General features: G+C 45.6%; 5 protein-coding genes across 10 annotated transcripts; 2 read left to right on the top strand and 3 right to left on the bottom strand.

Moving 5' to 3' along the window:
- Positions 1-8,510: 8,510 nt before the first annotated feature.
- Positions 8,511-13,065, top strand: LOC120646464 (vegetative cell wall protein gp1-like). The gene is made up of 3 exons (XM_039923026.1): positions 8,511-8,641; positions 9,901-10,628; positions 11,079-13,065. The coding sequence occupies exons 1-3, from the start codon at positions 8,511-8,513 to the stop codon at positions 11,111-11,113; spliced, it is 894 nt and encodes a 297-aa protein (XP_039778960.1). The 3' UTR covers positions 11,114-13,065.
- Positions 13,066-14,439: 1,374 nt separating this feature from the next.
- Positions 14,440-15,378, bottom strand: LOC120643461. The gene is made up of 2 exons (XM_039919822.1): positions 15,164-15,378; positions 14,440-15,014 (listed from the first exon to the last, which is right to left on the bottom strand). Exons 1-2 carry the CDS (start codon positions 15,249-15,251, stop codon positions 14,695-14,697), a joined length of 408 nt encoding a protein of 135 aa, XP_039775756.1. The 5' UTR covers positions 15,252-15,378; the 3' UTR covers positions 14,440-14,694.
- Positions 15,379-17,151: 1,773 nt separating this feature from the next.
- Positions 17,152-23,840, bottom strand: LOC120643462 (ethanolamine-phosphate cytidylyltransferase-like). 2 transcript variants are annotated; one of them, XM_039919824.1, is made up of 9 exons: positions 23,329-23,840; positions 21,938-22,173; positions 21,281-21,462; positions 20,768-20,839; positions 20,507-20,574; positions 20,232-20,352; positions 19,557-19,622; positions 19,362-19,484; positions 17,152-17,998 (listed from the first exon to the last, which is right to left on the bottom strand). In XM_039919824.1, exons 1-9 carry the CDS (start codon positions 23,625-23,627, stop codon positions 17,990-17,992), a joined length of 1,176 nt encoding a protein of 391 aa, XP_039775758.1. In that variant the 5' UTR covers positions 23,628-23,840; the 3' UTR covers positions 17,152-17,989. The 2 variants fall into 2 exon arrangements, with proteins under 2 accessions (XP_039775758.1, XP_039775757.1); XM_039919823.1 differs by lacking the exon at positions 17,152-17,998 and adding an exon at positions 18,522-19,018 and having other exon boundaries at positions 23,329-23,836.
- A 1,847-nt stretch (positions 23,841-25,687) lies between these two features.
- On the bottom strand, positions 25,688-29,630 carry LOC120643463 (vacuolar protein sorting-associated protein 32 homolog 2-like). Of its 5 annotated transcripts, none has more exons than XR_005663016.1 (7): positions 28,442-28,951; positions 27,519-27,618; positions 27,168-27,253; positions 26,988-27,079; positions 26,587-26,701; positions 26,210-26,468; positions 25,688-25,795 (listed from the first exon to the last, which is right to left on the bottom strand). XR_005663016.1 is itself a non-coding variant. In XM_039919826.1 (7 exons), exons 2-7 carry the CDS (start codon positions 28,529-28,531, stop codon positions 26,292-26,294), a joined length of 660 nt encoding a protein of 219 aa, XP_039775760.1. In that variant the 5' UTR covers positions 28,532-28,577; positions 29,405-29,630; the 3' UTR covers positions 26,067-26,291. The 5 variants fall into 5 exon arrangements, 4 of the variants coding, with proteins under 4 accessions (XP_039775760.1, XP_039775761.1, XP_039775762.1 ...); XM_039919826.1 differs by lacking the exon at positions 25,688-25,795 and adding an exon at positions 29,405-29,630 and having other exon boundaries at positions 26,067-26,468; positions 28,442-28,577; XM_039919827.1 differs by lacking the exon at positions 25,688-25,795 and adding an exon at positions 29,290-29,304 and having other exon boundaries at positions 26,067-26,468; positions 28,442-28,577.
- A 4,694-nt stretch (positions 29,631-34,324) lies between these two features.
- LOC120643465 (cation/H(+) antiporter 15-like) lies at positions 34,325-37,378 on the top strand. The gene is made up of 2 exons (XM_039919829.1): positions 34,325-36,923; positions 37,088-37,378. The coding sequence occupies exons 1-2, from the start codon at positions 34,524-34,526 to the stop codon at positions 37,319-37,321; spliced, it is 2,634 nt and encodes an 877-aa protein (XP_039775763.1). The 5' UTR covers positions 34,325-34,523; the 3' UTR covers positions 37,322-37,378.
- The last annotated feature ends 33,274 nt before the right edge of the window (positions 37,379-70,652 follow it).

Genomic DNA, 70,652 nt, shown 5'->3' on the forward strand with positions numbered 1-70,652 from the left:
ACTCCATGCCCGGCCTGGCTCACCCTCGCCTTCCCCGCGCACGGCCATGCCCCCCACCCTGGCACGCAGCACCCGCTCGGCCGCGTGCACGCGCGCCGCCCCGGTCTGGCCGCACCGCCCGCGCACACGGCGCTCGGCGTGCCGAGCCGCGACGGCCACGCCGCACCACAGCCGCAGGCCTGCGCGCCAGCCCCGCACCGCCCGTGCGTGTGAGCATGCCCGCTCCAGACCGCCTCCGCGCGTCCACGCACACGCGCCACGACCCGCGCGCCCGCACACGCCACGGCACCAGCACGCCGCCCACCTCGCCGTGCCACGAGCACGCGTGCTCCACACGGCCAAGCCACCTGCCCGCGTTGACGGCCGCACAGCACCACCTGCAGCGGGTCGCCGCCTGCCCGACACATCACGCCCCGCCTCGCCGCGCGCGCCGTCGCCCTGTGCACGTACGACACCGGCGACATTGGCACAGCACCACCGTTGACGCCGGCCACCGTGTCCTCTCCTCCACCGCCTCTCCTTGCCTATAAAACGTGCCCCGAGCTGCTCTCCACGCCACCACCGAACTCACCAAGCTGCGCAGCCCGCCGCTCGTCTTCCTCGCTGCTCCAATTCCTAGCTCCTCTGTTTCTTCCCCAAAAGCATAGCACTCTCGTCGATCTCCTCCGCGAGGCCATCGCAGCTATTGCTTCGACGGTGAGCATCCTCGTACCCTCCTCTAACTTCCCCAACCAGCACCCCTTCTTCTCCCTGCTGCCAGCGAGCTCCCCACGACGGGCTCTCGGAGCCGCAGCTATGGCTGCCACGGCTGCCGTAGTTGACCTCCGTTTCCTATGCCCGAAGTCGCCAAAGTGGAACCCCCTCACCCTCCTCTACCTCCCCATGCCCTCGGCTTCGGGAACGGTGGCCGGGAGCGCCGTTTCAGTGGAGCTCAGAGAGCTCGTGGCCTGCTGCCATGGCGGCGCTGAGGACAGGGACGATATCCCTCTGTTCCGTTCCGTGAGGCCGTGACCCCTCCCTCCTTTAATTTCTTTTTATCAGCCCAAGTAGTAGTCACAAGGCCCAACCAACACAAAGTCCTGCGATGCTGCCACAAACCGTGCGGCTCTCTCCCAATTATGTTAATCCATTTTCAAAATTATTTAAGCACCCAATCTTATACCTATATTATCTCACTCAATTCAACTCTGTTTCACCCAATTTTTTTTCTAAATTCCTAAAAACTTATACAATATCTGTTGTACCTATTTTCTAGGGCAGCCTTGATATTTTCAGAAATTCTAATTAAGCCCTATCACTCCCAAAAATAATTACAGATAGGTTCCTAGATTCTAATTTAGCCCGTAAACACTCCTTTAACTCATCATTTCATGCGCCAAAAATCCTTCGATCATTCTGAAACCTTACCACCCCATTTCCTATATTATTCAGACCATGCTATACAAAAATCTCCCAAAAATATTCCTTCTACCATCGTTTCCTAATTTATTTCCGATTCGAGCTCAACGATAAAACTTTTATTTCTTTTTCTTGATTGTGTGTTTGTTTGTGCGTGTCGTAGACCACGGTGTGAACGAAGGAGAGCCCGTTGACGAGCAGTACTGTGAGCAGGTGAACGAGGACCCGTTCCGCGACCCCGAGCCCGAAGGACAGGACATCCCAGAAGGCTTTGAAGACGGCAAGTTCAATCCCATTCTTTGATGCATGTTTCTGTCCTAGTTTTATAAACACAACACAATGACCTGTTTTATAAAATTGCATATGTTTTGCTTGCATGAAAACACGGTTGGATAGCCACCCCTTGATTTGTGATGACCATTCCTTGACCACCTAGATTAATGTCTGATTTTGCTTGGACGTTAATCGATATTAGAACGCTCAGGACTTTACTCATAATATGCTTTATTTTTATAAAGAAAATGTGTGTGTGGGAAGGGATAAAAGTGGATTTTTGAAAGATGAGTCTAGACGGGATGGATGGCATTTCAGTGTGATTTGCCGTTGGTGTGCTCGTGCCGGTGTGGCAGAGCAAGGAAGGGAGATATCCATCTTGTCACCCCTAAGGACCGAGTTGGTGTTACATCTCACCTAACTCCACTATCGTGCAAACCACTCGACCGTTGAATGGGCAACGGCTTAGCATAAATCTCACTAGTTAATTTGATAGCCATCAGGAGAGCTGAGAGCAACGGGTGACTAAGGAAAAGGGATAAGCCCAGAGTGACTTATGCCCGGTTATACCTAAGTGAACGGTCGATGACCCTTGGTGCATCCGTGATGGCTAGTCAGGTTTAGCTAAGGTGGGTAATGGCTATGTTGGGATCTACACCGACACGACGGTGTTCGAGTTGTGGTATCCTACTTGTGGGTAAAGTTGCACACCTCTGCAGAGTTGAAACCTATTCGAATAGTCCGTGCCCACGGTACTGGGCGAGTTACGGTGTGGTCTCACCACTAGTGTTTACTTTGGGATGGGCTGGTGTGAGTTGTTTTGGAATTGTGTTCGGCAGTTGTGTCGTGTGCTACGACGGACGGGGAGTCCGGTAGCAGTTTTAAAACCTGAACTCCGTGTTACTGCAAAAACTGATTTCTAAAAGGTTTCCTGTAAAATAAACCCCTGCATAAAATATCGTTATTCTGTAAATTAAACCGTAACCTTATCCTTGATTTACCTATGCATATTATTCTGATATAACCCCCTCCGTGGGTGTGGTTGGACTTGCTGAGTACGTTTGTACTCACCCCACTCTTACTTTTTACAGAAGAAGACCCAGACTTCGTACCAGACGACGCCGAGTAGGGTTATCGTTCTACACCCAACCTTGCTTGTGGAACCGGCCCTGTTGAGATATCTCCGCTGTCGCAGTACTCTGAGCCCGTTCTAGACCCCATGTGGTTTGCAGTCTGGTGTTATGTCGTAGCTTGGTTAATTATTATTATCATCTGTATCGAGTGTCCTCCAAGGTTTGTGCGGTTTTGAACCATCTGATGTAATAAATGTGGCATCAGCCTCCTGGGACTGGTGTTTTATATCACATTTAAGTCTTCTCTTATGAGGGGACCCTTCAGGTGGTATCAGAGCCGTAGGTTGGCCGTAGGACGTGACCCTAGGAGCGAAACCCGTTTTCAGGACCTTTCACCTTAGGACTTTTCTATCCTTAAACCTTTCCTCACACAAACACTTACCTTTGGTTCTTGCCCTGTTCCAGATGGCTGACAATGGATGGATCGGCGGAATCTGTTTCGCAGAGCCCGGCCTTCCTAAGTTGTTGATACTCAGCCTGGAACGCATCGGAGTTGTGGATTCGCCAGAGTTTCTTTACCGGGAATACGACTCCAAGGGCACTCTTCGGTGTGACCTGATGATCTTCATAGCAAGAAGCACCCGCTATCCTGATGTGGACCCTTGGTTTATCTCCACCACTGGATTCCGTTTCCCGGACACTTATCGAAAAGCCGCCCGCAAAGCCCTACGACGTCTACGTGTGATCTACAGGCATCACCTCCAGCGGACTCCTATGGGATTTTTCCCGCCGACTGAAGGAAGAGGACGCACATGGATTGCCCGGATGAGAGGACTCGGAAGGGAAGAAGAAGACCTGGAAGACACAGTATCCCACCTATCCATCTATCTCACCGGCCTGGATGAGCTCTACCGCGAGCAAGCAGCACAACTGAAGCAGCAAATCCACAGAGCAGAAAAGGCAACCCAGGAGCTGGATGAACAACGGACGAGGACCGTACATGCCGAGTATTCCTTAGCCGCCCTCCAAGTCCAAATGGAAGAAAAGGAGGCAGAACTGGAAGAACAATAGGCAAGAGTCACACGCGCCGAGAATTCTCTAGCCGCTCTCCAAGCCCGAATGCGGAGGTACGAGGCTCGCTGGGGAATAGGTGGATGGATAGAGGAAGACGAAGAAGAGGAACCCGAAGAGGCTCAATGGGATGTAGGCATTCAGACCGAAGAGGAAGAGCCCATGGAAACCCATTGGGATGTTGGAACTCAAACTGAAGAGGAAGAACCTGAAGAAACACACTGGGATAAAGGAACTCAGACCGAGGATGATATGATAGATCAGTATCTCCCACTGAAGAAGCGCCCCCTTAGGATCGAGGAAAAATCCCCATGATCAGAGTAGCACCCAAGCTAGGACTTTTAATCGTGTACCCATGAAGTTGTACCCCCACCATGTTGTAATAAATGTCATCTACCCCTTTTGTGTACCTCAAATATTTGTGCAAGTTTTTCACCCTATCTTTGTTTTCAGATGGCTGAGGAAGGATGGACCCAGGGCGATTGCCAAGCTGCACCTGGTTTCCCCAGCCTCTTGATCAACGCCCTGGAAAGCCTTGGAGTCACGGAACGCCCAAGGTACTACAGCAGAGAGTACGAGCATCATGGCACTCTCCGCTGCAGGGTGATCCTAGTCATCGCCAGGAGTGACCGCTACCCCGACGTCCAGTCATGGCGAGTGACTGCTACAGGGTTTAGGCACCAGGACACCTATCCCCTAGCCGTCAGGAAAGCACTTCGTTACCGGTGCCGGATTTTCGAAAGACACCTCACCCCCACACCAATGAGGTTCTTCCCACCAGCCATCAAAACTCCAGTCTGGGAAGCTCGAATGAGAAGCCTGGAATGGCGTCGCCATGAAGAAGTTCTCCTGTACCAAGTAGCTACCTACCTAGCCTCCTTGGATCAGCTCTTTGATGAGCAAGCCAACTTGCTAAGGGAACAGACCCATCGAGCCGAGCAAGCAGAGCTCGCAGTCAGACTGCAACAGATCCGAGCAGTCCAAGCTGAGGCAAGAGCCGCAGCCGCGGTCAGCAGTGAAGCAGTTGCTCAGGAGAGCCTCAGGCAAGCCTGGGACCAGCGCATGCAGGAATGGGCTAGCAGTGGAACCCCAGTCCCGGCAATAGGAGAAGACCATGTTCTGCTCGGAACACCCGTCATAGGATGGGGACCACTCGTTGGAAACCCACTAGCCCCACCCGAGAACCCTGGAAGGTCTACGGCCGCCGCCGCAAGAGAAGCCACGATACAACCCCGGGAAAACGGAGGTCTAGTGGACGGCGAGCCAGGACCACTCATTTCCCCGGAGGACGTGAGTTCCCTTCCGAGGGAGGAACCCACTCAAGCCGATGAGTCTGCCTAAAGTGCTAGCGACCGTCAAGGGATGAAGCCGCGTGGTCCGAAGAAGATCTGTGCCCCTTTACTTTTGAAGCGGTGTACCCGGACGTGTAGTACGCGTTTGGCCTTACCCATGTTGTACCCTGCCTTGCAGTAATAAAGTTGTTGTGCTTGTTGTCTGGTTTTGTGTGCCTATTAGTTATGTGCTTTTCGGCAGAAGTTAGATACTGCCTTTCAAAAATACGATTTAAACAACTTAAACATCACATAATCTAAATCCCACTCTCACCAAAACCCTACCCAATCTACAGATGGCTTCCCGAAGCGTTACGAGGGCCTCCCGCAACCGGAACCCTCCAGCCGCTGATGTGGAAGTACAGCCTGTCGGGCAGAACCCTCCCTCCTCAGGAAGAACAAGGAGTGAGCCAGGACAGCGGAGAAAGATGCACTATTTTCCTAGGGAAACTGTTGAAGAAGGACATATACTCAAATATAATATTTCATTTGCATGTGTTAATCCAATATTTATTTTTCTTGTTATATCGCAATGCTCATTGATAAAAGGATTCATTGGATTGATATTAAACAACTTCATTTGTATAAACATTACATTAAAAGTTTATTTATCTGGATTGAAATTACAAGCAACATTCATTTGGTACTATTCATTTGTATAAACATTACATTAAAAGTTTATTTATCTGGATTGAAATTACAAGCAACATTCATTTGGTACTATCATCAAAAGGCAAAAAGAAAAGAGAGAAAAAAAAAAGAGCAGCTTCTTCCTGCCTGAGCTTCACCCTCGCTAGCCATGGAAATAGAGACTGCCACTCCGCTTCCTGTAGCCGCAGGCACTCTGCTTGCTGGATCTGCAGTTGCCGCTCCGCTCCACCTAGCGCCACTCGGTTCGCCGGATGCTCTGCCATTGGGTATACTGCAACCTCTCAACTTGCACGCACCATGCTGCAGCTCGCCAATACTGCAGTTCTTCTCCATTTTCTCCTCTTAGGACTTGCACAACAAAAATAGCGCCAACTCAGTAACCTTCGAGCTAGAAAATTATCAATAGACTAATTATTCAGACAATTACATTAGGCTGCCGCGCCGCTCGCCCATCGGAGCTGCAGCTGTCGCTCCGCTCCGCCTTGAATCGGGCATGCGGTAGCCTCTTGAGCTCGCCGTCGCCGCCAGGATGCACGGCCGCCGCGTGCAGCACAGCAGCTCACTCCCCGGGATTCACCGCTGCTCGCCGGAGCTACTGCTTGCTCCACGGGGATCCAGCGCATCACTCCATCCAGAGTACCGCCGTTGCGCAAGCTCGGTGGAGCAGATAGAGATAAGAGAGAGAGGGGCAAGAGAGTGAATGGCTGAGAATGAGAGATGTTGTTCGGATAAATACAGGCTGGTGAAAATTTTTGAATCACGCGACATGATATTTGGCGGCCAGTGAAATTTCTTTGCTTCACTCCCTAGGGTGTGGTAAAATTTGGTAGGGAAAGAGGACACCAGGGCGTTGCGTGCCACGGTGGTCAGGTCATCTCTGCTTTCTCCCTACAAACGTGTCAGATTCCTAGGGAAATCAGTAGTTCCCTACGATTTTGAAACACAGCCCTAGGTAAAGTTTATTTCCCTACGAAGTTTTGCGTTTTCCTAGGGAAAGAAAATATCCCTAGGGAAACAAGTAGATTCCAGTAGTGACTAGCATGGTATTTAAAATGTGTATTCTATGGCTAACCTATTGAATTGGAGTGGTCTGTCACTAACTAATGCTGATGCTTAATTAATTTATCCATGGATCCATTGCCTTGATGCACAATTATCGGTACACGTGCTTTTTCTTAATCCAGTTATCGACAACGGTGAGAACTGGAGCATCAGACAATGGCAATTACTATGCCTTGGTCGGGTTAGACCAGTCTCAATGGGAGTTTCATAGAGGACTTTATGATATTAAATATTACCACTTTTGCTGACATGGCAAGGAGAAGGATGAAGTTTTATGGAATGTGAGAAGAGTTACCTAATTCTCAGTCTAGGTAACTGTGCCCATAAAACTCCCACTGAGACTGGCCTTGTGCTGAAGCACAGCAAAATATTGTTCACGGACGAAGCCACTGCTTCGGTGGACTCCCAAACTGATGCTGCAATTCAGAAGATCATCCGAGAAGAGTTTGCAGCTTGTACGGTCATCTGCATTGCACACAGAATACCAACAGTCATGGACTGCGACAGAGTCCTGGTTATTGATGGGTCTGGCTAGTTAGCGAGCGCGTGCCAAGATCTAAACTAGCGAGCGATTTTGGACAGCTTTTTTTTTTCATCGGTATGCATTTCCTTTCTGGCTTCTTCCCCGCGTCGATTTCAACGTGATAATATATTGAAAGATCCCACTGGTCCCACCACACCGCCTGGAGGCATAACGCGCCACCCATGAAGTTCCCATTCCCTTTATCTGCTTGGTAACTTCTACGAAGTAGTATATAGGTTACACTGCTTCGTGGTAAAAGTTATACTAAAAAAAGTTCATGTATTATAATATTGCCGTCTAACTTGGTGAGCACGAGCACCGTTAACTGCTTGGAAAAAAGAATTTATAACACCATTTCAGCATTTTTATATCAATTGACATGTAAATGTTGTTCTATGAAGTTACATCTCTAAATTAGATATTTTTTTAGAGTTCCAGAGGCCAAAGCCCCCGTCTTACTTACGAAGACAGAAACATCCATTACAACATTTTCAGAGGGCGAGTCCATCAACCCACTTAACACACTGGACGCAGCCAGCAAACCCAGATAGTTGCCACAAGGTTTTACAAAGGAGCACAACATTCAGAAAGGATAACAGCTAGGTGAAACAAAAGGGAGCTTCACTCATGACGCACCCACGCGGAGTCCGGGACAGGAGTAGTCAGAAAACCTTCCCTGTTGATGAACTTTCTCAGCCCCGAGGTCCTCTCCACCGTGTCCCAACTTCAGTTATGTTGGCGCCAGAACTCCACCCAAGCTTGCGGCATACCTTGCTTCATCCAGTAAGTCGCCCAAGCATCATTGCAAATATTTTCAGCTTCTCTATGTAGCCAGATAGCACGGGCTTGCTTGTCTCCGGGCACAGGATTGACCAATTCTATGCCAGGACAGCCACTCTTGTCACTAGAATTCTGACATCCCTCCAGTTCAAACTCTGGAAACAAAGCTCATTTCTTAGTTTCCATAAACCCCAAAGGGCAGCCGAGGTCAGGATATTGTGAACAGTAAACTTTTTTCTTACTAAGCCACATACTACCAATAGACTCAAAATTCATACCTACATTAAAGCCAAAACACTCAGAGATATACGACCATAACTATTTAGCCACTACACAATCAAAAAAGAGATGGCAAACAGTTTCTTTTTCAGAACAGAAAAGGCAAGTAGCATCTTCTACTTCCCTCCTAATACTCAGGTTATCCCTGGTCAGGACTTTGTTTTTAGACAGAAGCCAAAGGAAGAAGTGGATCCTAGGAGGTATATTCAGGGACCAAACAGCTGACACATGAATTGGGATGACCCCTCTGAAATTAATAATCTTATACAAAGATTGAGAGTTGTAGATCCCATTAGTAGAGAATTGCCAGATTAAGACATCTTCATCAAAAGAGTAGACTATAGTCGAGGCCAACTGTAAGACCTCTAGCCACTTATTCATCAGGCTTTGGTTGACGGTGTGTCTAAAGGTACATTTCAGATTAGTGCCATCCCACAAATCACACACGGTTCCAGTTTTTTCATTAACGAACTCATAGAGCCGCCAAAACTGAATTGCTAAACTAGAGGTGCCCAACCAATTGTCCTCCCAGAATCTAACCCTCTGGATATTACCTATTTTCCAACGAAAACCTACCTTGGCATCATTAGCTGCCCACAGCACACCTTTGAAAAAATTAGAGACCCCCTGGGTATTAGAATGGAAGATGTTAGGTTCTTTGGTGCGGTACTTGTAATCTATTAGATTTTTCCAGAGCTTGTCATCGTCTACTTGATACCTTTTTAGCCAAGAACTAAGTAAACAAATATTAAGATCTCGTAGATTGGGGATCCCCAAACCTCCAAACTCTTTGCACATAGAAACTGTCTCCCAATTCACCAGGGGGTACTTATGTTTATCATTGGTGTCATCCCATAGACAGTTTGCCATGTGGGTATTCAACAAATGTAAGGCCCACTTTGGGAACTTAATAAAAGACAGCAGGTAGACAGAAATGCTAGCTAGACAGGTTTTTATTAAAGTTAATCTAGCAGCAGAGGACAGCAGTCTCCCCCTCCAACTGGCTAATTTCTTAAGGATTTTGTCTACCATAGGTTGGACATCCTCTCTTGTTAGTTTGTCGAAATGTAGAGGGACCCCTAGGTACCTCATGGGTAAAGATCCCAAAGGGCAGCCAAATAGATGGGAAATAGTATGGGCCTCCACATCTTCTAGATTCAACACTACCAGCTCACTCTTATGAAAGTTAATCCTCATCCCAGAGATTTGCTCAAATAAACCTAGACAACACTTCAGGTACCTAAGGTGTTCCATATCATTGCTGGAAAAGATCAGGGTATAATCAGTATGCTGGAGCGACATTATACCATTCGGGGTAAAGTCAGTCAGGACCCCTTTGACTAGACTTTGATTAACAGCTTTTGTTAACATTCTGGTTAGGACATCTACTACTAAATTAAAGAGGACATCATATCTTTCTCTAAATTAGATATGATCAATCTCTACTCCTATAATGCAGCAGTAGTTCGTGCGTCGCCTCCTCCCCGCACCCCCGCTGCGTGGGCCGAACGCAGCCCACTCCCGGCCCACACAGCCGGTCGCTCGCCTCCTCGGCTGTCGCCCCCCGCTTCTCGCTCTCCCTCGCGCCGACGCCTCGCCCGCCACGCCGCCCCTCGCCCGCCACGCCGCCCCTCGCCGTCCCTCGCTGTGCCGCGCCGCCGCCTCGCCCCTCGCCCGCCGCGCCGCCCCTCGCCGTCCTGCTCGTGCCGCCGTCCTGCTTGCGCCGACGCCGCCGCTCTCGCGCCGCCCTCAGCCCTCGCGTCCGTCTCGCCCGCCGCCGCCGCACCCTCGCTGCCCTCGCCCCGTCGCGCTGCCAGCCTCCGCCAGCTCCGCCCTCGATCCTCGCGTCTGTCTCGCCCGACGCCGCCGCCGCCACGCCCTCGCTGCCCTCGCCTCCCTATTGCAGTGCCGGCCTCCGCCAGCTCGGCGCCGCCAACTCGCGCGCCTCCTCCGTCGCGAGCTCCACGCCACCGACCCACGGGCCTCATCCGGTAGGCCCTCCGTCGAGCCGGCGCGCCCCTACTCGGTTGTACCCCCTCCTTGGACATCTCGGGGCCGCGGAGCCGCGCGACTCCAGCGCGGCCAGCTCGACGCCACGGCTGAACGAGAACGGCGCCATCACGCCGCTCCGCTCTGGCGTCACTGCGCCAAACTGTGGCGTCCCCGACGTGCCTCCTCGCCGAGTAGGTGAGTTCCTCTTGCTGTTCGTGTTGGAGAGTTTGAACAATCGATTGACATCTCAGCGCTGATTGTATGCAAATCTTGTTAGTTTTTTTTTTCATGCGGTGAAATCGAGCTCACCCCCTTTTTCAGTTTCTAATGCTGCCTGATCTAGGCCGATTCCTTCATGTCATGCTCCAGAACACATGGCATTTGCAAACCTTTGGGTGTGAGGACAAGAAGATGAACTTAAAGTCAGCGGGCAGCAGCATGTTTGGTTGTCAGGAGATGCATGATGTTTGGTTGTTAGCTCATCTATAATGATTGTTATTGACTAATTATTTCTTCTCACCATGATTTCAGAATGCTGTTGTGATCCTTATCCATTAGTTGTGATGATAATCTGCATATTTTGAATTTGTTGGATGAATCTTCAAACTACATTGCATAAATTTTAACTGAGATTTTGCAATGCAGATCTGTGGTGTCATTGCTGTGGCCAGCTTGCTTAATACAACTCTTGTGAACCTAACACTTCGTCTGAATAGTGCTTAGCATGATTCTAGGTAACTATTTGTCTGATTATCAGATTATTTGATATGATGATTTGCCCAGTATATGTGTTGCCAAAAGAAGGGATTTCTACCGTCCATTCTCTGGTATTGATCACTCTCTCACATCTTCTTTCGTTTCCACTGACCAGGCTGAGGACTTTGAGGATACGAGATTACTGACCAAGCTTATAGTTCATTGCTTGTGAGTTGTCTGCTAAAAGGTATGTGATGCCCTTTCTTCTCTGCTTCTTCCACTCCACCATTAGAAATCAATTCTCTGAAAATGTGTCTCTGTGATGTTATATTGAACTATAATGTTTGATTGGAGCTAACTTGCCTGTCGGTATCTTTGTACTATCATTGTTCGAATATGTATTTGGAAAAAGTGAACGCTAATCGAAAAGGGCGACAGTTTCAGACCCGGCAAGTTAACTAAATATGGTAATATATTGAATTAACCGCACGGGCATTCAAAAGAGCTATAAGTTCTCCTCACTTAAGTATTGAATTAACATATTCTGTTCTAAGCTAGCATGACACTTTCTATTGTATTTATAATTTTATTAGTAAGTGCAGATGTTCTGAAATAGTAACTAAATAAGTCCCCTTTCCTGTAACTTCAGGTTTGTCAAATTGGTTGAGTTATTGTTAGGATGATCTAAACTTTGTGACAGTGGGTCCATGACAAGGTAGATGAAACAATTAATACTTTCATACTGCCTCTAATAGTCTGCTAGCATGGTCTTGATATGTGTCAAGATTCTGAACTCTGAATGTTTCTGAATTTCCACTAGGTCCGCATACTGCCTCTGAAAAAAGCTGTCAAAGAGCCTAAAGTGAGTCGATGATATATACAACATTGATCATGGAAGGATTTGATTCCAACAACATTGGCTGCATCAAGGTTCATACCTTCCCCCTCAATTCTACTTCTACATCAACATGTCCCTTATAAAATCACCAGTTATGGGTACACTAACAACGTTTTGCATCAATTGGCCTAAAACAACCAATTTGCAAATTTAGAGTCAGTACTGGTGCAACAAAAAAACTGGTCATGCACAGATCCAACGTTAGTCATCGCTCCTCCCAATCGTGATGCCACGATAGTAACTACCATGTAATCAGTCCATTCCATGATATTCAGATATTCATGTCAGTGAAAAAGACTCACTTTGTTTGCCAGGTTTGGCAACGTATAGGTCCATCACGGGCGCTTTAGTTTCAAATGTGACAGCTGCAATTTACTTTTCATTGACAAACTTAATGAAAAAACTTTCTTTGTAGCATGTGCTATTGTTATATACCCATATTATACTTGCTGGCTGTGTTTACTGTTTAGACTGGAACAATGATTCTGAATTGTTCTATTTATTTTCAGATTGCATGAAGATAACATGAGAAATGGATTGATAAGAGAGCAATGCCGGTCCAGGTAGGAGAAGCAAAGTTATCTCAGAAATTCATGTGCAAGTCAATTGTTTTATTTTTACCTTTTCCAAATCATTGTAAGGCAACCTACTTTTTCAGCAGGTTTCTAGGATTGGGAAGGGAGAAGGGCATGCAAGGGGACTTTATGGATTTTAAGAGCTTAGAGAATGAAATTATGGGGATCCCTTTAGGATGATTCCCCCGTATAATTTTTTTAGCTTAGTTGTGATGCCTAAGTTACTATTGGAAATGTTCTGAGATGAAAGGATACCGGTTTATTATCATGCAGAATTGGTTGGAACTACGATGTAATACATGATAGGAAAGCTCGTACTATGTGTTACAAGGGTCTGAATATTGTTCTCTCCTCTTTTTTTGTTGCAGTAGGCACACGGGTATAAAAAGTTTTCGTTGAAAATTGATAATCAGTGGATTAAATTGTTTGGAACAATGTTATTTATTATGCCTTTTAGTTGACATTGAATTACTCTAAATTCTTATGAATTTTTTTTGTCACCCGTAGCAACGCACGGGCATTCAACTAGTAATCTATGTGCATAACTTATGCGATAGATATGTAAAAAGTTAATCTTGCAATTTAACTTATTGACTGACCAAAATTATCTACATAACTTATTCATGACAAATATAAATGCCAAAAAACTTTTGGCCAAACTTATTGACATGATACAAATTTATCCACATAACTTATGCACAAAAACTATATGCAATAATCTCTGCCTAACTTATTGACATGCATAAAAAGATTTGCACATAAACTTATAATTGGTACACAACAGATATAAATTTTGTGTCTAATATATAAGCTCGCCGTCATGAACAAACCCAGCGGGCCCCACATGAATAGGAAAAAGGAAATGAAATGCAAGTGCGGCTGCGCGGGATTAAAAAAAAGAAAGGGATCAAGCAGCGCCGAGACTTCTCGGGTGGAATTGAAACAGCGAGCGAGTGTTGAATTGGATTCGCGGTTATTGATGCAGGTAGCCATCTAACCTTTAACCCTATGTTCACAATAATACTACATTCAGATACTATATAAAGTTCATGGCTTCATGGTAGTATTTGCTAGCACCTATCTTTATAATTATAGCTCAAGCTGCCCAGTTCCAGCATGCTGTCAATGTATAACGATATGTTTCAATTTCTGTGGTACCAGGACAAGCAAAGGAATTTTACCGGCCTAAGAATCTGCTCGAGGGATCATCCCTCTTCGGAGCACTGGCGCAGGAGTACACGAACCGATCGTCTACTGATGTGTAAGGAATAAAAATTTCAATGTGTGCCTGAAATTCGACGAAACAAGCTGCTTCATGGGGCTATACAGAGGAATGAAATACTACATTGTTTATTTTGTTTTTCCTCTGGAGAAACATGTCCACAGTGTACAGTCTGGTCTGATTTTATATATATTTGGCCTGACAGAGATGCTTTTCCTAGGGTGAGCTGCATGCCTGACAGACAAACAGAGCATCTTGTACTAACTAGTTTGGTGGCTTTGATTTGTGTGTGTTTAACTTTAATCCTTCATGCTGAATAAGTAACCTCACGTGTGTTACAGATACTATCATACTAACAATAGTACACTTTGTTTGTTTTAATAAATTTAATAACTGGAGCAGGTTTAATTTGGTTCTTTAGCTACCGCACTTCATCTAGTTGTTGTATATAGTATACGACAACAAGTTAGGCCGCCGACTCTGACTCTGACAGTACAATACTTGTCTTGCAAAGAGTCAAAAGTCAAACAGCAGCCGCCGAGTCTGACACTAACGGCCGGAACGACGCACAAACCAAATCCACAGTAGAAAGCCGTCTACAGAAATCTCAATATCTGGTGAAAGAATAGAATGCAGAAACTTTTGCTGCAGTAGCTAGTTACACCAACCATGCATACCATATTCATCTTCCTTCAAACAGAATCCGGCCCTGAATTAATCCTCTATATTGTTTTTCAGATCAGTCATCTATCAGAAGTTGAGAACACAAAAGGTTGAGGAAACCCCAGAGCCCAGTCTCAGACCCAAATTGAGATTTGAGAGTCAGTCAAAGAAGAACACGAAATGAGTAATCAGGAATTAATAGATGGATCAGGAGGGCTGGGTGCAGTTGGTGGTGCCGCCGCAGCCGCAGGTTTGGGGCGTGAAGGCGCAGGTGCCGAAGGGCTTCCCCGGGAGGTTGCAGTCGATGGCGTAGCAGCAGCTCGTGTCCACGCAGCTGCTCGTGTTGGAGGTCGAGCAGCACCTGCACCCCTCGCACACCTCGAACGGCTCGTACCCCACCGCCTCCGTCGCCGCCGCCGCCACCGACCGCGACCGGTACACCACGCTCCGCACGGGGACGTAGTGCTCCTCCGACGCCTGTCGTCGTTTCTCCTTGCCGCTGCGGCGGCCCAAGTTGCTGCTGGCTCCTGCCCACCAGGGAGGGGATCACAAACTGAATCGATCAAGAGCATGATCCGATGATAGATAGATAGAGAACATGCATGGAATCCATGGATCGATGGACGGCCAGCTAGCGATATAGATGGATGATTGATCTACCAAACTATGTGCGTACCTTGAGCTTGCTGGGAGGTGAAGAGGAGGGCGAGGGACAGCAGGATGGTGAAGCCGGTGAGGGAGATGGCACGGAGACGATGAACCATGGTGTGGTTTTCGGTTTGGTGATGGTGAGAATGAGAATATGGAAGAAAGAGGAAGACACACCAGTGCCTCCTTGTCTCGCGCGCTTAAATTAAGGACCGAAAATGACTGGGCTTGTGCAGAATACGGAGAGCAATATATACACATGAAGGCCATAGAGACTTATCCCTGTTTCTGTTTGAATCAACTCAAATTGTGAAAAAGCTGACACGCAGTTTTTTTGTTATTAGAAACTCATTGGTAAATGTTGGACCAAAAATCAGGTGTCCAAAGTGCAATATTTTACCTAGAAAATAACCATCGACAAGCGAGTACTAAAAATCAAATAGAAGACCTATAATTGAATTTTTTTTTCTCACTTTCTACTTAATACAATGATATGCAGCTCTCCTACGTATTCGAAACCAAAAAAAAACAAATGAAAACTTAAGGCCGTCTCATTATATTCAGAGTGTTTTAAGGGCCCCAAAATTAAAAACTAGGCTGCTCCATGAAACTTGTGGAACTCCAAGTAATCCAAAAATGTCATAAACTTTTATCAACAAGGGGTCCAATCGAAACAGCTAATCTCGATCACTCTTATTGGAAAGAAAAAAGAAAAGAGAAGTTGTGTGCACGGTCATCCATCGAGCAATAGACCGAACACATAGATGTTGTGCTTGTGCAGTTGTGCGTGCCAGTTAATGAAAGCGATTGACATTTCTCTGTCAGTAGTAAAGGGGTATATATATATATATATATATATATATATATATATATATATATATATATATATATATATATATATATATATATATATATATATATATATATACTATAGTGCTCTTTGTGTGGCGCAGCATCTCACCAGGCAACACATGGACATCATCAAACTATAAAGATTTCATTATGTTACCAGAACATTATTCACGTTACATGCATGTCAGCAATAACATATATAATGACAATTGCATTGGCACCCGGCTGCTGTCTGATAATCAAACGCCCAAAACCACCAAAGCTTTATACGTCTGCAACTGCGTCATCATTCCATTTCATTTGGATGCACGCCTACTATACCATTTGACGACAATTTCTTTTCTTTTATTTTTTGGAAATTATTTGATCAGAATTCACAAGAGGAGATGAGACGGCAACATATAGTGGTATAAAAGATTAATCCTTGATTGTGGAAAATTATTATTTGTGACTAAAACATTTGAAAACAATATGCATTCCCGTATTGTAGTGGTGGTTTCACCCGAAAGTTGAAGATACTCGACACGCAGGAGGTTCTTAAGCTCTCCGCAGTGATGATAGCCCAAAAAAGACTCTGAGCTTGCCAAAATGCAAACATTCTTAAGCTCTTGACATTTTCCTTGCAAATGACTGCCCACCAATTAAAAGCATCATCTGGATAAAGTTGAGCGCTGATCGACTAGCTAGCTGCCATCCTATGAGTCAGAATAGATACATGAATGACTCAAATGGTGACACTTGTTTGGTCGTTGCTGCGGTTCCATCTGCTTTTGTGCTTTCCATGAACAAACTTTTGGATCAGATGATATAAGGATTAACATCTGGCCTGCTTCTCGACCCCACATTCGACATCATGTAATGCGAGTGATGATGGCGACGATGACCATGGCTCGAGGGCGCTAAGAATTATTATGTGATTATGATAGTATATATGTATATAGTGACTGAAAACGACATTTTTGACTGAGCAATTTTGATCTGGATTCTCAAACCAGCTATTATTACGCATGTCACTATTGAGATGTTAGGCGGAACGTCATGCTGATTTTTTTTTTTGGTTGCCACTCATACTCAGGGGGTAGGCAATTATTAGCGTCCAGGGTCATGTGATGAGGTTTCTTAGTCACTCAAGTAACAAAAAGAAAAGATAAGGATCCATTATGACGTTTTAACCAAGCCAATCGATGACGACGTTTTAACCAAGCTGGTACAATTTCAGTACATTCAGAGTTTCGGACTAGAGCACATTATCACAAATCACGCACAAGAATGCAGAATGTGATTATGGTACTTAATAGTGAGCGAAAATGACACCCTGAACATTTTTCTCTGTATTTTGAAGCCAGCTTCAAGCCTCCAGTTACGCGTGATCATATATTGTTATCAGACCATTCCGTGAAAGTTGAACCATGACATGTTAGGACGAGTCGGTGGCGATTATGGTCATCCCGAAGGTTATTGTATCAGCAAAATTGGCCGGTGCGGATGTGATGGGCAGACTACCATGCATAGTGCCTTATTTAGAGTCAGAATTCAGAAACTTGTAGACGACGACAGACACGAAGACACTGGGGAGTTGGGTTGGGTCATCCAGATAGATCATCGCCTGAGCAGATCAGGAAGCCAAGCTGCAGGGGACCATAAAGCAACGAGGCCAGACAATCTTGCGCGACAAAGCTAGCACGACTGAAGGCAAGAGCATCGTTCATCAAGGATATCGATCTGGAGATGGAAGAGAAAATTCATGGTGCATAATGTCGCCGTGATGCCAAGAAATCTCTAACCATAAGGTCTCCCAAGAAAGCGTCGTCCTTCCCCGTGGCCAAGCCATGATGCCTCTGAGCCGTATTCATGTTGGTCGCCGCCGCGCGCGGTTTGAGGCTCACCTTGGCACCTCCGGCCGCGTCAAACAACGTCTCGTCATCCTGTCGCCGGCCAAGGTCGGAGGCGCATGCCCTGCCGGGTGGTGATGGTGACCCCGCCCAGTACAGTGCAGGATGCATCAGGTGCACTGCACACCCACAAAGCAGCTGCTGTCAATAATCCAATCACAAATGGAGAAAAACCATCGCAGCAAATGTTCAGAAACTAAAAATGAATTATTGACAGCAGCACACGCTCCTGCTCTGTCCGTTACTGCCATTACTAACAAGCTTACGGCTTTGTTAAATTTTACAAGAAATAAATCGATTTATGCCCTTTTGGATAGACAGCATACTCAAGATCCCACCAGCTCAACCCCTGTGAGAATGGTTGCTTTCTGATACGTGTATGGACGATGCAAAGCTGCTGACGACTAGACAACAGTTTATTTGCTCCTCTCTTCCCCTCTGCAACAGTCCCCTAATCTAAGATCAAAGTCAAACCAATGTTGGCAACCAAATCAATCAGTGGGCAGATGACAGCACAAGTTGCGACCAAGCAGACAGGAGCCCATAGGCCCAGCAAAGCAACCATTTGTTCAGTCACAGTTGCTGTCGCAAACAGACGGTCCACGTCCATTCACTTCAACAACACAACAAAGCAGCATGGAATTTGCGAGAAACGGAATCCATTCTGATGCGCATCCAGAAAAGGACTGCATTCAGATCCGCATACAGGAGCATCAGCAGCACACTGTTTATCAGGGCAACATTCATACTGCTCCACACAATTCTGAAACCTATAGATCTAAAATACAACTCAGCCAGAAACGACAACTCAAAGGTGCATATACAGGGGAAAAATTTTAGCTGGAGACACTGGGGGAAATGATAGAAATGCTTCTAGTCTAGCCCAAGTAATCGATCGCCTCTGGTAATCCCTCATCAATGTTGCACATGATGCTTCCTAAGCTAAGTTAGCAAAACATCAAACATGCTAGGTAAAACTCTGGATCTGTTGCCTTCGTGAAGGAGGCTTGGAATCTCAACTCATCTAGTCAACAATCTTCATCCACCTTACTATGTCTAGTTGTAACTTACTCCCCATTGACAAAGCTTTTACCCTCGTAGTACTTCTTCTCACTGGCTTCCTTCTTCTCGTTCCGCTTCTGCAAAAAGCGAACAATGAATATAAACCACACCAGATCCATGGACCAGAATAACTGAACCACAACCACCAAAAATTAAAGAACACATTGCCAAACATAAGGGGGGAGGATTGGTCATTGATCCCAGGGAAACAGTCAGTATTTAATGTATACATGCAAGAAGCTAAACTTGAGCTATACCGCATCAGCACTTTTAAAATCAGTAAACAATAAATCTCATATGCACATCATTGATATGAATAGGATAAAATCAAATAACATGTATGTAACCGAGAATATGTACTGTACTACTGTCTACATGCTGCATACAGAAGGCCCATAGCCACCTGATCACGTCAGTTACCTGGTAAGCTTCATGGTTAGCAACAATCCTCCTTATAATAGTACTTGTAGTGATATCCAAAGGGCTCTCCAGCCTATGGTAAATACCCATAGCCATTGGAACAGCATATGGATTTGCATCATCCTGATACACACATGATTGACAATTATTTTTGCACTAAATGTGCATATTCAAATAAAAGCACAACTTAATAACCTTTGCATAGTCCATATTCTCAGCAATTGTTCCATGAACGACCAACGAAATATTGAATGTGGTAATCTGCACCCAGAATGAGAAAGTAAGTTAACTCTGGACAAACAATTAACTTGATAGTCCTAAGTAAATTGCAGCAGATTGTCATTTTCATGGCCTTGTTCGGCTCAACTGTCAACCTTCAAAATTATGTAAATGGTAATGTGCCTTCCACTTGGTTATTTGATGCAAGTAATTTGGACTGGTAAACAAACTGAGGGCACTGATGGGTGATGGCATCTGTTCTGCACTTCTGGTGTACAAACTCTTAATGCTTGTATGGGCCAGTTGAGCTAAGCTCAAACCTAGTTTGCATAGGGCTTAGATGTTAGAATTTGGATAGTTCTGGAAATAAACACACCCTAGTTTGCATCCAAGGTAGAATTTGGATGCAAAGATATGCATACCTTCTTTTTTTAATTTAACCATGCTCATGAGGCTAATCCATGGATAAGAACATGTCAGTATGCGATGTGGATTGAGATTTTCAATGGGTTAAAGTAAGCACAATTTTACAGATCCTACAGCAAATGCACTGTCTGTTGACATAAGAGTACCACATAAAAGGAACAACTATAAATGGTTGCATCATGCATTCTATACAAAAGTTAGGTAATGTCATCACTGAAAACTCACCATGTCTTTTGAAACGTCCCATGGAGCACCAATGATCACCTCATCAACATAACGACAAGCCAAAACACTCAAACTTCTTTCATGAAGATTCATGATTGGGCGATGTCGTCCTCGCGTTGAACTGGCAAGTATAGTAAACACCAAGTGATGTCATGTCTAAGGAATCGTTTAGATGTCATGCATCCACTTTAAACAGGGACTGCTGCAGAACTGAATTAACTTGATCGCCGTAACATCTAAAGATGATGAGAATAAAGATGCAACCGTGATTTTACCTTATGGTCTGATCTGTGTGAATGCCCACAAGCAAAAAGTCTCCAAGTTCTCGAGCAAGCCGCAATATCTACATGGAAGGAACTATAAATACAAAGACTGTCTGAATCGCTATGTTTTGGAAGACTAAATCAGTTTACTGCCATGCAAAAACATAAAAGGCAAAACAAAAGTACTATCAACATAAGCACAAACAGCCACAAGCCACTTATGCTGCTATAAATGGGCGTGGCATGTGGTGTGGAAGGAAATATCACATTTACCTCGACATGTCCAGCGTGGAACAGATCAAATGCACCATCTATGTAAATTATCCGAGAATCTGGACCTGGACCCTGCATCATGAAAGTTTTTGGTCAACAGAAAGAACAGGTGGCCATATTCCAAATTCATGTCAAGAATAGTAGTTGTACCAAGTAAATTAAATCAATCATTTCCAGCTCCCAAGAAATGAAAGTATACTATAGCCGACTGAATTTGACATTCATTCAATGAACAGTTTTCAAATGCATTTATTCAACAGTTGGTCTCCCAACCAACTGGATTTTTCTGACAATTCAAGGACTTGTCAGCTTCTATTCCACTGTTATACTTCCAGAATACATTGACACTATTGACAATATAAGGTCTCCAACAAGCAATTTTGATCATCAGTTCTTGTGATAACAGTAATTTGTTAGTAAATGGTACAGAAAATCATATTAATTTATCAGTAAACTATTCAAAAACCAAAAGTGAATGATATATTAATGCATGTGAAACTGTAGAAGTCATACCCTGCTGTTTGAGAACTGAACTATTCGCCTAGATGTAGGAAGGAAATGAGATACTCTAGTTCCACTTCCAGATCCACTATCATCAACTTTCTGACCATGTCCACTACTGAATTGCCTTTGTAGCGAAGAGTGATTGTGGGCATCAGAAGATGATCTCTCTCTAACACAAAGAAGCATCCGTCCTATCATGAAGCAATAGTTGATCAAAATGAGAATAAAGCCTTGTCATCACCGCAAAAGGTGTACTCACTAAAAATGACATTGGCCCCAAAAGGTTGAATAAATTGGATTTCTGAACCAGGAATAGGGTATAACAGAAGATTTATGATCTATGCAGTCATGGGAACAAGAAGAATAGTGGACTGCTCATCCCTTAACATTTCTTCATATGACACTGGTTCACATGATTTCCTAAAGGACAAATCAGCTGAGGAAATCTTTTCAATAGTACAGTTGTTGACAAAAGAAGTTTTTGACAGATTTTGACAGATCTAGAGTCAATTGCAACATAAAGGACAGATGTGAGGCTTGGTCCACACTAACTAGCAACTGAGATTTCGGACCTAGATATTCCTTATTTCAGACTTCAATATCATATTAGCAAAACAAAGTTTAACATAAAAACTGAAAAGAAAATAACTAAAGCAGAACTAGTACCAACAATGTCTGTTGTTGACACTCCCTCTGTTCTTTTAATCTGCTTATATCGGCCAGCCTTTTTGGCAAGGGCATATGCATCAGTGCCATCTGGTAGCAAACAAGGATCATCACCATGGATAATGTAATCTATGTTGTACTCAGTGAATAGCTTGTTCATGAACTCTTCGGTTATGGCATAAGGTGCATCTGGAATGATATCATCCACCCATTTCACAGCACGGACCATTATCATTCTGTATATTACAAAAAAAAAAAACAGAGAAAAGTCAGAAACTTGTACAAAATATATAGGAACCAGGGAGCAACATACTTGATACCAGAAACATAACACCACAGAAACACATAAATCTCCATACAGCCAGGTCATATATAAAGGAATAACACAATATAGAAATTGAGAAAAATATCAAATGATCATTTGATGGGTATTTATATATGTGAAAAGCGTCAAACTACCACAAGATCACATAAAACCCTCAGGATTGTTCCCATTTTGTGGTGATCGATCCAAGACAGCTTTATTTTAATCTACAATAAAGCAAAGTATAGGCATAGAATTTCAGCTGGCTGATTGAAATGGCGGCAAGCTTCTGGCATCCTTTGTGATAAGAGGGTGCCACAAAAGCTAAAAGGCAAATTCTATAGGACAGCAATTCGTCCGGCGATGTTATACGGTGCTGAATGCTGGCCTACAAAAAGGCGACATGTCCAGCAACTGAGTGTAGCAGAGATGTGGATGTTGCGGTGGTTTTGCGGGCACACAAGGAGAGATAGAGTCCGGAACGAAGTTATTCGGGATAGGGTCGGGGTGCACCAATTGAGGAGAAACTTACCCAGCATCGGCTGAGATGGTTTGGACATGTCCAACGAAGGCCTCCTGAGGCGCCGGTGTGTAATGGGGTTCTTGAGCGGGTCGAAAATGTAAAGAGGGGTAAAGATAGACCTAAACTGACGTGGGATGAGTCGGTTAAGAGATACCTTAAGGATTGGAATATTTCTAAAGAGATAGTTTTGGATAGGAGCGCTTGGAGACTAGCTATCAATGTGTCTGAACCTTGAACTTATTTCTTTCGGGTTTCATCTCTAGTCTACCCCAACTTGCTTGGGGAAAAAAGGCTATGTTGTTGTTGTTGTACAATAAAGCAAAGTTGTTGTTTTTCTTTTTGGAATAGACTGCACAGTAACTCTTATACTGCCGAAAAATCCCAAACAGAAGTGAACTGCTGAAATTGAGGTTGTGAACAGGTAACTAAAGAAGAAGAAAAAAATCTTACTTTAGAAACCTGTGTCACGCAACCGTATGCTAGAATTACACGAGGCATGGCATGGCATCATCAGAGTCTAAAAGAAATGATAGGGTGATGCGAAATTGAAGGCTGGGATGGCACCTCTCGTGGAGCGGCGTAACTGGCGGCCCTTTGTTGGCCTTGATCTCTTCGTCGCTGATGACGCCGACGATGAGCTCGTCCCCGAGGGCGCGCGCCTGGCGCAGCGCGTTGCAGTGTCCGTAGTGCATCATGTCGAAGCAGCCGTCCATGTAGACGCGCACGGGGCGGCGGAGGCGGCGCCTGACGGCGTCGAGCGGCGGCAGGGACGGAACGAGCACGGAGGCGCCCAGCACAATGCCGCCGATGACGCACGCCGCCAGCGTCCGGGCGCTGCAGCCGGTGCCGGTGCCCGCCTCCATGGAGACGGACGGAGGAGATGGAGGGGACAAGGGAGGAGTGGCGTAGTGCGGTCTGTGTTTGTGATTGTGGTGTGAGAGTGGGGGTGGGATCTAGGGTTAGGGCTGACGAGGGTGAGCGGGTGGAGGGGCTACCGCCATGGGAGGTGAGGTGAAGGGAAGGGCGGAGGAAGAGCGCGGCGTCCGGGGAAAGAGGACTGCCATGTGGGGCCCAGATGTCAGTTGGTATCATTGATTGTGACAGCTTTGAATGGCTGTTTACTAGAGTATCATATCAAGGCCCGCCATGGATGCTGCTGCTTATCCTCGACTATCGTGGCGAAACCAAAACGATGCCGTGTGATCTAGGCGCTATCACAACTACGACACACGATTTCCGATAAATAATCTCATATGTATGAAGTACTAAACGAAATTTATTTACAAAACTTTTTCACGGATGGGTGTAACTTTTCACGACGAATCTAATGACAGTAATTAATTGATGATTGGTTACAGTGATGCTACAGTAACCATACTCTAATCGTATGGTCAAAAGCTTCATTAGGTTCGTCTCGCGAAGTAGTGCAGGGTTGTGGAGTTAGGTTTGCAAATTGTTTTTATTTAGTACTCCTAATTATTGATCAAAATTTTTGTGCTGCTTGTGCTAGCACCAACCAAACAGGGCCCTGACTAGAAAGGAGATTCGAGAGATTGTGACGTTTTGGATATGTTTCCTCATCTCATTACACTACACCTGACCTGGGCATCAAATTTGCAGAAAAATATGGTGCCTAAGTTTTACCCTATGTTCGGTTTCACATAATGCGTGGCTGGAATGTACACGTGCCATCATTTTCGATCAAGGTAGAAAACTACTCCATCTTAACTCCCAACAAATAAAATCCAGCACAGTGGTCAAACTAAAGCTTCTTGCCGGCTCGGCAAGATTGTTGACTGCTCTCTGCTATGCGTCTGCTAGTACTTGTCACCACAAATGCCAGGCTTTTCAGGTCACCACCCGCAATTCAGTAGCTGCTCAAAGCAACAAAAAATCAGTAAGATGTTAGAATCCGTGAAATCCAGGCAACAGGCCCACGGTCCTTACCTCAACTCGGTTTCGTTTTTACTATAATTAACATCGCTTCCTTTTCATATATTTACAACGCTAAAGTAACATCTTTGCCTCAAGTTTGGCTAGTTCACTCAAGTCACTGCCTTATTTAGAAGACAATAAAATTTGGATTTGTTCATTCCTTCATCCAAGATTCATGGGAATATCATATAAATCCCTATAGCACAATCAAAGAGATTGAAAGAACTAGTAAGCACAAAACACTAGATATGTGTGATTTGTGATGAAACCATTAGAGGGGTTCCGTCTTATTGGATCATAAAATGCGCATCCATAGTCTCATATTAAACTATATATAAACATTTCTTCACAAAAAACTATGTATAAACAATTGTATACGCCCTACGGTCATAATGTACAGTAATGGAATCGAACATACACTTTGCAACGGCAAGACAAGATGGTAAGGTTTCGATTTTTTTTTTCATTACTTCATCATAAATCATTGGGAATATCGCAAACTCCTGCTGCCCAATGCATCGTTTCCTGCCCTAACTCTTCTCGTCGCTGTCATCGGCGTCGGTGACCGGCACATCGACCTCCGCGTAGCCCTTGGCTCGGTACTGCCTGATGATGTCCGCGTCGAATTCCGCCAGCGCCTCAAGGACAGCCCTGGTTTTGGCATGGCACTCTCGGTATGGCTTCGACATGTCCAGGACCTCCTCCTCGTCGTCTTCTCCCAAGGGCTCAAAGGGCTCCTTGAGAATTAGGTCGATGACCTCCTGCTTCAACTTCTTCCTGACAATCTTCTTCTTGCTCCTCTCCTTGCCGGCACTAGACGGCTGTCTCAAGGTCACCACCATCGCCTCGTCGATCCTCTTCAGGTCGTGACCACCCCCCTGAATCGCACCCGCAGTCGTCTTGAGCCTCTTCTTTAGGTCACGCTCGCCGCGCCTCCATCGCTCTGGATAACAGATATCTGCGGCTATGACAAAACAAGGGAACGGACTTGGGAGCACAAAATAGATAAATATATTGCCTCGCGCCCGCAACCGGCACTGTCTCGGATCCAAATGACCTGTCGACCCGCCGCAGAGTCGGAACGGACACGGATCTCCTACACAACTAGGGATGAAAACGGTCGGAAATGGTAATTATTCGGTAATCAGTTTTTTGTTCGTTTTTTTTATTGCGAATAAATAGGATATAGAATCTTGTATACAAATTTGTATTCTTGTTTTGAGCATTGAGCTTGTAAAGATTCGTAAAAGATAAACCTTAAATTCATCCTATATTTTCTCAAATGATAGATATAAAATTCGGTATGGATTCGGAAACAAATTCGGTATATTTTTCACTTTTTTTTGTTGTAGGGAGCAACTATTACATAAAATAATTTATGCAAAATTTTATTCTTATTTGTAATAATATGCTTGATAATATAAGAAATGATCACCATCAAATTTTATACATATCTATTTTAAAATATTAAATTTATTCTAACAGTTCAGATTACCACTTTCATCCCTACCTACAACAACCTGAATTTACAAAATTCAAATACAAGTAAGCACCAGGATCCCTCCCAATGTCAGCCAAGCTTGAAGCTACAACTAAAGTGCCATCTCTGCCTGAAGTTTGGTCAGTTCACTCAAATCACTGCTCTGCTTAGAAGATGATGTTTGTTTTGCTAATGGTTCCACGTGTGCAGATATCCTCACTGGTGGTGCGGGCAACTCTTCATCGAGCTCTTCCTCCTCCAGATCTTCCAGCTCTGCTTCTAGCTCATCCTGTTTTAAGAAATTAAACAGAATGTTTTTCACGTGTTTTGAAAAAATGATTGCTCATGTTATGGCTTGATCCTGTTTTGAGCATGTGCACCTTTTTACCAAGCAAGAGAATCAGTACCTCGTCAAAATCAGCAGAAGCACCAACTGGTGTTGCAAGTGCCTCTTGTATCTGCCTCATATTTTCTGTCTGTTCGTTTGCCTCATCAATGGCGTTCTCAATATCATCGATGTCCCTGCACGAGAATTACCATAACCAGTTCACCCATGTACCAGTTATTACAACATTTTAATATATGCATAGCCTACATGAGATTCGGTAATACAAGAATTTAGTTAACTTCAGAATGCGTACAAACTTCCTAACAAAAGGCACTGAGCTACCTTGGACAGAACTGTTAGATCGAGAATATATTTTCATTGCATTACAAGAGCTGTAGAAAATGATAGCCTTTTCAGATATGGTGTACTATAGCTTAATTAGACATTTTAGTCAAAATTAGAGGGAAAATGGAATCTTACAGTGATTGCTGAATAGCTTTGACAGCAGATGATCCAGAACGCAAAGCATCAACAGTATCGGTAGTTGCCTTTGCACTTTCAAGCATTATAATCTACAAAATTAATTTCCTATCAGTCTATTTCAACCTTTTAGAAGCTCTAAGATGTACTACAAAGATTCTAAGTTTAAATTTCTATTACCTGGTCATGAACTCGCAATTGAAAATTTGATAGCTGTTCAATTTGTGTCTCGTACAACTTTTTTTTCTTTAGACACTGAATTGCAGCTGCAACAGACAATAAGTAATTTCATATATATGTAAAAAGTTACAAAAAAAGTAGAGACTAGAGAGTATCACAAGTTCAAGATTTTTTTTTCACTGGAGTGATTAACTCGTAGTCTGGGAACAGTGTCTAGACATGCAAGCTCTTGAAAACTTAGCAAGCAAACAAATTTGCAACTTTAACAATTATGTATGAAAAATTCTCGCAATATTGTAAACAAAATGTAAGACTAACATATGTCTTTTATCCAAATTAATGATTCCTTACCATTCTTATTCTTCGATTTTGTATAATCCTTAGCCTTTTCTATTTCAGCAGAACACTTTTTCTGAAGGAAACACTCTTTCTTCTCCAGCATTTCTAGAGTCTGCCCACATGAACAATAAAAAAAAATACACCATCGTGAAAGGTCAGTCTAAGGTAGCAAGTTAATACCATGGCATCCCAAACATAACTAGCTGATCTGTTAACAATCACTTTTATGATGCAGATTGAAGGTCATGATCGCAAAACAGATACATCCATAGTGTCAACGTCAGATAATATACAAAGTCCTCAAAATTGACTAGTGCTGAACAAATTTTGAATTGGATCGAAAATAAAGCTGACCATCTAGAACTTAACTGATTCTTCTATACACATCCTACCTGAAGGTCAACATTAAGACAGGCTGGCAGATTTTGCCAAGAAGGACTTCTTCCTCAATTTTGTTTTTCAAATGTGAGGATTTCTAATCTTCTATTATTTTCTTTCAATACATCTTCTGAAATCCATTGAATTCAGAAATCCCACATGTTTAAATTACATCATGCGACTGAAGATGGAATAGATGGATAGGCTTGTTTCATGACACGCGAACTCCATGAACTGCACACTCTAATTCAGTCCTTACCAACAAAAGAAGTTACAGTACTAGCATGCTCTTAAGAAAGGGAGCAACGATGGAGGCACCATTCTAAGAAAAAAAATATTTACATATTTTGCAGGTGATCAGTTTCCAGTTCTAGAACTTTTCTGGATTAGAACATATTAAACCTCCATGAACTTCAACGCCCCTAATCCAGTCCAGACTCCAGACCTATCTTGCCATCCAAAGAAATTTATAGGACTCCTACATACTATTGAAGGAACACTAGCACAGCAAGAACAGGGAAGACAAGCAAAGAATTCGGTTTAAGGGGATGACAAACCTCATGGAGCCGATCCAACGTGGGTATCGCAGAGGAGGCTGCGTCCTTCTTCTTCTTGCTCTTAGTCTTTGGCAACAATTTCTTCAGCATCTTCTTACCAGTCCTTGCTGATTGTCAAATCTCGTATGATAATGGCCTGAGTATGAAGGAATAGCACGGTGATGAATTGGAGATGGCCTCTCAAGGGTGAAGGGGAAAGTGTGTGAAGAGGTTCTCAGAATAGATTCCTTGAGAATAGTAGGAAGAATATGTAGGGGAAAACCATTTTGTAATGAAGGACGAAGAATGACCTCTCTGCTCGTGTAAAAGAAGAAAGGAAATTTCAATCATGTCGCTATCTTAAGAATGGAAGTGATAATTCTATCAGACGCCGAACATATCTACTTACGACAGAAACAACAGAATCAACATATAAAACAAAATATGTAGCAGGTATGTTGGATTAGGTGGGTCTTGCAACCTATCCATAATTTGGCATGTTGCTGCTGTCAGCATCCATATGGTTAGCAAACAACTGTGAATCCTACATCATACCGCTTGATGCTTCTTACATGAGACAGTACCGATTGCCGAGGTAAATCATCCCCCTTTTCCTTTGAGGACAAGTAGTTGAGCTGCCATGCATTTGCTATCATCTTTGTTTTGCCTTTGGAGTGAGTAAATAGATTAAATGCACATTGCAAAATTCGGATATACCTAAAAAAGTGCAGAATAAATTCGGATATATTCTTAACCCACGCCATCATTCAGAAAGCATCCAACTTTTGCGAAAGGGCTTGCGATGGGAAGCTAATTTCAGTTCCCCATTTTTGCCCTTCAACTGCAAAAGATGGGATTTCCCTACTGACCTGACCAACAGAAGCTGCAAATCCAGAATCGCCAGCCGAGTCAAATCCCCGCAAGATGCAAGTGCCAGGCTGCGCCAACATATGCAGGGAGGGGGCAAAGAGAAACACCACTCACCGCCTAGCCGAGGCTCCGAGCAGCTGCATGGTCGCGCCAGCCTCTCTACCAGGTCCAGCGGCCGGCGGGGCCCCCGCGTTGGGTTGGGTAGGCGACCAGCACTTGCCTTGCCTGCCTGAGAGCGGAGTCGCGGAGAAGCTGGCCGCAGCCCTCAGTGGAGGTGAAACCGTCGAGCCGGTGGCCGGTGGCGCTCCTGGCTGTCAGGCTCAAGCCTTCCTGCCGCCTGCGGAGAACTGCTGCTGCCTTTTTTCTTTTTCTTTTTTTTGAGTGAGAGGAAAGCCCGGCACGAAAGACTATCGGGAATTCGGTCCGGCCCAAGCACAAAGCGGCCCAACCTTGTCTCGCAACTAACAGGCCGATTGCGACAAGATGGTCACTGTTCAACATTTCGATTTCAACGTTTCAATATTTTCTTGCTTCCATTTTCAATATTTCTTTTGCACAATTTCAACATTTTGATCATCAAATGTTGAATCTGTTTAATAAAAATGTTGAATTATTCATATCACAATGTTAAAGATAGATAATTATTCGACTTGGCCCACTCTACCCATGCAAGGACAAGAAAAGGGGTTAGTAGTAGTAGGCTGCTAAATGTGAAGGATAGTAGGTCAAGATTTCTCTTGCTGTCTTACTGACCTCCTCTGGCAAATCATGTAGTACTACGAATGGTAAAGGGCCGTCAAATTTAAAGTAGATAATCTAAGAGTCGGATCCTAAAAAAATTGAGTTTTAATTCTATACAATTTTGATCTAAAAAAAATTAAGGATGAAGTTGAGCTGTGAAATGATAGAACCTTAGCCCATTACCATACCCCTATGTAGTGTATACACAACAACTATACAATCAATTCTATCTCTCACTTTTTTTATTGAAATAAAATGAGCTCGTTCCGTGCAGAGCTCACAACCACAAAACCAAACACAAGTAGTGCCTGCCATGCACGAAAATAGGCAGCTACTCGTCGCTCGGTCCCTGTGATAACTCCACGCCTCACACGCGCTTGCATCGCTTCATTTCTCTCCTCCTTCCCTTGACGTGATCACCTTCCGCTGGCTAGCTAGCTAGCTAGCTAGTCATCACCGGCGACGATGCACGTACGTGCATTTCCACTATAGTTAAAGCTCACAATACATTTTCTCATGCCTAACTATGAGATATTGATTCCCTAGATCAAAACTCATGTGACATCTATTATTCCAACGACCGCAATAAGTATGCCAAACTTTTGGACAGATCTTTATTAGATTGTCATGGTATATAAATGCCAGGCCATGAGATGGGAGCAAACCACAACTTAAAGAATAGAGATAACATGGACATCCACAAGGTTTTCATTTCGTTGGTTCTAACCTTGTTCATCGCCGGGCAGCTCGCCGCGGGAGTCGTCGCTATAGAGGAGCTTGTGGGTACTCCGATCTTGGCGAGGGGATCGGAGCAGCTCCAAGGGATTTTTTTGTTCCTCGACGGCGGTGAAGGTCTGCGCCAGCGTGGATGCGTCTGCTGCCGTCTGGGGGAGGGTCGCGGTGCTTTCGCCAACCTTTGTGGCGGAGCTTTTGTTCATGGCGGCGGCGCTGTTACTGCTTCGCCGGCCATCAATAATCCTCAAGCTCTTCTTCGGTCACAGCGGCGTTCTCGGCGGCGTGCTCGGCGAAGTGCTTTGGAGGTCAGTTTCTTCCCCTGCTTTTGTGAAGTGGCGGGGGATTTCTTCCCCGTTGATGGGATCGAGTTCCGGCTCGTTGGTCTCCATGCCGGCGAGAGCGGATTTTTTTGCTGGGTTGCGTGCTCTGGCTGTTGGAGCAGGTAATCGTGGCTCCTTTTCTTCTCCGGTTCCGGCAGAAGATGCCCGATAGGCGTTCATCGTTCTACATGCACCATGGTGGGTCTGTGGTGCTGAGTCTTGCGGCACATCCAAAGCCACAAGGGCTTCGTTGTATTTTCTTATTTTTCTGAGGACCTATCTGTAAATGGGGTTTGCACTGTGCTTTAATCAATATCCTTCCCCTTCGCAAAAAAAAGATGAACACTCTTCTTATCCACGGTGCGTAGATTTTATAAAAAAAAAGTGTTGGCAGTGCTTCGAGTTCCAAAGCAACTGTGTATTATTGTCTAGTTTTAAAGCATCTCCAAAAAACTAATTAAATCAGACTAGCCAAATTCTAATTTAACTAACTATTTAACTAACTATTTGGATTTTTAAAGGGTGGGGACCACCAGCCTAGCCATGTAACACACGTAACAGCGCCTCCTCTGCTTCTCTTCCCCGCCGAGCCCCCTCTGCTCCTCCTCTCTCTATCGATTCTTTCTTTTTTTTCCCTCCCCGCCGCCCATGGGGAGTGAGCCTCGAGCACGACGGGGTGCAAATCCCGGGGCCTGCGAGCTCGTTGACGGTGGTGACGGAGCGGACGATGGCCCAGACAGCGGACGGTGGCGCGGCACCGCGGGCGGAGCTCGATGCCCAGCGCGACGCCGCGGGCGGAGGGGCCGGGGTGGTGCGAGGGTGCGACGGTGGCGCAGGCCCCGGAGCTGCGACGCGAGAGTGCCGGCAGGGCGCCGATGCGGGAAAGGGAGGCCGGGAGAGGGCGGGAGGCAGAGATACCGAGTGGAGTACTGGGGTGGGCTTTGTTCTTTTCCGGAGGTGAGCAGCGATTGGAGCAGGATACAAAACCATGTGTTATGTGTTTGGTTGCTACAGTGTCTTGTTTGGTTGAGTTGGGGAAAAATTCACTGCGAAAAAACCATGTGTATGGTTGCTACCGTGCTGAAATTGGATCCAAGAAATGAGGTCATATGTAACAAAACATATGGAAAAGTTGTGTGCATGTAGCAATTATTAACTTTGCAACCAAACATATGAAAAAGTTTGCAACCAAACATGTGAAAAAGTTTGTATGAAATTTTTTTCACCTCCAAACCAAACAAGGCAGAGAGTCCGTTGGACGATGATTTTTTCTCTTTTTCTATTTTTTTTATCTAGCCAACTAAGTTTATCTAGTCTGTTGGAGATGCTCTTAGACTGTTAGGACATTGCTTGTTTTTTTCTTAGGAAACTGTGAAGGGAGTGCTGCGGGTGCCAAAGAAGAGAAGGGTCTCATCCCTCCACGCGGCTTTTTTCATCCACCAACCATGCCACCTTGCCTCCATAACCGTAAGGCATGCTGAGGAAGAAGAATAGGAGGTGTTGATCTGAAAATTCGAGGTAGTAGACCGAACAATATCCGGGAAATCTTTGTAAGAAAGATTGGGAGCCTCTCTCTAGCAAATCATGTTCTCTCTTTTTTTAATTGAAATAAATAAAATGAGCTGGTTCCGTTCAGATGTAAGGATCACCGGGGTGTCCGACCCTAGAGGGGGAGGGGGTGAATAGGGTCGCTAATCGCTTTTCTATCCTAGGGCTCAATCTAATTGCATAAGATAAACCTAACACGTCCTACACATGCTAGTTATGACTAAGGTTTATCTATGCTACCCTCTACTTACCCCAAAAGACTTGCAACCTATAGCCAATCCTAATCAAACTAACTAGGAAAGTAAAGGTAAGCAAGAAAGAGTAAATGCGGAAACGTAATGCGGTAAGTAAAGCGGTAAGGGAGAGGATATGCAAACTCCCGTGAAGACACCAAGACACACGATTTAACGTGGTTCGGTTAGGACACCAAAGTCCCTCCCTACGTCCACGGCCACTTGCTCACAAAGAACAAGTGTGATGCCGAGTCTCTTCGCTTGATCACCGTCTTGCCACGCCTCCAAGGCTCCCGACAAGCAAAGGCTAAGTGACGCCAAGTCACAAAGACGAGGTCACCGCCACCGTCTATCTCGAAGCGTCACCACGGCACCGTCTTCACTATCTTGGAGCTTTAACACCAAGTAGGGGCCTCCTTCCCCGCACAAAGTGTCGTTGCCACTCCACACCAAGTCGGAGGGTCACACGACGAGTACACAAGTTGCTTGCCGCAGCAAGACTTTCTCTCAAGCTAGTTCTCTCAAGAACTAAGCCTAAACAAGCACTAAGCACTCTCACAAGTGTGCTTAAGCCTATATGATGTACAATGAAGCTCTATGGTGGTTGGAGATGATCTTTAGCTCTTGTATACTTCCTTGAACTCCAGCACACTCAAATGGTGCGGCCTTGGGGGTATATATAGGCAGCACAAGCAAATATAGCCGTTGGAGAAAAGCTGCTAGAAATGTGCTTAACACCGGTTAATCCGATGCTCCCCAAATCGCCATCGTCGGTTTAACTGGTGATACTAAACTGCCCACTGAAAACTAGCCGTTACGTGTACGGGCAATCAACCGACGCAATCGACCGGTGTATGTAATGTTAGCGTCGGTTTAACCGGTGAGTGCAACTGTCCTCTGATCCTTGAAAAACAAACTCTCTGGACAACTGCACCGACGCCATTAACTGGTGCATCATCGGTTCATCCGATGTATGCATTTTCCTTGGTCTGCTTCTGCCATTGCACCGACGTATTCAAACTTCCTATCGTCGGTTCATCCGGTGCCAAACCCTAGCCCGCAGGCCATCTCTGTCATTGCACCGATGAGTACATTTTGCCTTACGTCGGTTTAACCGGTGATACTAAAACTCCCAGACGTGCTCAAGTCAATGCACCGACGTGTGTAATTTGCTTGGCGTCGGTTCAACCGGTGACTTGATTTCTTTTAGGTTTCAGGGCGCTGCCCTGAGACCCGCGAGGGGCGGCTCCCCCTCGACCCCCGTCCGCTAACCCCCGTAGGGGCGGCCCTTCGGGCCTAGCTTCGCCTCTCTTCTCTTTGTCATCACTTGAACCTAAAAGCCTGAGTATATCATCTAAGCAAACACATTAGTTCAAGTGTTGCGTGTGTCATCAATCGCCAAAACATTATATTGAAATATGGCATGAGAGGCCATTTTCGCTACATCAGAGCTCGCAGCCACAAATCCAAATGCAAGCGCATGCAGTCTGCACGAAAATAGCTACTCTGATCCTCCCTGTGATCACTCCAAACCTCACACGCGCTTCATTCTCTCCTTCCCTTTGCCGCCAGCCAGCCTCCAGTGATCATCTCTAGGTAGTCATCGCCGTCGACGAATTGATCGAGCACGATCGGAAGATTACTGCTGATATATCGATGGCGTCGACGGACCCGCTGGAGGAGATATGGAAGCACGCCATGTCGCCGGACAAGACGGACCTGCTGTGCTTCTACCCCGGCAAGATCACCATGAGCGGCATCTGGACGGGGGACAGCCCGCTCGACTTCTCCCTCCCGCTGCTCCTCTTCCAGATCATCCTCATCACCACCACCACCCGCGCCGTCGCGCTCCTCCTCACCCCGCTCCGCATCCCGCGCTACATCGCCGAGATCCTCGCCGGCTTCCTCCTCGGCCCCTCCGTGCTCGGCCGCATCCCCCACTTCTCCGACATCGCCTTCCCCGTCCGCAGCCTCTTCATCCTCGAGTCCATGTCCCTCCTTGGCCTCATCTACTACACCTTCACCATCGGCGTCGAGATCGAGCTGCACACCCTGCTCCGCGCCGGCCGCCGCAGCTTCTGGTTCGCCGCCGCCTCCGCGCTCCCGCCCTTCCTCGTCGGCGCCGCCACCGGCTACGTCGCCGTCAGCACCGACGGCACCCGGAGGACCGCGGACCAGTTCCTCAACACCCTCTCCTTCCCCGTCTTCCTCGGCGCCACCTTCTGCGCCACCGCCTTCTCCGTGCTGGCGCGCAACATCGCCCAGCTCAAGCTCGCCGGCACCGACGTCGGCCAGCTCTCCATCTCCGCGTCCCTCATCAACGACACCTGGGCGTGGGCCGGCCTCACCGTCGCCACGGCGCTCGCGCACGTGCGCTACGGCATGGTCCCGTGCGTCTGGACCATCGCCTCGGGCTTCCTCATCGTCGGCGCCAGCTACCTCGTCGTCCGGCCGATGCTCCTGCGGCTGGCGGGTCGCGTGGCCGAGGGGGAGGTGGTCACCGAGCTGCAGGAGTGCTCGGTGCTCATCGGCGTCATGGTCGCCGCGCTCGTGGCCGACGCCGGGGGCACGCACGCCATCTTCGGCGCCTTCGTGTTCGGGCTCGCCGTGCCCAACGGGCCGGTCGGCGTAGCCATCGTGGAGAAGGTGGAGGACTTCGTGGTTGGGACGCTGCTGCCGCTCTTCTTCGCCATGAGCGGCCTCCGCACGGACACCGCCAAGATCACCAGCGTGAGCGCGGCGGTGCTGCTGATGGTGGCGGCGCTGGCTGCGGCCATCCTCAAGGTTGTGGCCGCCGTCACCGTGGCCGGCACGTTCGGCATGCCGCTGCACGACGGCATATCCATTGGGCTGCTGCTCAACACCAAGGGAGTCATCGAGCTGGTAATCCTCAACATTGGGAAGAACAAAAAGGTACTACTAGTAATCTTTTTTATTATTTTTCACTGCATGCATGTTCACTTCGATTGGCAACAAGGCAACACATGCGTGCAGATCATGAGCGACCAGTCGTTCACTGTTCTTGTGTTCATGTCGGCGCTGATCACGGCGCTGGTGACGCCGCTGCTGGCCATGGTGGTGAAGCCGGCGCGGCGGCTGGTGTTCTACAAGCGGCGCACCATCGCGTGGGCGCAGCCGGACTCGGAGTTCCGCGTGCTGGCGTGCGTGCACATGGCGCGCGACGTGCCGGCGCTGCTGACCCTCGTGGACGTGGCGTCGCCCTCGGAGCGGTCGCCGGTGGCGGTCCAGGCCCTGCACCTGATCGAGTTCGCCGGCCGCTCCTCGGCGCTGCTCCTGATCAACGCGTCGGCGCCGTCGTCCTCGTTCGAGCACTCGACGCGCGGGCGCAGCCAGGTGGAACTGCAGTTCAAGCACATCTCCCACGCACTGCTGGCCTACGAGGAGAACGTGGCCGGCGTGACGGCGCGCGCGGTGGCGGCCGTGTCGCCGTACGCGACCATGCACGAGGACGTGACCGCCGCCGCCGAGGACCGGCACGCGGCACTGATCGTCCTGCCCTTCCACAAGCACCGGTCGGTGGACGGCGGCCTGGAGATGTTCAACCCGGCGATCCAGCCGCTCAACCAGAGCGTCCAGCGCGTGTCGCCGTGCACGGTGGGCATCCTGGTGGACCGCGGGCTCGGCGGCGTGCCGGGCGCCGGGTGCCGCGTGGCGACGCTCTTCTTCGGCGGGCGCGACGACCGCGAGGCGGTGGCCCTGGCGACACGCATGGTGTGCAACCCGGCCATCGACCTGACGGTGCTCCGGTTCGTCCAGAAGGGCGGCGGCGGGGGATTCATGGGCGGCGCCGCGGACCAGTTCGACGCGCTCAAGGAGCGCAAAGCCGACGACACGTGCCTGCGGGAGTTCCTGGACCGGGCCAACAGCATGAGCGCCAACGGCGGCGGCGGCGCGGGGGTGGAGTACCGGGAGCGGGGGGTGTTCAACGCGAGCGAGATGGTGACGCAGATCCAGGAGGTGGAGGCGCTGGGGAAGGACCTCTTCGTGGTGGGCAAGCTGCCGGGGCTGCCCGCGCTCACGGCGGGCATGGCGGACAGGGGCGGAGACAAGGGGGGGCGGGCAGGGGCCTGGCCCCCCCTATCATCCCCAAATTTACATTGTAAATTTAAATTTTGATTAAATTTTTATAAAAATTTATATGGTTGGCCCCCCCTAACAATGAAAAAAATGTCATCCTGGCTCCGCCCCTGATGGCGGAGTGGAGCGAGTGCCCGGAGCTGGGGCCCATCGGGGACCTGCTCGCGTCCAGGGACTTCCAGACGACGGCGTCGGTGCTGGTGGTGCAGTCGTACGCGAGGCCGTCTGCTGCCGGGGCAGCGATGATTTCAGGGGATCACGGGGGCTATGGCGGCGGCGACGGCGTGGGAAGGCCGCCACGACCAGATCATCATATCCGAAGGAATAGCATTGGGACGATGGGGAGCTGGAGCTAGAGCTAGAGGATTGGGATTCTCTATTTTTTGCTAATGCATCACGATCTCCAATGTGGAGTCATCTTGAAGCTAGCAGCCTGCTGCGTCCATCTTAAACATGTCCACACGGTGTCCACAGCCCACGCCGCGGCGCGCGCGACACGCACGGTGCTTTACGGATCAGACAACGGCGATCGTTCCAGCTCGCGCCGGCGGCCGGCGAGGAGGCCGAGAGCACCCATCCTCTGTTTCCTTCGTCGCTTGCTTGCTTCGCCGGAGATCGGCCCCGCGTTCCAGCCGTAGCGCCGCGGAACACGGGCACCAGGTTCCTGCCATGGCGGCATCACGAAGCTGGCCGTCCTGCAGAAAGCTAGGCTGCGTAGGAGCGCCCGGCCCGGACGCGCGTGGTCGACGGCGTCGTTCTCTTCCTCATCGGCCGGCGCGGGCGCCGTCGTCGGGCCGTGCCGGCCGCGCGGCTGGCATGGGGGTGGACGGGGGTTTTTTTTTTGAGCAGGGGGTGGACGGGGTTTGGTTCGCCGACCAAGGGAGGTGGACGGTATTTCGATTACCGTCCGGCCTCAAATGATTTCTAACCGTAGGATGGCATATGTGCGGCTGAGATGGGACCTGGCTGGCTGGAGCGGGGAGCGTTGGTTTGGGCCGCACCAAATGAAGGCCCAGTTCCCTCAGCCCATTAGCCTGCCGGGTGGCTGCTCCGGCGCTCGCCGCCGGTGCCCGTCGCCATGGACGAGTAGTCACGATCGCTGGCAGTGCTTTGAACTCCTTCCTTTTTTTGACCGGAACTACGGCAGATCCATTGAGGACCAGCCTGAACTTCCATTAAAGCAAGAAACGTTACAGAGTTCGGCAGGATACAACAGCCCGAAGGCACAAGGAGGAGAGGAGAAACAAAAACCAGAACAAACTAGAAGGAGAAAATTACATATTCAAAATGAAAGAACTCCAAAGGCCTAAACAAGATTTGATCGCGACAGAGGTAGTCCTGTTCGCCCAAAGGAGAAGGTCTGCGGCACATCGTCTTTTGATATCAGAATCCGACTCGTCCACCTGGTTGAACACTTTCGAGTTCCTACGTCCATCTTAAACATGTCCACATGGTGTCCGCAGCGAACGTCGCGCGCGGTGCGGGACGGATCGGACGACGGCGATCCATCCAACACGCGCCAGGCAAGGAGGCGGCCGGCGAGGAGGCCAGGAACACCCTCCCTCTGTTTCCTCCGTCGCTTGCTTGCCTCGCCGGAGATCTGACGCGCGTTCCGGCCGTCGCAGAACGCGCGCACCAGGTTCCTGCCATGGCGGCATCACGAAGCTGGCCATTCTGCAGAGAGCTAGGCTGCGTAGGAGCGCCCGTACGGGACGCGCGTGGTCAACGGCGGCGCTCTCTTCCTCATCGGCCGCGCGGCTTCTCGCCTCGCCTCGCCACGGCGACACGCGTTGGCAGCCCACGCCGGCGCAGCACCCATCGTCCCAGCATGGCTGCTTGCCGAGACAGAGTGCCTGCGCCGATGCAAATAAGAGGAGGGCAAGGGTATCGGCGATCCGTGCGCCGGAGGAGGACGCCACGCCGGCGCACCGCCGTCGGGCCGTGCCGGCCGCGTGCACCAGCGTCTGCTGACATGAGGGTGGACGGGGTTTGGTTCACCGACCAGGGGTGGACGGTATTTCAGTTACCGTCCGGCCTCAAGTGATTTTCGACCGTAGGATGGCATCTGTGCGGCTGAGATGGGACCTGAGCGGGCAGCGTTGATTTGGGCCGCGCCAGATGAAGGCCCATCTCCCTGAGCCCAGTTGCTGCCTGAGGCCCGTTGGCTGGGGTGCAGCGTTGCCTCAGCTGGGTGCTCGGGCGCTCGCCGCCGGCCGCCGTCGCCATGGACAACGAGTAGTTTGACAGATCTGCCGAATTAAAATGCTTAATTAAACATAATCGCTATTAGTTGGCGTATCAACTTAATTAAGTGTAACTTGACACGCTGTTTCCAACCCACAGGCCGACCGAAACACACCAGAAGTCTCGCACGAAAACGAGCGCAGAAGGTACCAGCATGATACAATCTTACAAAAATAGCAAATTATATTAAGACTTTTACAAAACAGTTTAAAATTTAAAATTTACAAATGAAAAGATAGCAGCGGAAATGAATCTAACATACAGAGCATTTTTGTTAGAGAATAAATAAAACAAATTAAATAAATCGAGAACTACCAAAACGTGAAGAAAAGGCGCCACATCGAGCCCACTGATATGACACCTAGTTAGCTCCTAAACCTGAAATAGGGTAAACAACAAACCCTAAGCAACTAATACTCAACAAGACTTACCCGACCAGTGAGTTTAACTTATCCCACATATCTAGACATGCAAGGCTTTTGGCTGGTGGTTATCTTGCAGAAAACAGCGACTAAAGTAATTCCTCACTTTCCTTATTTTAGCCCAAGTTCTATATAAATTAACATAGTCTAATATTTGCATAACCAAATCTAGAGCAAACATAGTGGAGTAATAAATACTAAATCATATGCTCAACAACATAGGTATAACCATTATTCCATCACAACACTACACTGCGACGCAGTGACCAAGGTGCTCATATCCGAGAGCGACTGACGGCGAATCGATTCGATTTAACCTTGCAAGGTGGACCTAACCAACACGGCACGCATTAGCCCCGTCGGACCACGCGCACCAACTTTTCCCCTCCCTGTCTCGAACTACAGAACCGCCCCACCTGCATATAGTCAGCCGAGCCCTACGAGAGACTACCAAAAGTAAACTAATGCATCCCGATTCTCCGCGGCCACTCGACTCGCCCTAAGGGGTGGGTAGAAGTTCTGTACTTCCGAAGTAAGGCAGTACTCGGCTTACCGGTTTCGACTACCTCCTACTCCCGGCATGCGGTTAGTACAGTTCAAACATGATCAGCAGGGCCAACAACGGCTCGGTCCTTAACCGACACAGGCGAAACTACACTTCTCCCGCCCGTTCTCAGATTCTATTCTTTCTTTCATTCCAAGACTTTCATCCATAATAATTAGTAACTCATATCTAGAAACATAAAACTATCATATATCTCGCGAGTAACTAAGAATTACTCGACTTCTACCGAACCCTATCTAGCATAGCATTTCTATCGTCCTATACATACTAGTATAACTCAAGGACATCTAGGGTTCATGCAACTAGGGTTTCAAACAACTCCTAAACATACTGCACAAGTAATAAATACATATCTAGGTGTCATAATTTAAATTAATAGGATGTGCACCGAGACTTGCCTGAGGGTAACACTAAGTCAGTGCTAATATTATTTCCGGCCTTGGGCCCTTCCGACCTTGGGCCGGGTCTTTGGTTGCTTCAGCGGGTCCTTCCATCTTCTGGCGATATCCGTCGAACACCGTCTTGTGGGTCGACTCCAACACCGCGTGCTTCACGTCCACACATGTACCTCTAGCGCACCTAAATGAGGTGCAATAATGCATATGCATGATTATATACGAAATGCCGATTAATGCACATGCATATGACACAAATTAGTGCAGCTAAAATCCCCTACTTACAAAATAACCATACGCAAAAATGAACTAGTTGGCGGACTGTCCGCTATGCAGCAGCGGACTGTCCTCAACTCAAACTTGCCGACCTACCAGACCTACCCACGTCTCTGGATAAACTTACGACTATACGGCGGACGGTCCGCGATCCAGTAACGTACTGTCCGCAGTACACCTCTGCCAACTCGCCAGAACCTACAACGTCTCTGGGTGAATTTCTAGACTGGCTGGCGGACTGTCCGCGCCTCAGTAGCGGACTGTCCGCAACACACCTACGCCAATCCACCAGAGACAACGACGTCTCTGGTCGAATTTCTAATCCTAACGGCGGATCGTTCGGCCCCCCTCGGCGGACCATCCGCGGTTCACTCTGCCCAACCACCAGAGACGACAACGTCTCTGGACAAAATCCTAGACTCTACAAGCAAGTGCGGCGGCGACGGCGGTGGCCGTTCACCGGCGCCGGCGACACACCACGGAAGGGGAAAAAGACCGGGGAGAACAAGGAACTCACCACGAATCCATTCCCGCGATCGGTTCGGGCGGAGGATGACTGGAGAAGCGGATCGACGGTGGAGCAAAGCTTCAAGCACCTCCAATGGTGACGGGCGGTGGCGGGGGTGATTCCGGCCGTAAGAAACCGGTCTGGGGGTTGGGGAAGGTGGAGGAGGTGCCGGGGAAGGTTCTTGCGCGAGGAATCGAAGTATGGTGGCCGGAGGAGGGAGATCGACGGAAGGGGGCGATGACGGCGCGAGTGCTCGAGCTCCGCTCGGCTCTGGACGAAGTGAGGAGGAAGAGGAGGAATGACAGGCGGGTCCCACATCCATCCAGATAAATATCTGGGCGTGGCCGGGGCGGACCGTCCGCCGATCCCTAGCGGACCGTCCGCGGTTTTTTTACTGGGTGTTACAAGTAGTCACGGCGGCTCCGTCGATCGAGCTCGCGGCAAGAGGAAGGCGGCGGCCGGTGAGGGAGAAGTCACTTGAAGCCGCCTTGCTAACACGAAGTCATACTCAGCTCTATCAAATTGATGGCTCTTATTAATTTTTTCCAATCATTGTAAAAATTCTCTTATCATGGATGTCTACTATCTCCCAGTATGTTGATAGTACCAGCTAGGTAAAAGAATGGATGATCGTGAAATGTATATGAGCAAGCAATGCCATGTCGATCAGCATATGCCCTCGACCGATCGATGTGACATTTTTCTTACAAGGAGAGGACAAACATTATTAACCTCGATCTAGCCAGTACTTCTTCACATGAATGAATGACGAGCGTGGTCACAATATGATTGGACGCGAGATGAGATTGCTAGACATCTATATGGATGGATGGATGGGTTACATAAAATGCGTTTACATGGTCCCGGAAATGCATGGGTATGGCATAGTACCAGCAAAAGCTGCCGCACTTCAGACATCTGATGAACGTAACATTTTTTTTGAAGGACTGATGAACGTAACAATGGTCACATTAATAACACGTACACTTCATACATATCTATTAAAAGAACGCTAGTTTTTTTATATATATCAACAGCTAATCTAACAGCATATTAAAATACACAGCAGCAATTAAGGGCTCGCGTAGCTGACGATCTATAATATTGACACTTTAATCTGTTCGGCTGGTCTGATTTCAGCTGATTCAATAGTGCCCTGTGAGAGTGAAGAAGCTGAAATAAGCCGAAAGTAGACAATCAGAGACCATAATAAGGACACTAAATTGATTATATATTCGAAGGATAATGTAGGAAATAAAACCTAAAAGCAAGTAGAAACCTAGTCGTTGGCTACCAACAATACAGAAAAGCTTGTCAGAAGGTATATTTAAGACTGTCCAATCTATCTAAACCAAGCAAGGCATGTCGTGTGGTGTAGCTCTAAACAAGAGGGGACAAACACGCCAATACTACACTACACATGTGTACAAATATATAGCAGCAGCAGGTTGCTTGGGACGGGAGACACGGTGCACGGTGTGTCACATGGGGCAGGTACGCAGCAGGATAGTGAGATACTGTAGTTGAGCAGGCCGGGAGGAAGTATACAAGGGGAAAGTTGCAGAGGAGACCTGCTGCGTGCATCGCGGGTACGGTGTGGGGAATTATTTGGAGCAACGGACCGGACAAGGGGAACACGATGGATGCAACACTGATCGATGCATGCATATACTGAACACCCGTGATAGATAACGGACCTGCTTGCAGTGCATGCCTCGGAAGTCGACGTTTGTTGACTGTTTATATATGTGTCGAGCGACCAAACTTGACTATTTTTTTTTGCATTAATTAGTATACGGAGATTAGTATTGTGATTAAGAGGCCTAGCAAGCCAAGCATGTAAAAGGCTCTCAAAAGAGAAGCAGAAAAGGGCACTATAGACTAAAGTCTGATCAGGGGATGGAGTTGCATGCATACATTTCTGAGGCCGAAAAAAGGGATCGGAGGTCAATAATATGGTCATGATGTTTGCAATCATCCACTGGCATTTTTGCAGATCTTGTGTAGGCCGGATCGCTCACAATTCACAAGTTGTAAGGCCTTCCTGAACCTGAAGTGACACTACGCTCAGATCAGAGTGATAGACTGATATGCTCGGGTCTACATATGTCACGGTTTGCACAGTGATAGATGAGCCCCAGTACTGCTCATGCATAATTTGTGAGCTAAGAGTACTAGCTAGCTTCTGACAGCATGCGTACGTGCGTACTACTTGTACACACCAACCACTCGATCAATTGATCGATCGATCATTGAGGCCATTGCAAGGTACACATATGCATGTACAGTGAATTTCGATCATGCATGCATGGACGATTAATTATCCTCTAATCTGTTCAGAGTTGGCCTTACTATTGGAGTAGCTAATAATACAATGTACAGAGACTCTTCAGTCGTTTCTTCCGGTATGCTGTAGGTGATTCCAAGAACACAGCAAGGATGCATGCATGTGTATGGATCGGATAATAAACAGCATGTGGCCATGCATGCATAGGCCGGCCGGGCCGGACTATGGCTGCATGAAATACCAGCAACCTGGTACTGTACGGGCTCGACAGCTAGTCATGATTATGTAGCCCCAAGCGTCAGCTTTTACTTGTCTCGCCGGGATAAGCGGCATTCTGTCCGAGATCATCAGGGTGTAATATAATCGAGAGAGCGACGCTTTTTTAGTCTTGGAAAGAATCGAGAGTGACATTACATTCACTACCGGAAACCGCTGGGATGCCCTGTGCAGGTTTTTTTTTTTTTTTTGCCGTGTGCCCGTTTTTCAGCACACGACAACCTTTTGCCGTGGGCCCGTCATGACGACTCACGGCAAATATGCAAACACACGGCAAACGTTTTCAAAAAAAGTTAATTCCACTCACCTAATTTTTTCTAGTGTAAACATATTGCACATAGTACTTTATGTTAATATCTAAATTTTTTTAGTACGTATGCTTTTTCTAATCATTTATTTACATTAAACACATTTGTTAGAATTAAACCAAATTTGAACTGCAACTAATTTAAATAACATACTAAAATTAATCAAAAAATTATATTCATGTTTTTTAGTCCAATCTGACGCCGTATGCATGAGATGGGAGAGAATTTCAAAATTTTTCGTCCTGAACCATTACCGGAAACATCTAGCGGAATCATTTATAAATTCTATAAATAACATTTCAACTCTTAATATCACAAAATTTTGAATAATATCTTAATTTCATGTGTTGAAGCTATAGTAAAAAATTGAGGAGGTTTCGCATAAATTTAACGTCCGCTCCTTACTAATCTGAACTTATCCCAAAAAGATGCATAGATTCGAGAGGGAATCGTTCTGAGTTCAAGTCAAAAGTGACTGTCGAATTGGGATTTCACTTCCAAACTTTTTGTATATGCAATACCCAACATCTTTTCCTTAATGCCAAAGTTTGGCAATTTTTCAGATCAGTTCGTAAATTTTAAATTTTTTTAGTTAAACAATATAATGTGATACACATTTAAATTGAAGTATCAATTTATCAAATTATCTCGGATGTAAATAAGTTCTATACCAAAATTTTAGAGCTCGACGAGATTTAAGACTTTGTAGTTGTATATTTTTGTATTTGACAATGTTTTATACTTCAAAATATCATTATAAGTTCTCTGAATTCAAATTTTAATTTTTTGAAATTTCCAAATGACTTCGGATGTAAATAAGTTGTATATCAACCTTGTAGAGCTGAATGAGATCTAAAACTTTGTAGTTTACCACTTTTTTATCTGAGCTCATTTAGCCATTCAAATTTTAGTTACAAGTGCATAAAGAAAACAAACTCGCCACGTCAGCGATCCGTGTGCCCAAAATACTTGATTCTGATTAGCTCAAGTGGTCTTGACCGGATCCATCTTCTTTTCTCCCTCCCCATTGGTGGATAAGGCACCTGACCTCTCTCTCCCTTCGTGTCTCTCTCCTGACTCGCACGGGCAAGCTTGTGCTGTGGCGAGCGTGTGCGGGGGCTGCGGCGACAGCCGCGAGCGCGGGCTGCGGCAACAGCGGCGAGCGCCCAGGCTACGGCTGTGACTGCGATCGCACGGGGGCTACGGCGGCGAGCGCGGGCTACGGCGATGACGGTGAGCGCGTCAGCTACGGCTGCGATGGCGGGCGCACGGGGGTTGCGGCGGCGAGCGCGGGCTACGGCAACGGCGGCGAGCGCGGGCTACGGCAACGGCGGCGAGCGCGAGCTGCGGCGGCGCGGCGTACGGTTGTTGCTGTAGCGAGCCCGGGCAGCGGCGGCGGTGAGCATGGGCGGCTTCGGCGCGGCGTCGAGCTGCGGCGGCGAGCCCGGCGGCAGCTTTCGCTGTTTTTTTTTGAAAAATCTTTGCCGAGTGTCGCTTTTGGTACTTGGCAAAGTGTTTGCCGAGTGCCCGACAAACGACACACGGCAAACAGGCTCTTTGCCGGCAGTTATGCTGTATGTCGTTTGCCGTGTGTTACAGCAAACACTTTGTCGTGTGCTACAGCTCCTTTGCCGTGTGCCTTTGTCACACGGCAAACAGGCCGTCTCCCGTAGATATTTGTGTCACATGCATTCTTCTCGTCCCCGTATATTCTGGACTGCTCTAGCTACTGCTAGCTTGTACACGCGCACATGCGTAGTTCCTATGTGGGTTGGTCCGTGCCGATGATAGAAGTGTCTCATCAGTATCAGGAGATTTACTAGTTTTTTGCTCAGAGAACCTGGAGTCAGTACTTGTTATCTGAATAATGTGCGCATTCTGTATTAACTATTTTCTCTCTCCTTATTAACATTGCTTGATCGGGCTATTGTCCAATAATGCTTGACACCTCCCCCCAGGGCCCACACACACACATTCGTTTATATAGAAGATAAAATTAAAACAGGTACGGTGAAGAACAGTAAAAAAATTCTGTAGCAAGAGAAAAGGATGAAGAATAAGGCACGTGGGCCATGCTGCTATGCGCGGCGGACCACCGGAGCATTGATCTTTGTAGCGAGGGTCACGTGAATGGATACACTAGACGACACCTAATATTCGCCCGTTGCCACGCGAGCAGCCTTACTCGCAGGCAGCAGTCATATATGCAGACGACCCCAGCACCGCCAGCCGGAGCATGTCGATCTGCAGCCCTCATCAGTCGGGGTGCGTGTGTGCGTGTGTGTACAGGTGTGTGGTGTGTGCGCGCATGTAAACCCCGGGCAGGCGCGTTCTCAGACTTTCCGATATGCTATCTGTGTTGAGCGCGCGATCAGTGTGGATGCCCAATTAAATTTTTAAATGATTCCTCAGTGCTCTGCTTCAAAAAAAATCACTGCCATTGCCATGCCCTATGCATGCAGCTACTACATCTACAGAGCTCTGCCTGATCACCCTCCAGCTAGCTAGAGCTGACGAGAGCCCCACTGAACGCGCGCAAGCTTGCAAATTAAGCCTGCGCAAATGCTACAAGAATGCACAAGAACGAGATATACACCTGCGCAGTGCAGAATGCCAAAACGATCTGATCGGGGCCGGCCGCCCCACTGCTATCATGCATCATTCCGGCAGTATATGCATGTGTTGAGCATTCAGAATTTTCACTTGTGATCTCACTACAGTGCAGTATGTCGTCGTCGGACATGCCAATGCAATGACAGACAAAATACCCGTGACCGGTCGATCGGGGTCCTCAGTCCTCACTGCAAGAAGCTGCTGGCTTGTTTCCTAGCTTATAGCTAGCACCAAGCTCTTTGCTGCATCTGATCATGCTGATTGTTGCATCGCATTTGCCCTTTTTTACTTTGCTTCTTTTGTATTCTACCTTGTGTATATATTCTGTCCGCCGTTCATTCCTTGTCCACCGCCACATCAGGCACCGTGTACTTGTGACGGAACCGCCAAATTAAAACTCTAATTAAGTATAATGGCTGTCATTTGAATACATCGGGCGCATTAGCTTAACGGCTTAATTTGGCGATCCTTTCTCAACCCACGGCCCGATCGAAACAACACCGGTAGTCCCACGCGAAGGCGGCGCGTAGATGGTACAAGCACAACGAGTACTTGAAAATACACAACATGACTTAGAAGGATAAAACAACCTTTACAACCCGAGTTTAAACGCTTTAGTTTTACAAACCAGGATCCATTACAAACTTGATATACAGGCCCTACAACTATTACAACTAGGATTTACACTAAAACAAATCTACACCACACTGCTGTTCAAAGCCTGTCTAACACCACCGGTCAGACCGGTTAGCTTAACCGGTCAGACCGGCCTGTATGCACCTACCCAAGGACTACCGGTCAGACCGGTCCATTGGACCGGTCAGACCGGTCACAACAAACAGAGAGGCTGATCACTCGTCTCTCGAGTGTACAACCCGATAACCCCCTATCCTAAGGGTCTCGCTCCTCGACCTGCCACCCCTCTGCATCACGGCGGATGAACTTGACGCAACAGAGGCAGAAGTCAACGTCCGGGTGTCCTGTAACAAAAATTGGTGGCAACAAACCCTGAGTATTCTAATACTCAGCAAGGCTTACTCGACCAGTGGGTATAACTTAGCCCACGTATCGAGACATGTAAGGCTTTTGGCTGGTGGTTATTTTGCAGAAAGTGCACTAATAGTGAGTCCTTATTTTCAAAGTTTTAGATCCCACTTCTATCATTAGAATTACTAAACATCTACGATTTGCCAAACTACAACAATCAAGGTGATCCAAACATTAATTTGATATCAACAACCCACATTTCATCTTTTCTCATTCTACTCATTTTCCTTTCTACGATGTGACCAAGAGATCAAGGCCCTCGTGACCGCGAGACACGGCGAATCGATTCGATTTAACCTTGCAAGGTGGACCTAACCAACACGGCACGCAAAAGCCCCGTCGGACCCCACGCACCAACCTTTCCCCTCCCCACCTCGAACTACAGAACCGCCCCACCTGCATATAGTCAGCCGAGCCCTACGAGAGACCACCAAAAGTAAACTTATGCATCCCAATTCTCCGCGGCCACTCGACTCGCCCTAAGGGGTGGGTAGAAGTTATGTACTTTCGAAGCAAAGCAGTACTCGGCTTACCGGTTTCGACTACCTCCTACTCCCGGTATGTGGTTAGTACAATTCAATCCCCGATCAGCACAGCCGACAACAGAACGGTCCTTAATCGACACAGATGGGGCTACACATTTCCCCATCCGGTCTTCCCACCCATATCTTTCGTCTTGCATGTAATAATTCTTATGCTGGGATATAAGGACATCCTATATCTCGCGAGTGACAGAAATCACTCGACTTCTACCGAGTTCTATTAAGCATAGCATTTCTATCGTCTTCTGTATACTAGGATGACTCGAGGAAACCTAGGGATCATGCATCTAGGGTTCCAAACAATTTCCTAAACCTAATGCATAAGTAATAGAAACATAGTCATAGGTGTCATAATTTGAAATAAAGGATGTGCACCGGGGCTTGCCTTGCGTCTGCTGCACCACACTGGGGTTAGCCGGGCCTTGGGCCGACTCCCCGCGAACCTCCTCATGCAGGGCTTGCCCCTGCGGCTCCGGTGGCTCCGCAACCACCTCGTACACGACCTCCTCCGCCGCGGCTGCTACACGTGTGCATATGCATATGACATGAGAATGCATGCATGATTCACAAAAATTACAAGTAATCGATACCCAATTAAATTTCCAACTAATTGTATCAACAACCACCTATTTACCCCAGCTCAGCCCAGCTATACCGGTCAGACCGGTCTCTAACACCGGTCAGACCGGTCCTACTTCTCGCAGTGAGCTACCGGTCAGACCGGTCCCTCCGACCGGTCAGACCGGTCCTACCCAGCCAGGAACCAGAAACCTTGGCGCGGCAAAAATCGCCCACCAACTCTAAAACCTGACTAGGAACTAGTTCATAGGTTACACTAGGATGTATTTGACCGGAGGAAATCGACTACAATCATTTAGAATGAGAGATCGAGTCAAACCCTTCTTTACCTTGAGATGAGCCCTCCCCTGCATCAAGAACTTGAATCCAAGTGTCTCGAGGAAGGAGCACAGGGAGTTGATGATCCTCCACGCCGATTTGATGCTTCCCCGGCCTTGGAATCCGATGGAGAGGGAGGATTTGGATTCTAGGGTTTGGGTGAGAGTGAGAGGGGGAGCTCGGGCTCAAGCCGAGCTGGGCACAGGGAGGGTGAGGGAAAGGGTGGGGAGAAGAGAGAGAGAGAGAGTGATTTAAATATTGTGGGGCCCAACCCGACCAACTCGGGCTAGACCGGTCAGACCGGTCGCCCATACCGGTCAGACCGGTCCGGGCTGAACTGGCCCAGGGCTGACAGATCAAGTTTGGGGTGCTTCGTCGCGTGGGTTAAAACTAATGACCGGAGATTAATTTAACTAACTAGTGGATTAACATCCGAGTGTTACAGTACTGCTCTCTAGCTGTCACCCTCCTTGGCTGATTTTGCATTGCCCAACACGCACGATTTTCATATATATATATACATATATATATACATATATATACATATATATACATATACATATATATACATATATACATATATATATACTGTGTTGAAATAATTTTATTAATGTATTGGACCGATGGCCAAGAAGGAGGGGTTGTTTCAACGATCGAGTATGCTAGGCGCCATTGGACAGGCCAGGAGAAGGCATTGAAAAAGGTCCAAAATATTGTTAAATTCAGGGCTAAGGTTCATCCGATTAAAATTTTTACTATACTAGTCTATCAACCCGTGCAACCGCACGAGCTAGTTAGAGATACCTAATAATTATCTATCTCACGCTCTCTTTAGCCAATTAAATATTCTAATCTAGTACTATCAAGATACATATTTATCATTATATAATTGTAATAAATGTGATAGGTTTAGTTACTAACAAATTTTCCCACTTTGCATCATACCTCCATATATATTTGATATGTATTTAATTGAACACTTTGTTTGAGCTATGTGAACAACATGAAAATTGGTATTCTTGTCTCTTCTCTTATACATGAATATATGGTGACACACACATTATGGTTATTATTTTTATATAAATAATAACATAAATAATATATTATTAATGATAGAAATAGTAATTTAAAATTTTATATTGATGTGCTTTAAGATTTTATTATAATAATATAATTTTAATTCCAATTTTGAGTTTATTTTATCTTTTTATTATGATATCATTGGATAATATATTTGAAAATTTTAGGGGGTTATTTGATATTATTTTATAATGGCATAAGTGGGTAATTTAGATGAAGATTAGGGGGTTTAGATAATTTTTATAATGGCAGAGGTGGGTAACTTAGATGCATGTGTAGAGGATTACTTTAGCCTATTTTCATAATGGCGAAGGTAGGTAATTTATTAGAGAAAGATAACAGATCCAATGACTATTATGATTAGAGTTGCCGAATTGATGGCCAGATATTTCTGATTTTTGTGAGAATTTGTAAGATTTCTTTATTTTTTTAGACTGTCCACCTAGGATCCTAGGTGGCATCACCTGGAGGCTTCAAAAGGAGCCTCCAATTAGTAATAGTAAGATTGCTACCAATGCAAACTATAGGTCCATTTAATTTTGTTCTAACTTTTTTTTTACCTTTGACTATCAAATATCAAACTCCAATGGGTTGATTACTTCACCAAAACCATATTTTGAACAGATTTCTTATAGGATCACTTAATATTTGAAAATATGTTTATAAAACTCCTGCTATTATATTTATATATACATATATATAGTTTTATTGCTACCTCTACTCATTTTGAGTAGGAGGCCATTTGGAAGGGCTTTGTGTGAGGGCGGAGTCGAAGCCAGAGCAGGGGAAGATGGATTTTTTCGGCTCTGCCTGTTGCCTATAAAAAATGGCTTTCGGTGGAGCGGACGTTTTGTGCGGCTCCTGCAGGAGCTACCGACGGAGCCGTTGCGAGAGCCCTCCCGAACGGCTCAAGGTGTAGTAGGACTTGAGAAGGTTTCTTGAGTTGAACTTTAATCATTATATATTGCTAGAAAATCTATAGTGTCCCCTCCTGCTGTGCTGCTGGCAACTATGGGAGCGCCGCAACAATGCCATGTTCAGACAACAGCTAGATCCTTTGGGAGCTGTCTTGCGGGCGGCTCGCGATGATGCACGCTCATGGGGGAGTCGACTTCCGCAAAAAGACCTTCACATTGGTCTGTCCTGGTGCTCTGTCATTGAATCCGCAATGTAAACTCTAGAGAAGCACTGCGTGTAAAACTCTTTAAACATTTGATGGGCCATTCAGGGCCATTAAAATGAAATTCAGGTCCCCCTCCCCGTTGACCTTCAAAAAAAAAGATATGAATTTATTTACTTAGCTTTTATACTATACAGTAAGCCTGCCTGTGATTTTGCTAATTGTTACTAAGTGTTTATAAAGTTTGATGTTAATACCGTGCTCGTAGCCGCGTCCGCTAGACTGCTACTGGCTGGAAAAGTGCAAGCGTTGAGTACTCCTGGAAATCCGAGTCGCTTTTTGATGGCACGTTCGTCGCGTAGAACTGGATGCGGCTGCCATAGGATTCTTGGCCTCGAGCGTCGTGCCTCTCTCTACTGTCATGCAAGAAGTCAAATGCTCACCGAAAAGGCTAGCTAGTTGGCAAATGCATTGTTGTGTTGACCTAAAAACGTTCGTTCCTTCCTTCCTTTCCAGCTGCGTATCACATGCGCAACATGGTCGATCGATCGAATTAGTCTGCAGGGCCCTGAGTGTTTTATGACCTGTCTTGATCAAGAGGGGTTGTCCTAACACCAACCCTAGCTAGTTCAGAAATCACAATCACTCTGATCTGTTGTTCCGCTCCAGCACCAGCCAACAGTATTTTTCTCTCACACCATTCCAGCAGCAGCCTCCAGCCACCAGCCAGCCAGCAGTGTTTTTCTCTCATACCACTCCAGCAGCAGCCTCCAGCACCAGCACAGCGAACAGCGTGAATGTGAACAAGACACAGCTTTATGTTTGTTCATGTTGACATATGCATAAAGTACGTAAAACCTGAGGCTACCAGCAAAGCTTGGATTTTATGTTTATTTTGACGCTTCAGAACCTTCACGTTATCAAAACGTACGTGTTCCGGAATAAGAGAAATTGTAGAAAGTCCGGCGCCCCAACAAGAAAAGCATCTGAACAATATAATGTTTTTTAAATAGAGTCATCATTAACGGTTTGTTGTCATCAAAACACGCGTTATAGAATAGTAAGAGAAATTATAGAAACCCCGGCGAACAAAGAAAACACCTGAAGATTGTCTTCAGATGAATCATCGTTAGCGGCGATTTAATCTCACTCTGTTCGGCTGGCTGTGGCTGGTGGCTAGTGGCCGGTGCTGATTTGTTGTGGGGAAAAAGTACTACTGGCTGGCTGTGGCTGGTGCTGGTGCTGGTCTGGTGTGAGCGAAAATTTATGCTGATTTTTAAGTTGCTCAATGTCCGGAACCAAAAAAACATCTTGTTATTAGTTATGTCATTATTGAAAATAGGCATGAAAGATGGTCGTGTATGTACTCGTACCTAGCAGCAGAGCCTGAGGCGCGTAGTCATTTCCGTGTAGCTAACGGTTGGTGAAGTGTTTAATGCTAGCCACTTGAACACAGACCGAAGAGTTAAAACTTGTCCCGAGTACTACGGTACATCGTTGAGACACGAGTGTTGAGTGAGCCGCAGTCTGAAAAATGAAGAGGAGCAGATTGATTTCAGATACTAGATGACAGTGCGGTACAGTAGACGAAGACAGTCGTGATAAAAAATTGTGGAAGAACACTGTATCGCTGTGATGGGGGAAAAGGTGATTATTTAGGGCTAAAAATAGTGATTTTCAATCACACAGCCACGATCATACTATTTGGTACTGCAAACCCAGTACTGCTCTCTTGTTGTGCAGAGAAGACCGTGTTGCATGCAGAATTCACAATTGGTTGGACGGACAGCTGCATGCTGGTCCGTTTAATATAATTTGGGTCCTACGTAGAACCAAAATTGGAAATTATGGACAAGTATGGATGTAAATGGTACGGATATTTTCCGACCGTATTCGAGATCGATCCGGTCTGGAAGGGTTTTTATCCGTCCGTATCCGATTCCGAGTATTCAATATCCGTAACCGATCCGTATCCGAATGCTCAAAAGTTATATTTTTATGATGTCGATATCCATTAAAATCTTATCCGACAAAAACTAACACTATACGTATCCGACTCTGTATTCAAACACAAATATAAAAACAAATACGATATCAGTGATATCTGTTCGTATTCGATCCGTTTTCATCCCTATGGACAAGGTTACAAAGGAACTGAGGTGATCTAGGAATAAGACAGACATGGGCCGTGGCCGGAGTGCTCCCCGGGTGCCTGCCTGTAGTCCTACTCCACTGCTGCAGAAAGTCACATCAGTGCCGGTCACTGGACGGCTTAGTGCCGGTCACAGGACAGCTTAGTGCCGGTCCTTGTGGCCGGCACTAACGTGGCAGACGTTAGTGCCGGCTACCCTGACCGGCACTAACGTGCGCATGTTAGTGCCGGCCCAAAATACCAGCTGTCACTAACGTGCCCGACCCCGCCCGGTGCCTGGCAGCAAGGTTAGTGCCGGCTGGTATAACTGGCCGGCACTAAATATTTTTTCTTCTTTATGTTTCTTTTCTTTTTCGTTTTTATACATATATGGCTATGTGTATTTCTACCGTATGTGACTACGTAGTCGTGCTCTTTGCATTGCACAGTAATATTAGGACCGCATATCACACTAATATTTTATATATATATATATATATATATATATATATATATATATATATATATATATATATATATATATATATATATATATATATATTCGTCATGTATGGAACACTTAGGAGTTCAAAAGTACTTGAGATATTACAAATTATTAAGCATCAATTATAGTAACGTATCAGCATCCTCGTCGTCGGATCTTCTTTGTCGACGCTTGTATGGAGATCGCCATGAAATTCGCCTTTAGGATTTATGACTTCATCGAGCAGGAATCCGCACATAACTTCTTGAATTGCCCTAATCCGCACATAACTTCTTGAATTGCCCTGACCCGAGCCATTTCAATGAGTTCTTATTTCATCCACCAACGCTGTCACATTTTTCGATAAAAACATGAGAATAAAAAATAAAAAATTAAAATAATGAGCATATGTGATTGTGCTCACGTACATTGAATGCCTACTCTGTCATTTGGCCTTTTTCACTTGCAAAAGAGTTGATCCACTCCAATACGTAGTATCCACATAAGTTGTTTCCTTGGTCCTGTCTCCAACACTATGGACAAATGTGGGTTACGATATAGAATTTTTCTGATGTTTATTACGAATGACATTAGTAGCGAGAGTATATTCATACCGGAAAATCAGTGAACCAACGAAGAGGCTCGATTTCACCTATGGTCAAGCCTATGTGTTTCCGGAGGTAGCGACTCCATGCAATATTTACCACCTCGATGAGATCTTGGTACTTTGATTTTTCTTGTCTTAACGAGTCGTACGCCAAGACATTGTGCTCCTCAATTCGAATGTAAAGCAATATCCAATGGAAGCTGTGCATATACATACGCACAACCAATTAATGTTGATTATAATAGTTATTAAATATTATTATTAATACGAAGGGATTGAAAAAAAGAGGCTAACGAAGAATGACTCACTGATGGTTGTATGGCAAGAGAATGAAAGGACACATGCTATTCTTACGCAACCCCCTGTATATAACATTGACTACGTCTTCAGGCTTTTGCGCTACTGATTGCTCGTGTATAACATCGGGGTCGAAGAAACCGACGTTATGGAAGTTCTTCTTTCGGCAAATTTGAATTTTTGACCTACGGGACACAAGAAAAGCGAGGATCAGTCAACACACAAGGCTAAAATAATGAAACGAGAGACAATACTTACATGCACCATACACTGATGAGGGACTTGTGAAGGGCATCTTGATGGTATAAATCGTAAAGTGCTGCAAACTCGACATATACATCATCTGCCCCCTGCCAGAAATGCTCATCTTTAATCCGAGCTGGGGACATCTCTAATTCAGTAGCTTTAGATTGCACGGCATACCATTTGTGTAACTCGGCCATTCTCGTTGGTAGGAATGGTAGCAACTCTAGCCATATCAAAGGTTCACCAAGTACAAACTTTTTCTTGCCGCGGGCATTCTGTAGGGCCTCCCCAAGCAATTGAGCCCTTGTTAGATCAGTATGCAATATCATCCCAGCCATGGTCAACGGATCTCTTGATTCATCGGGACATTCTTCACGCGGCACTATCAACGGAGGGATCGATTGTTTGGACTGCTCTCCGAGCTGGGGAACGGTCTTTGCATTAATCCGCCGATTCTTGGGGTTGCTGTAGCACTTTCTGATCTGCCGATCATAATCCGACTCCCTTTCTTTCTCCTTGGTGGGATCTTTAATGAAGTGTTTAATGAAGTGTGCCTTTGCAACCAGATCTATTTCTGACTTCTTGTTCGCAGCCTCCCTCAGTAGCTTGCGCTTCAGCAAGAAGGTTTGAAACGATTCTTCTGCCTCTTCCTCTTCTGGAGCCTTCGCTTTCTTCTTTCTTTGCTGCTTATGAGATGGCTGGACCGAAGATACCGTGTATGCCCTCTGTCGCTGACTCTGATTTTGTTGTGCGGCTGGTGATGATGCCGGACTGGGCTCGCTTTGTGCGGCTGGTGATGGCGGATCCATGCTGGGGTCCCGTGCAGTCGGTGGAGAAGGTGGACCAACACTAGGATTCCTGTCAGCTGGCATTGGTGATCTTTGCCTTGAGCACCGAGTGGAATCTGTGGCTGCTTGCACCAATCTTATGTCGCGCTTTGGCCAAGCGATCCATGTGTGTACGGCCTGTTGTAGTTCTGTTTCTTCAGGACCTATAGGGATCGGGAGGTCCATGTCTTCCCAGCGTTCTTCAGTAATTCTGTCAACAAAGACTCTGGCGTATCCTTAAGGAATCGGCTGGCAATGTATTGTCCCGCCTTCTTCTTGGACTTCCACATAACCCTCAGCACAAACTTTGAGCTTTTCCCCATAAAGAACCAGAAGCTCACATTGGGTCCTAACAGTGATGTCGTCAATGGGGTCCCTCGGCCTGTCGGCACCCAAATTAGGGTGCTCTGTGGAAGCAACACTGCTACGACGCTGAGAGGGGGGGCTGATCTCCACATTGGCAGCTGGTTGGTCCGAGTATTGCCCAACTATTGCCTCAAGTGACATTATCCGGTTTTCTAGGCTACGGATCTTCTCTGCCACTACTGCCTTGCTTCTGCATCGGCTTCGGTAGGTTTCGAGATCTCCGGAAAATCCTTATTTCTATGGAACTACGCCCACACCTCGTGTCCGTCCAGAGTGTTCCGCATTCCCAAGAGCGTAAGTCAGCTCGTCATTCTATCTGTTGGGCTGGAAGGTTTCTTCTTCCGTATGCCTCATTACATCGTCGAGTCTTTGGGCAGCCTCTCTTAGTACGCCGCTAGTCACAAACATTCCAGTGTCGGGGTCTAGTGTGCCTCCAAGAGCATAGAAGTAATACCTTACTTGTTTGGGCCAACTCAAGATCTGCGGTACGATTCCTTTTGCAATTAAATTATTTTTCATCTTTTCCTGTTTCGGAACAGCAACCTTATAACCTCCAGGCCCAAATCTATGGAAGTTTGTCTTTTTACTAGCATTCGTTTTGCCTTGAATCGAGGCTGCTACGCTGTCAGCACTGTGCTTGTAGTTCACGAATTCATTCCACCACTCTCGTTGCTTTTTCCAGACTTTATCAAAGTCTGGTGTGAGGCCCTTGTTGACATAGTTTGCCACCAATTTTTTCTTGAACGAGACGAACTGAATTACCATCTTTTTAAATGCCCATCCCTTTACTTTGTCAGCTTTGCCTGGGGGAAAGTTGAAGTGCAACAACACCTCTTTTCATAACAAATCTATCTCTGAATCTGGCACGATATCTTCAGGTCGATCAGAGACTTTATTTCGCTTCCAAAGCTTGTACTTTATGGGGACGCTTTCCCTAACAAGATATCCCAATTGATTTACAAATGTCGTCTTAATTTGACCAGGGGCTAGTGGCTCGCCGGTTGCTTCGTCAATCTCCGTGATGGCCGTACATCCTACCATCTTTCTCTTGGAGCCACGTTTCTGTTTAGGCTTCGTCGATCCTGATGCCTGAAAGAATATCTAAAAATTAATACAAGTTGACCACGCTTGCCGCAAATTAATCAAGCGGGTTCGTGATTGTCCGCAAATTAATCAAGCAGGTGGCTAGCAACTAGTGGACGTCGCGGTAGGTATGCGTAACCCGCATAACCCACAAGCAAGTTTATTTTCTTCACAACGGTTCACTTGTATGTATTAAGTAAACATAACACAAATTATCATTCAAAGATGGATATCCCTTTGGACAAGGGTTCCAGATCGAAAATTATCATAAAATTAGGTAACTTATTGACTAAAACATTTATGAGAATTTTTAGCAGGAGCATGACTGGTTACACAAGGACTGAAATCGTCAACAAAGCTAGCAACATAACACAAATAGTTCTAATCACATATATATTGACAAAACGTTTATCCTGATGCCTGAAAGAATATCTAAACTTTTATACCTCGGCTTCCTCGACATTTTCTTCTTCCTCCCCACTAATATCTTGCTCCTCGTCGCCATGATAATGCAAGTTTAAAAATTGGCTGCCATCGTTCTGGTCCTCATCAAACTCTGGAGCAATGTACCCAGTACTACCACGAATGAGCTCGTGCATTAACTAGTCTTGGTTGTCCATAGGATCCATTTCCACTACCTGAAATAATAAAAAAAACATTAAGTATTGTCTACTACTAGTAAAATGTGCGTGCGGCACGCATGTATTTAAAAAATATTTTACACTTGTTTATATTAATAAATGGTCATAGGATTTTTTTTATTCAATCGGCTGAGAACTACTGAATAATCGACAGAGAACATTTGTAATTGAAATGAACCAATTCTCCTAATTTTTTTGTATACACAAAGATGGACGCCAGGTACATGACTGAATTATCTTGATCGAGGTGAGCAAGGAGGATTTCAAGATTCAAACAGACTAAGGCTTATTTCAAGATTCAAGCAATTTATTGATTCCAACCAGTTCACATTATCCAAAATTATCCAAAATTTTAAGTACATAGGACTAGGATTGTAAGTACAAAGAAAAGCATAATATTATCCAAAATTAAGTATGGACTGCCATAGGAGTTCTTTTAGCCATGACAATCCATTTTATGACCATAAAAGGCCAGCTGACCACACTTTCAATCAAATTCAGTAGTAGCAGCAAGAGAATTACCAATTATCACTTAGATTGATGCTAAATTATCCTCTCACTCTCTTTACTCTATTCATTCCAGGGGCAGACCCAGTGAAGGGCATATGTTTTTTTTTTTGGCAAAAAGCATAGTTAGCAGGCATAGTACAGGTTAATTGGAAACTGCAAGGGGCATGAAACTTTCATTAGTAACCAAATTCCAAGCCATCCAAAAATAGATCACAGAGACAAACATGAAAATATTACTGTTAGCTACTTAGCTATATATAAACAAACGACTATATGCACTGGTACTACATGTAAGAATCCAAATATCTTAACTGGAGAGAACATATATAAGCAGAGGACGCTTCATAAGTTTGCTAATGGCCGGGCTTTGATTGCCCAGAAATGAATAGACATAGTGTCCAGGTGAATGCCGCTCATTATCGCTCAAAACCCAGACATAATTCTATCCCTGCCCACTAACCTAGACATTATCGCTCAAAACATAACTGAGCATCCAATAATTCTATCCCTGCCCAAAAACACAATCTATCATCTTCCTCCAGAAATCCACCAAGGCTTGCCCACTAACAACTCTGAATTTCACATCTGAAACTTGCAGGCCGATAGGACCTCTGAATTTCTTATAGAAAATATCTAAACAATACATTTTCTGTCACATTGGGAAATCATTGCTGCCTGGGTACCATTTATAGCTACTATGGAGTTTTCCTAGCCCATCTCCTTGCTACTTATACTCAGCCATGGCAAAACTTTGGTTCACAGATTCCGAAGACCTCCGACTCGTAACAAAACATGGCTAATCAGTTCAAAAGAAAATATAAAATATCTAATCCAACGGAGATTGCAATGACCTCTGAGTGAAGAAGAGATTACAATATGCCAATATGTGCCTTAGTAAGAATTCATAGTTCTGAAAACTTTAACCTCTAGCTAATGTCTAAGTTCTTTGTTCCATATTCAAACTGCTTGTTTAATTAATTTTGCTCGGCATTTTGAAAATTAACCAATGTTGCATGTCTATAAGGCGAACTAGCTAGAGAATTAACCAATTTTGCTCGGCATTTCGAAAATTTTGCTCAGGATTATTGAGGGAGCAGTTCGGATCAAATCAAATACAAATTTTCTAGGCGCAGTTAGACGGGGACGAGCAAGGAGGGCCGGCGGCGCGGACCGGGCGAGGATGGTGATGCACGGCGGCGCGGACCGGATGAGGCCGACAACGAGGCGCACGGCAGCGCGGGCCTGGACGACGACGAGGCGCGCGGCGGCACGGGCGAGGACGGCGAGGTCGCGGCGGCGCAGAGGCAGCCGGTCGGGAACGGCGGAGGACGACCTCGACGGGCACGTGCGCGGACCGGGCTAGGACGACGAGGAGCGGCGGCGCGGACCGGGCGAGGTCGACGTGGAGGGGCGCGGTGGCGCGGGCGAGGACGACGAGTCGGGGCGTCGGCGCGGACCGGGCCGGGCGAGCGAGGACGAGGAGGAGGAGCGCGGCGGCGCGGGCGAGGATGACGAGGTTGGGGCGGCGGGGGCGCACGAGAGCAGGGGGCGACGTCGATCTGAAATTTAGGCGGAGAGATGTGAACCGGCGGAGAGATGTCACACCCTGAAATTTTTGGATTTCAGGATGTGATTAAAATTTTAAAAAAAAAAATCAATAATTTTCTCATAGTTTTAAAATTTCTCAACATTTATTTTTCTTCACAGAGAATTTAGTGTAAAAGAAAATAAATATTGGTGGTTTTTCAAATTAAATGATGTTGTTCTTCTGGTGATGTATTCATGTCACATGCATAGTGTTGTTGAGTGTGAAAACCTTTCAAAATGTGTTTTATCATCAAAATTTCTTCCCGGGAATTTTCTGGATTTTTCTGGATTCTTTTCCCATTTTCCCTAGAGCAAACTCTAATTTTTAGAGGCTCTTCCAAATCTTCTCATGAGCTCCAAATATTTTATTTGAGTTCGTTAGGTCCCAATATATTTCTAGGATTTTTCCTAGAATTTTCGTGCCATTTGGAATATTTTTCGGACTTTAAATATGAATTCTAGATTTTTCTAGAATTATTTTAATTTCGAAAATAATTAATTCCGAAATTTTAAATGGGCTAAGTCTATCAAAAGTGCATAAATCCCTAATGGACCTCAATGGGCCCATTCATGTGTTCCCTAATGGGCTAAAGGCACGTAAAGCCCATTAGCATGGGAGGGAGGTTTAGTACCACATTGCTAGTTGATGTGGGATGGCGAGACTTTTCTCTCTATATATTAAACCAACCTCTCATGGCAACTTCACACCAAAAATATAGACTACCCATAGGGAGGCTCCTTGTTTGGGAATCCCTAAAATAATCTTTTCCCCAGAATCTCACCATCCTCCGCATCCGTACATCTCCGGTGAAATCTGACACCACCCCAGTGCTCAGCTCGTTGTCCTCTTCGTCGTGGTGTCTTCCTTCTCGTGAGTCATCGCCATTTCGTCGTCGACCCCATGCCTTCTTCCTCGACTCCGACGATTTCCTTCTTCTCCGGTGAGCAACTTCCTCCGTCTTTTCTTCCCTCTATCTCGCTCTGCTCCGCTCGGTCTTGTTCGCCGTCGCCGCCATCCGCCATGCGCCGCCGCGAGCTCCGCTCCGCCCGCTCTAGCTCTGCGCCGCCGCCAGCCCACCCCAATCCACTCCCGCCGTCCGATTTAGATCCAGCGGCCCAGATCTAATATGACCCGAGTCAACTAAACCAAATACCGTTCAACCGTGGTCATTTTTGCAAATAAACCCCTCCGTTTTTCCAAAATCAACCCTCCGTCCATCGCAGTTCAAAACTATTTTAGTCCAAATCTTTACGGAAAACACCCTGAGCTTTTCCAAAATAGAACCCACCATCCTTAGTGCGTTGTTTTGCAAGCTAGCCCCTGTATCTTAGGTTAAATCTCGTTTTAGTCCCTAGTTTCTTTAGAGCTAGCCCCTGAAAGTTTAAATCTTTTGCAAACAAGTCCCTAGAATCTTGTTTTAGCCATATCTTTCACGTTTCAACTCCGTTTTCAGCGATTCTTGCGCTCACGTGATCCTTGTGACGTGTGCAATAGCTTTGTAACTTTTTATCCTCTGTGAGCACACTTTGTTGTGTCTTACAAATCTTTTCTGTTAGCTCTTAACTCAATAGTTAATCGCGACTAGATCCCTGAAGCATCGTTTATCCCATAGAATCGCCGTTTTAGTTCCGTTTTCCGCGTTTCTTGCGCTCTCATAACCTTAGCTGCGAGCTCTATCCTTTAGTATGTTCTTTTAAAGCCTTTCTTTTGTTCTGGTGTATTGTTCTTAGATGTATCTTCCTGTTTGCTTTGTATGTTTGCCCGATGATTGCTTCGAGTAGAAGGATCATTGTTTGAAGATTGAAGATCAAGAATTCCAAGTGAGCAAAAGTTGAAGAGCAGTAAGAGTAGCTTTTCGTTGGAGAAAGGCAAGTGACCCTAACCATTTTTCTATCTATGCTTATTTACAAGAGTAATATGATGATTTAATTGGAACATGGAGAACCACCCAAGAAAATAGTACAACCACAATACTATATGGCTCTGGTCTTGGCTGATTAATTAGAGACTCTAGCTTGTGACAGTCTTACCGAAAGGGCAAGAGGGGATGCATCGACGGGGTATAGCTCGGTCCTCTTGGGGCAATTGGTATTGTTTAATGGTCCTTTGACAAGGTACCACCTCATTAGGACAGTGTTATGACCGCTTTGACTTGAAACCTTAGCGGATTGTCATGGGTTAGGGAATCTTTGTAAAGGCCTCGTAGCGTCCCTATGCAATCACACCTCGGAAGTGTGGTATTGTGCCTAGCTAGCACATTGCGTGGTTGGGTTCAAAGTTCTTCGGAACTTTTACGCGAATTGTGGTGAAAGTGTACAACCTCTGCAGAGTTAAAACTAACCGGTTAGCCGTGCTCACGGTCAAGAGCGGCTTGGACCCTCACATGATTAATAAACTTAAAGATGGATTTAAATCATTTTCTGGTTATTTCTTGTGGCCTTGCTGAGTACCAACCATAAGTGTACTCACCCTTGCTTACTGCTGCTCAGAAGGAGAAGGTGTATAAAGATTTCTGAAGATGTTGCTGAGTTCTAGGCGTACGCAACCCCCAGTTGATTGCCTGTGAAGTTTGGAGCCTTTGTTTCCAGGATAAGCTGTAAACTCTGATAGTCTTTTATTTGTTTTAGTTTTTTTTCGTGATACTATTACTGATTATTCACTTATGATGTCTCTATATGTATGAAACTTGATCCTGGCATACATATAGCTATGCATTCGGTTTTGTCCTTGAAACCGGGTGTGACAGAAGTGGTATCAGAGCTGTATCGACTGTAGGACGTAAGCCTAGATAGCAATGGTCGCTTCCTAAGATCTATTTTGTCACAAAAGCAATTCCTATTTTACCCTTGACCTCTTTGGTGAACATTCTCACTCCTTGACCATTTTTATTTCTAAATCAGCCTTGATAACTCACCTTTCTCTACTGACTCTCTTTTCATTTGCACTTCATTATTTTGCAAATGTTAGATCCTCAACTCTTGTCTATTTATTTATTTTCCTGGATCACTCCTTGATTATGATCATACCTCCCACTTGATGTATGATTTTCCAATTGCATCCAGCTCACCTTCTTTTGATATGCTGGTGAAATTGCCCCTTGAATTTCTTTTTAACTTACCTTTTTGGACCTATCTCCCCTTTGCTTTATTCACAATGTGCTCAGTGTCTCTCCTTTCTTTCCAAGAAAATGCCGCTTTGGATTCATCCCTTGATTTTTGATTCCAAAGTATCTTTCTGACTCAAAAATATTTAGATAGATCCATACCACGTATCCTAATGCATGTCCAAGTCATCTGAAGAATGGAGCTGCTAGTTCATCATGAGGAGTCAAATTGAAGCAGTTGGAAATTATACCACCTGCTCACATTCCTGCTCATATTGGATGAAGAATTCAGAGCACCACCACAGAATCAAGCCTTAGTAAGATTATGACATTCTCACTATCACTGCAATCACAAAGGTGGATCAACGCTGGACAAGCTGAAGGAGGCATGTGCCATTAATGCTGAAACTGAAAGAAGACAACCATGCTTAGGAGTACCCCTTGCAGCCCTATTAACAACGATTAGCATCATTCCTTGACTGTGTTGTCTGGTGGAATTCTGTGTTTGCATGATGATGTTTGACTTTATGATCTTGTTTGATTCGTTTCTTTGTAATGATTGTTGATGTATTGTGGGTCTTCTACCTACAATGACATCAGTTGCCTAGATGTGTTCTTCTTTTATACCTCCCCCTCCTTGTTATCCTCTATCTTTCTACCTAATCCTTTAATGGATGTCAAGAAGGAAGTTTATGGCAACACTCATCTACAATGATCGACAAATGAAAGAGGCTGAAGACAAGAATGCTCTCTTTTCCTTTCTGTTACCCCCATATCTGTCTCACCTCCTCCTTGATTTATTTAAGTTGCAACCACCAAGAGTTTGTGAAGATGATAATATGGACGTTACCTTGATACTCGCTTTTTCTTTCTCTCTACTGACCTTGTCCCTACCACGCAACCAGATGGTGAGCCCCAGCAGAAAGGAGAAAGAAGACATCAACATTCTAGCACAAACTCAAGGACTACAAGCAATGGTTCCAATCAGGGTCAACAACCAACAGCATGTTACAGAGCAAGCCGCCTCTCGTAGGAGCCATAACCCTGTTAGCAGTGATAATCAAGTCCCAACCGGTCTGCCAGCGTTTGATAGAGAGAAGCTATTAGCTATGCAAGCTCGTGTCCTACGAGGAAGGTTGTAGTCTAAAACACCAACCCTAAGTAACATGGAGATGACCAAGGCAGAAGTCCCCACCGGACCAGTAAAGAGGCAAGTTGCTGAAGCATGGAACAATGAAAAGCGTAAGAGGAACTATGAATCATCAAAGCCACTAATAGAGGAACAACACGAGGATAATAAGACTTCGGGGACATATCAGTGTTGCGAGCATTATGGTCGTCCGTGTCTCCAAGAGGATAGTTTAATGACAGCAGAAGCAAGACAACGTTAACATTCAGATATCAAGAGAAAGTTATCCACCCAAGATTCAGTCCTAGAAGAAGTCGCCCAAGATGAAGACAGTACTCAGACTATAAACCTAGAGGATTGGAGTATCTCTTCCAAAGATCTTCAGTCTAAAAGAAGCAAGCGGCCTAAGAAATAAATTGGTAAGGCAAGCCAAGAGAAGGGCCAACGAAGCCGATGAAAGAATGGATGGTTAAAGTAGGAGTTAGACTGAGTATCCATAAAGTGTTTGATGTGAGTTGCAGAGAATAAAGAAGCATATCTGCAGAGGTATTGTAAGAGGAAAAGACCAAGAAGAAAATTTAATATGTGTTGGATGCTATCCACCGAAACATTTGTCTCTTGCTAGCCTTGTGAATCTCGGGGCGAGATTCCTTTTAAGGGGGGTAGTTCTGTCACACCCTGAAATTTTTGGATTTCAGGATGTGATTAAAATTTTAAAAAAAAAAAATCAATAATTTTCTCATAGTTTTAAAATTTCTCAACATTTATTTTTCTTCACAGAGAATTTAGTGTAAAAGAAAATAAATATTGGTGGTTTTTCAAATTAAATGATGTTGTTCTTCTGGTGATGTATTCATGTCACATGCATAGTGTTGTTGAGTGTGAAAACCTTTCAAAATGTGTTTTATCATCAAAATTTCTTCCCGGGAATTTTCTGGATTTTTCTGGATTCTTTTCCCATTTTCCCTAGAGCAAACTCTAATTTTTAGAGGCTCTTCCAAATCTTCTCATGAGCTCCAAATATTTTATTTGAGTTCGTTAGGTCCCAATATATTTCTAGGATTTTTCCTAGAATTTTCGTGCCATTTGGAATATTTTTCGGACTTTAAATATGAATTCTAGATTTTTCTAGAATTATTTTAATTTCGAAAATAATTAATTCCGAAATTTTAAATGGGCTAAGTCTATCAAAAGTGCATAAATCCCTAATGGACCTCAATGGGCCCATTCATGTGTTCCCTAATGGGCTAAAGGCACGTAAAGCCCATTAGCATGGGAGGGAGGTTTAGTACCACATTGCTAGTTGATGTGGGATGGCGAGACTTTTCTCTCTATATATTAAACCAACCTCTCATGGCAACTTCACACCAAAAATATAGACTACCCATAGGGAGGCTCCTTGTTTGGGAATCCCTAAAATAATCTTTTCCCCAGAATCTCACCATCCTCCGCATCCGTACATCTCCGGTGAAATCTGACACCACCCCAGTGCTCAGCTCGTTGTCCTCTTCGTCGTGGTGTCTTCCTTCTCGTGAGTCATCGCCATTTCGTCGTCGACCCCATGCCTTCTTCCTCGACTCCGACGATTTCCTTCTTCTCCGGTGAGCAACTTCCTCCGTCTTTTCTTCCCTCTATCTCGCTCTGCTCCGCTCGGTCTTGTTCGCCGTCGCCGCCATCCGCCATGCGCCGCCGCGAGCTCCGCTCCGCCCGCTCTAGCTCTGCGCCGCCGCCAGCCCACCCCAATCCACTCCCGCCGTCCGATTTAGATCCAGCGGCCCAGATCTAATATGACCCGAGTCAACTAAACCAAATACCGTTCAACCGTGGTCATTTTTGCAAATAAACCCCTCCATTTTTCCAAAATCAACCCTCCGTCCATCGCAGTTCAAAACTATTTTAGTCCAAATCTTTACGGAAAACACCCTGAGCTTTTCCAAAATAGAACCCACCATCCTTAGTGCGTTGTTTTGCAAGCTAGCCCCTGTATCTTAGGTTAAATCTCGTTTTAGTCCCTAGTTTCTTTAGAGCTAGCCCCTGAAAGTTTAAATCTTTTGCAAACAAGTCCCTAGAATCTTGTTTTAGCCATATCTTTCACGTTTCAACTCCGTTTTCAGCGATTCTTGCGCTCACGTGATCCTTGTGACGTGTGCAATAGCTTTGTAACTTTTTATCCTCTGTGAGCACACTTTGTTGTGTCTTACAAATCTTTTCTGTTAGCTCTTAACTCAATAGTTAATCGCGACTAGATCCCTGAAGCATCGTTTATCCCATAGAATCGCCGTTTTAGTTCCGTTTTCCGCGTTTCTTGCGCTCTCATAACCTTAGCTGCGAGCTCTATCCTTTAGTATGTTCTTTTAAAGCCTTTCTTTTGTTCTGGTGTATTGTTCTTAGATGTATCTTCCTGTTTGCTTTGTATGTTTGCCCGATGATTGCTTCGAGTAGAAGGATCATTGTTTGAAGATTGAAGATCAAGAATTCCAAGTGAGCAAAAGTTGAAGAGCAGTAAGAGTAGCTTTTCGTTGGAGAAAGGCAAGTGACCCTAACCATTTTTCTATCTATGCTTATTTACAAGAGTAATATGATGATTTAATTGGAACATGGAGAACCACCCAAGAAAATAGTACAACCACAATACTATATGGCTCTGGTCTTGGCTGATTAATTAGAGACTCTAGCTTGTGACAGTCTTACCGAAAGGGCAAGAGGGGATGCATCGACGGGGTATAGCTCGGTCCTCTTGGGGCAATTGGTATTGTTTAATGGTCCTTTGACAAGGTACCACCTCATTAGGACAGTGTTATGACCGCTTTGACTTGAAACCTTAGCGGATTGTCATGGGTTAGGGAATCTTTGTAAAGGCCTCGTAGCGTCCCTATGCAATCACACCTCGGAAGTGTGGTATTGTGCCTAGCTAGCACATTGCGTGGTTGGGTTCAAAGTTCTTCGGAACTTTTACGCGAATTGTGGTGAAAGTGTACAACCTCTGCAGAGTTAAAACTAACCGGTTAGCCGTGCTCACGGTCAAGAGCGGCTTGGACCCTCACATGATTAATAAACTTAAAGATGGATTTAAATCATTTTCTGGTTATTTCTTGTGGCCTTGCTGAGTACCAACCATAAGTGTACTCACCCTTGCTTACTGCTGCTCAGAAGGAGAAGGTGTATAAAGATTTCTGAAGATGTTGCTGAGTTCTAGGCGTACGCAACCCCCAGTTGATTGCCTGTGAAGTTTGGAGCCTTTGTTTCCAGGATAAGCTGTAAACTCTGATAGTCTTTTATTTGTTTTAGTTTTTTTTCGTGATACTATTACTGATTATTCACTTATGATGTCTCTATATGTATGAAACTTGATCCTGGCATACATATAGCTATGCATTCGGTTTTGTCCTTGAAACCGGGTGTGACAAGAGAAGAAGGGGAATTTGTGAATTTAGGCGCGGTTAGTGCCGGCTGGACTTATCAGCCGGCACTAACCTGCCCCCTGTGATGTCAGCGGGTCACGTTATTGCCGGCTGGTAAGTCTACCCGGCACTAACGTGTGCACATTAGTGCCGGCTAGGATTACCAGCCGGCACTAACGTGTCCAAGCTGGCGGGAAGCTAAAATTGGGCGCGCCAATTCCCTTTTACACTACATTTTTAATATTGATAAATTGATATCTTCAATTTTTAATAGGCTTAATAATTAGAATAGTATAACAAAAATTGATATCTTAATTTTTTAGCATATTGTAAATTATATCTACACAATAATAATAGTAATTGAAATAAATTAACAAATATGCTACCCTTATCAATTATGTGTAGCTTATTGGGTTTATAAATGTCTATGGTTCTATTATTCATAATAAATCGAAAACCTTTCATTTTGATCCATGCAAAAAATATATAAAAAACTTTTCAATAATAGTCTATACAATAATGTAATCAATTCACAAATTACTTGATTATTTGTTTGTAATTTAATGTTTCAACGCTCCTAGTAATGCAAAATTAGTGAAAGTAAATAATATTTATACCATGCGAAAATATAATATTATTTGAAGATGATATTGAGTCCTAATTGCACGAATAATATCGAGAATTGAGATAAACACGACGCGGTGTGTTACATTACATCACTTAATGAGAAAATACAACAAATAATTTGGATAAAACTACTACTCATTATCATTATCTACTGGAATATTGATGATCTTCCTTTTGACGAATGTGCCTTGATCATGATCATGGCATAAGTAAGGTGTGTCGTCTTTAGATAAGAGGATGCTGGGGTCAACGTCAACTGAGAATGGAGGAAGGTCATCAATCTGGTCATAATCTTCCGAATTGTCCGAAATATCCTCAACTCCAACAACTTTTCTTTTTCCTGGAAGAACTATGTGCCGTTTCGGCTCATTTTCAGCTTTGTCTGCTTGAGGCGTCTTATCTGACTTCTTCTTCGGTTTGCTCGACATGTCCTTTACATAGAACACTTGTGTCACATCCTTGGCTAGAACGAATAGTTCATCTTTATATCCAATCTTTTTAAAGTCGACTATGGTCATCCCATAACGGTCCTTCGTTACGCCTCCTGCAGCCACCCATTCGCAATGAAATAGAGGGACAACTATGGGTCCATATTCAAGTTCCCATATCTCCTCTATGACACCATAGTAGTTATTCTTTTCGCCATTACTGTTTACTACACACATACGGACACCACTGTTTTGGTTGGTGCTTTTCTTGTCTTGAGCTCTCGTGTAAAATGTATACCCATTGATTTTGTACCCTTGGTATTGTTGGATGGTGATTGAAGGTCCCCTACCCAGCCATTGAAGTTCTTGATTAATTGTGTTGTTGCCCAATAATTTTCTTCTGAATCAGCCGTCAAAAGTTTTTATATGTTGGCGTGTAATCCAAGCAAGATTCTTCTGTCCATTTTCAGACTTTATAATATTCATGTGTTCGTCAATATATGGAGCCACCTTGGATGAATTCTGAAGAACCGTGAAGTTTGCTTGGCTGAATTCACTACAAGGGATGTTCGTATTACATTTCTTTCCTAGTGTGCCTTTTCCCTTTAGTCGCCCCTCATGGTGTGACACGGGGAGCCCAATCGGATTGAGATCAGGAAGATAGTCAACACAAAACTCAATGACCTCCTCTGTTCCATAGCCCTTAGCAATGAATCCTTCTGGGCGAGAATGTTTACGCACGTACTTCTTCAATACTGCCATGAACCTCTTGAAAGGGAACATATTGTATAGAAAAATAGGACCCAGGATAGTTATTTCTGTCACAATATGAACTAGAAGGTGTGTCATAATGTTGAAGAAGGAAGGTGGGAAGACCATCTCGAAGCTGACAAGACATTCGACAATGTCTTTCTGTAGTTTTATTAGATTATTTGGATTAATTGCTTTCTGTGAAATTTCATTCATGAACGCACAAAGCTTTACAACTGCCAATCTCACATTTTCCGGTAGAACACCCCTCAATATAATCGGAAGTAATTGTGTCATCAGGACGTGACAGTCATGGGACTTCAAGTTTTGGATTTTCTTCTCTTTCACGTTTATTATGCCCTGTATATTTGAGGAGTACCCAGATGGGACCTTGATACTGTTCAAGCAATCGAACATATTTTTCTTCTTCTCTTTGCTCAGATTATAGCTGGCAGGTTTTAAATAGTGGCTTCCTTTGTCTCTCTTCTCGGGTTGCAAGCCTTGTCGTCTAGCTAGCATCCACATGTCGCGCCTTGCTTCCAATGTGTCTTTTGACTTACCATACACTCCCAGGAAGCCTAGTAGGTTCACTCAAAGATTCTTCGACAGATGCATCACATCAATTGCGTTGCGAACCTATAAGACTTGCCAATAAGGTAGGTTCCACAATATAGACTTCTTCTTCCACATTGGAACATGTCCCTGGTCATCCTTGGGAACAGGTTGGCTACCGGGACCCTTTCCAAATACTACCTTCACATTCTTGATCATCGAGAACACACGCTTTGCATTACGGAACAGAGGCTTAGGACGAGTTTCCGGCTCTCCTTTGAAATGCTTCCCTTCGGTTCTTAAGGGGTGATTGGTAGGAAGGAATCGGCGATGGCCC

Source organism: Panicum virgatum, chromosome 8K (assembly GCF_016808335.1).
Source record: "Panicum virgatum strain AP13 chromosome 8K, P.virgatum_v5, whole genome shotgun sequence".
In the NCBI taxonomy this organism is placed as follows: domain Eukaryota; kingdom Viridiplantae; phylum Streptophyta; class Magnoliopsida; order Poales; family Poaceae; genus Panicum; species Panicum virgatum.

Excerpts from the sequence above, each read along its gene's own strand:
- LOC120646464 (XM_039923026.1), top strand. The coding sequence starts at position 8,511 with ATGGCAAACAGTTTCTTTTTCAGAACAGAAAAGGCAAGTAGCATCTTC. Across the intron at positions 8,642-9,900 it reads GAAGAAGTGGATCCTAGGAG|CAGTAGTTCGTGCGTCGCCT; the intron begins GTATATTCAGGG and ends CCTATAATGCAG. Across the intron at positions 10,629-11,078 it reads CGTGCCTCCTCGCCGAGTAG|ATCTGTGGTGTCATTGCTGT; the intron begins GTGAGTTCCTCT and ends TTTGCAATGCAG.
- LOC120643461 (XM_039919822.1), bottom strand. The coding sequence starts at position 15,251 with ATGGTTCATCGTCTCCGTGCCATCTCCCTCACCGGCTTCACCATCCTG. Across the intron at positions 15,015-15,163 it reads CACCTCCCAGCAAGCTCAAG|GAGCCAGCAGCAACTTGGGC; the intron begins GTACGCACATAG and ends CCTGGTGGGCAG.
- LOC120643462 (XM_039919823.1), bottom strand. The coding sequence starts at position 23,627 with ATGGAGGCGGGCACCGGCACCGGCTGCAGCGCCCGGACGCTGGCGGCG. Across the intron at positions 22,174-23,328 it reads GTTACGCCGCTCCACGAGAG|AATGATAATGGTCCGTGCTG; the intron begins GTGCCATCCCAG and ends TGTAATATACAG. Across the intron at positions 20,353-20,506 it reads CACACAGATCAGACCATAAG|TTCAACGCGAGGACGACATC; the intron begins GTAAAATCACGG and ends TATACTTGCCAG.
- LOC120643463 (XM_039919826.1), bottom strand. The coding sequence starts at position 28,531 with ATGCTGAAGAAATTGTTGCCAAAGACTAAGAGCAAGAAGAAGAAGGAC. Across the intron at positions 26,702-26,987 it reads AAAGCTATTCAGCAATCACT|GGACATCGATGATATTGAGA; the intron begins GTAAGATTCCAT and ends ATTCTCGTGCAG. Across the intron at positions 26,469-26,586 it reads CTTCTGCTGATTTTGACGAG|GATGAGCTAGAAGCAGAGCT; the intron begins GTACTGATTCTC and ends TTCTTAAAACAG.
- LOC120643465 (XM_039919829.1), top strand. The coding sequence starts at position 34,524 with ATGGCGTCGACGGACCCGCTGGAGGAGATATGGAAGCACGCCATGTCG. Across the intron at positions 36,924-37,087 it reads TCACGGCGGGCATGGCGGAC|TGGAGCGAGTGCCCGGAGCT; the intron begins AGGGGCGGAGAC and ends CTGATGGCGGAG.